The sequence below is a fragment of the Haliotis cracherodii genome, unplaced genomic scaffold (assembly GCF_022045235.1).
Source record: "Haliotis cracherodii isolate W230 unplaced genomic scaffold, xgHalCrac1.p SCAF_6, whole genome shotgun sequence".
In the NCBI taxonomy this organism is placed as follows: domain Eukaryota; kingdom Metazoa; phylum Mollusca; class Gastropoda; order Lepetellida; family Haliotidae; genus Haliotis; species Haliotis cracherodii.
In genome coordinates this window covers 56,318,908-56,383,761 of record NW_027266319.1, presented here as the reverse complement: position 1 = coordinate 56,383,761, position 64,854 = coordinate 56,318,908, and the positions used below count along the sequence as shown (strand labels likewise).

The window sequence follows — 64,854 nt, the reverse complement described above, 5'->3', positions numbered from 1 at the left end:
ACCTGGCATACCCATCTCCCCCAAAATAACCGAAATACAATTGATGAAAGGTGAGGTGAGGTGAAATGGGGCTCAACGTCACGTCCAAGATTATTGCATTTATGCATGTACGTGTGTGTGTGTGTGTGTGGCTGCTTGTACTAGTCCGGACTGATGCCGATTTATAGTGCTAGCTCACCGAGATACCATGCCGCAGTTAAACATGAATACCCCACTCAGACACAGTATACTGACTCCGAGCCGACCTGTCCTTGTTTTAGACCCTTAATGCTGAGCGCCAGACAGGGTAACAACAAGTACTATCTTTTAACGTCTTTTGGTATGACACGGTCGGGGATCGAACCCCAGACCTTCCGCTCTCCAATTAATGAAAGAGACTTCAAGTAATTAAAAGGCCTATAGTACTCTGGCATAATATACTAAAGCCCGGTCCATTTTGAGTGGCATTAATATTGTAGTGAACTTCGAGCATGGAGAATAGACAAAAATATTCTAGAAAACTTATATTTTTAATCAAGCAGCTTGTTTTTGCACGCAGCTTACGATCAAGGTTACTTTTAAGTGATGTTTGTTTGTTGTTTAACGCCGCACTCAGCAATATTCCAGCTATATGACGGCGGTCTGTAAATAATTGAGTCTGGACCGGATAATCACTGATTGACATCATGAGCATCGATCCACGCAATTTGGATCGATGACATGCATCAACCAAGTCAGCGAGCCTGACCACCCGATCGCCTCTTACAACAAGCATAGTCGCCTTTTATGGCAAGCATGGGTTGCTGAAGATCTATTCTACCCCGGATCTTCACGGGTCTTAAGTGATGTATATATACTGGAGAAATTTACATTCAGGTGATGCAAACCATCTTTTCGTACGCATGAACCCCGAGGCCTTTAAGTGGTAGTCCGTATGCCGCAGTGAATTACGCTGGATGCCATTCAAATGTTAAATCTGCTATGTGGATGCCAATATTTTAATGTTGAAATTTATTTTCGTCATTTTTTTTCTTGCAAAGATATGTAAATAAATAGTTAGCCCTAAGGGTATGAACACGCATGGTCATGCGTTTTATGTGAATCCCAGTCTTATGTACTTGTCCCAGCTTTGTACCCTGATATGACTCAAGAGTTGTAAAATTGGACGCCAAGACAATTTAAATGGTATGCCGGATGCCAAGAGAGAAGGTGGATTGACACCCTCATATCTCTTATGGGGAGGTTCCTGACATATTTTCGCTGTACAAACGCATGCATGAAGGTCATTAGAGGCAACTAACGGGATCGGGTAGTCATGCTCGCTGACTTCGTTGATGCATGTCATTGTATTCCAATTGCGTGGATCGATGGTCATAATGTCAATAACTGGATTGTCTGCCCCAGACTCGATTATTTACAGACCGCCGTCATACAGGTGGAATATTGCTGAGAGCGGCGTTAAAAAAGTAATGTACGCAAGCAATGTTGTAGTTTATTACCCACGAGCTTCGTTTGAGTCTATATTAATCCGAAATGAAAAGAATAACTTACTCGAATCTCAGAAGTACCTGGTCCTCGTGAATGTATGTTGCAAGATCGTTCTTCATTCACTCTCAGTGTGGCGTCAAACAACAAACAAACAATACATAATGTCGCGTCGCGCGTGACACTCAAATAATAATGTAATAATATTTGGGATAACACTTTCTGAGCAAAGTACAGATTCTCGTACTTTTTTGGGTTGAGTCCCGTCCGGGATTGGAAACCACACTGCCAGAGTGAGGCACCTGATCGGCAGCACACAAATAAAACTGTTCATTTCAGTTCTAGCTAAACGTTACGTGGCCATTCTTCTCTTCGTATGAAGCAGACTGAAGTGACTTAGGGATTTTTATGCTCATAAAACGTGAATGAATGGGTTTGGTTTAATGCCGCATGTAACATTATTCCAGTTATATCGCGGCGTGTCAGCTTAATGTGGGAGGAAAGCCCGAAGTGATGCAGGTCTGTTTACCACTTCGGTGAAACCAACGAGCACGGGTATGGTGCTGGCAAACCTAGAAACATAATCTGGACGAACAGGGATTCGAACCCACAATCATAGGTTTCTGGGGTGCTCAAGGGACGCAACTCCGCACAGCGAATTGTGGTGCCTTCGATGACTGGCCACCCGTGTCCCCTATACTCAAAAGGTTTCTATGAGTATAATATTTGAGAAATAATGTGAAGCTCTCTTTTTGATGTCATCTTTATCTAAATCACATTGGTTTTGGGGTTAAAAAATACGAGGGTTGATTGATAAGTTCGGAGCCTCACATAGAAAGGCTTGACCTGAATACACAAACATAATTTAGTTTTCAACATTTTCCAATCTCAAACTGGTACACTATCGCCAACGACGTTTGGAGGGATTTTATCCCATTTTCGTAGACGTCCTTCTCTTTGGGGTTCCAAAACGTTATCCACAACTGTTACGACGCCATTGTGCGAGTCGAAACTGTTTCGTCATGTTTGGGAATGGATAGAAGTTTATTGAAGCCAGATAAGTTTGGTGCTGACGGAGTTCAAATCCCCACACTCGTGGATTGTATCCACGTCAATGACTGTTGTGTGCACTGGCGTATACGTGTGGGAGAGCAAAACCTTTCTCAGCTGCCTAAGTCTCTTAATTTGATCCCGTAATGGATTCAAAAGTACAGCATACTATGTTCGGTTTATTGTCAGGCCTTTTGGAATATTGGAATTAGTCCGCCGTAATGACACACTCGGCATTTACCAGGACACGGAGGCCACAACCTTTCCAGCTGATGGGACAGTCTTTGCCTCATTTGTCGGCGGTGATGTCATATGCTTCCAATGTTTTGATTGTTGTTTGGAAGCGGTGAACTCAGGTTTTTTCCATGGTCACAAATCGTTGCAAAAACCTTTCCGGATCAGCTTCTAACAGAGCTAGGTAGTTACGAGACATGTTGTTCCTGGGGCTTTTCTTTATCAGATGTATCTATGCTCTCCCTGCCACGCCTTAACTCTGCTGCCCACCTCCTACAGGGGAACTCACAACCACTAATACAGTTGCGCTGAGCACAAGCTTACAAATGCGCCCGAGACAGTGTCTCAATGAAAAGACAAACTAGCGAATTGTGGATACGATAGAGTGGGGACGTCAATATCCCAAGTTGACCAAAAAGTGTAATTTCTCGAATGTAGGACAAGGTTGTCGTCAAGTGGATGGGGCAATGAGACTTGAGCGCAATCTCATTAAGATCATATCTTAGTTCTCGCTGCCGCTAAACAAAGATCTGAGGACATCCCATTACGGGTTACGTCAGACCGACCTTCCGCGAACTTTGACCGACCAGTCAGAAGGCAGCTTTCTCGTGCTTTAGGGCACTAATTTCAAATTGGCGACTACACTTCGAAACACATTTGACAAATTCTCGTTTAAAAATTTGAAACTTGAACAAAAGAACATTCTCGAATGGGTAGTAGATGGTCTAGATTGTATGGAATCAGTCGTTAAACCACTAACTACGTTCGGAATACCCCGTGTTAAAGTTTTCGAGGTTGCATGATTAGAAATCACATTCCGACTGTCACTTTCATAATCTGGTAAGCGACGCTCTGATTGGTCGGATGAAAGGTCGTTCTAACGTGACTCTTAATGGGATGTCCTCAGATCTTTGTTTACCGGTAGCGAGAACTAAGGTCTGATTTTAATGATATTGGACTTGGGCGCGGCAGGTTTATAATCAGGACACCAAGACAAGATCGTCTCTTTGCATTCATTACACTACGCAACATATTCAAATTTGTTCCTGTTATCAATAGAGAATTCCGCACAATAACAGGAAGGCGAATTTCAACATCTACCAAATAAAAAACCGAAAGCAAAGCGTCCTGTGAAGGTTGTGACCCTAACAGCTTACCTTTTTGTCTCCGATTCATCGATGGCAGAAAACGTTGTTGGCGACGTAGCGGCGAGCTGTATGCAAGGGCAGCTATTCTTACCACGATCTGTATAGGGGCGGTATAACACATGATAGGCGAACTGATTTGGTAATTGTGAATGGACATATTTGACTGTTAAGCGATTTGAAATTTTGCGTCCTGTCATTTTTCCATTTGTTCAAATCATCAGAAGAAATTTTGAATTGCAAGAAGACAATGTAGGACTATATGCCCAAGTCGTCACTGATTGTCTCCGACGAGAAAGCAAACGCGCATTGCACGGACTCGCTACGTCGCCTGACATGTCCCTAATTGAGTATATGTGGGATGTTCTCGGGTAATCTCATTAAAATCACTCCTTAGTTCTAGCTACCGCTAAACAAAGATCTGAGGACATCCCATTACGGGTCACGTCAGGCCGACCTTGCGCGAACTCTGACCGACCAATGGAATGACCAATCAGAAGGCAGCTTTCTCGTGCTTTACGGCACAAATTTCAAATTGGCGACTACGCTTCGAAACATATTTTGACAAATTCACGATTACAAATTTGAAACCTGAACAAAAAACATTCTGGACTGGCTAATAGATGGTCTAGATTGTAAGGATTCAGTCGTTAAACCCGTAACTATCGTTCGGAATACCCCATGTTAAAGTTTTCGAGATTGCATGATTAGAAATAACATTCCGACTGTCACTTTCATAATCTGGTAAGCGACGTACTGATTGGTCGGGTGAAAGGTCGTTCTGACGTGACCCCTAATGGGATGTCCTCAGATCTTTGTTTAGCGGTAGCGAGAACTAAGGTCTGATTTTAATGAGATTGTATTTAATCTGTTTTGCCCATACTGAGTTTTGTGTGTGAGTGTTTGTCCAAGTATATTCCCCTTTTCATTCCTTCACCACAAACGTAAGCCCCTGGTACGTCATTGACATGTTCTAGGATAACAACGTTTCCCTGATTCTCGGGCCCGACCCCCACACCGGCCTGGTCCAGATCACGCACGCAGGGAGGTAAAACGTCACTACATATTATGACAGAGCTTATATTGGCAAATCATCGATTATACAGTGTAATGTATCCCCATTAGTCAAATCAACGTTTTCCAACAAAGTTTAGTTTATTTTGTATGTGTGTTATCGCACCCGAAGATAATTAGGGACAGATTTATATTGCTATTATCACGCCGTATCTCTGTATATATGTATATCTGTAGCACCTCGCGATCTTTGTTTCCGAGATAGTTAAACTTCCTGACGCCTCCTTGTTAAGGCAGACAGCTATGTCACTTATTAAGTGCACTATTGTCTCTATTTATAGCCTGAACAACGTCCGTTAGTGGGGGATAAACAATACAAATGGTGGTTGAAAACCTGCATCCGAAATATTCCCATTTTTTAAGTTTCAACTGACGGGAATGCCAACTTAGAGAGCATATATATGGAGTAAGTGAGTGAATGGAATTTTACGCCGTTGCAGTCCAGATTCATCACGATGGGGGTCATGTCTATACAGACGGGTTGCAAAGCAAACTAAATGTTCGAATTACTCAACGATCGTCATTGACTGAAAACAACAGCAATCTACGCGAAACATTTACTTTGTTTACAAATCACATCGCAGGATTGGTTTTTAATTAAACCATTTAAAAGAGGCTGCTGTAACAATATTTGCACCATGTTTTCCAACATGATGATCTATACGCGCTGTCAATATTTATTGTATGTGATCAAGGATTGAAAAATAAAGTTTGAACACTGAAAAAGCGAATTCTCCAAAGACTTAAGGTTTACAGCTCAATTTGTCAACAATGTCAGCGGTGTTAAACTGTTTGTCCAATACTGAGTCATGCACGGATGAACGGAAGCAAAGCCGGCTGTGATAAGCCCTGGGTCGGAGCAGCAATGTACGCATTGCAAGACGGAACAGCCGTCTCTTATTTTCCCGAACCATGGCCAGCACAGCAGACAAGACTCCGGAATACACACCCCACTTGGCCGCTGGCATCTGATAGTAACGTAGGACAGATACCCTCCGTGTGTATCGTGGACACGGAGATGGGAAGCATTCTTGTTTTATGCGTATTCCTTGCTTGTATTCACGAGAAGCTGGTTTCATCTCAATGTGAGTGGACAATTTGTCTTTCTTATTTCTTATTTGTGATATCCTGTGTAACGTATGTTCACTTCTATTGGGATTTTTGCATGTGGGAAATGCCTGAACGTTCAGTTGATGTCTTTTTGTATGTATTAATTTATCATTTTGTCATTATACAGTGGAATTGAACTGAGTGTCTTTTAGGCCAAGTATGGTCAGGTGTATTGTACAACTTGTTCTTATTAATTTATTAAAACCTTTTTTTGAACTTGGTTTAGGTTATGCATGGATTATTCAAGACTGCGGGGATTGTGAAATATTTATAAGACAAATAAAGCAACGTATTAACGATAGATGCCAACAAAACTGGCACAATAGTTTTACACAAAACTATCAACAAACAGCGTATTGTGCATATAAATCTTTATTACGAATAGAAACTTATACGGATGCCTTTTAGGGCCATTTTCTTCCTTTTCTTTTGAAATTTCAAGATACTAAGTTGAAATTTCAAGATGCTCTGTTGAAATTTCAAGATGCTCTGTTGAAATTTCAAGATGCTAAGTTGGGTATAATTTGATTAAATTTGAGCAAGATGAAGGGCATGTATATCTAAATAATTATTAATGTTCTAAGTTTACAAGCAAAATATATATATTTAAAAATGTGTGACAAACATTTAGTATTTGTAGTGGGCATGATAGATACGAACCTTTCTGGACAGGGATTGTTGTGATAAATCATAGGTAAATAGCACGAGGCATCCAAGTTCCGAGCACACGAGAAGAAAGTGGTTTACATTTTCAACATAATAAAACCATAACGTTCACAATAAGTACAGATTCTGTTTTCAACATCTGTCCCAGTTTTTCTCCCTTTTCTATATCTAGATTGTGGTTGCTACATCGAAATTTTAAAACTGTCACCAGAAACGTGTTATTTTCAACACAAGTAAGATAAGTTTACGGAAGCCTTTTAGGGACATTTGTTTTTCTTGAAATTTCTACATGAGATCTTGAAATTTCAAGATACTCATTTATAATTTCCAGATACATACTAAGTTGAAATTTCAAGATACATAAGTTGAATTTTTAAGATAAGGATCTTGAAATTTCAAGACAATAAGTTTAAATTTCGTGCTAAACGTTTGTTTGTTTGACATCGATCCACGCAGTTGGGATACAATGGCATGCATCAACCAAGTCAGCGAGCCTGACCACAGTCGCCTTTTACGACAAGCATAGTCGCCTTTTATGGCAAGCATAGGTTGCTGAAGATCTATTCTACCACGGATCTTCACGGGTCTTAAGTGATGTATATATACTGGAGAAATTTACATTCAGGTGATGCCAACCATCTTTTCGTACGCCCAAACCCCGAGGCCTTTAAGTGGTAGTCCGTATGCCGCAGTGAATTACGCTGGATGCCATTCAAATGTTAAATCTGCTACGTGGATGCCAATATTTTAATGTTGAAATTTATTTTCGTCATTTTTTTTTCTTGCAAAGATATGTAAATAAATAGTTAGCCCTAAGGGTATGAACACGCATGGTCATGCATTTTATGTGAATCCCAGTCTTATGTACTTGTCCCAGCTTTGTACCCTGATATGACTCAAGAAATGTAAAATTGGACGCCAAGACAATTTAAATGGTATGCCGGATGCTGAAGACCTATCCTAACGCGGATCTTCACGGGTCATCAGCTAAAGTTGTTTTCTAAACCCGCATTCGATTATTTGTAAATATAACTAAAATATTTTGAGCTGCAGCTTAAAGAAACGAATCACTGAACGATTTTTGTTAGTTCCTTACTTTTAACCCCCGAAAATAATCACTCTTTATGTTCTGTCCTCACGAATATTTATGTCTGATTCATCTGTTGCAGTATGTCCGTCAGTGAGACGGGACCTGGTCATCCTACTGGACAGCTCGGGTAGCGTAACAAAGCCAGACTTCGAAAAGGCAAAACAGTTTCTGGAAAGTTTCATCGGTGACCTTGAAGTCAGCGACGAGGGCTACCAGATTGCCGTGGTACGTTTCTCAGACGGCATACGGCGTGAAGCCAAGCTGGGGCAGTTTAATGGAAAGAAAGGAGAACTGAGGGCAAAGGTGATGAAGATCTACCACAATGGCGGGGGAACCAACACAGCCAAGGCTCTGAACTACGCTCTGACAAAGATCCTCACGAGGGGAAACAGGGATGAGGTACCGGATCAGATTCTGACTCTAACCGACGGAAAGTCTGACGACATGGAGTCCACAGCCAAAGCGATAGAGGCAGCGCGTGCGAAGCACGTGGAGATGATTTCGGTGGGGGTCGGGGCGGGAGTGAACGACACAGAACTTCGAAACCTGGCGTCAAGGCCAGAGCTCATGTTCAAGGTCAACAGTTACGCCGAGCTAAGCAGCATCAAAAGTCAGCTTGTCGCGTTGTCATGCGGACGTAAGTTTCACTGTCGTGTCATTTTATTGGTAATTGGTTGATGCCGTCGATGCATTCTAAATGTTGTACCATGCCGTGTGTGTTGAGTAAATCTGGACTGAAACCATAAAAAAACCAGCAAAGACCAGTGAAAATCCGGGTTAGAATTGGTCATCAGCAACCCATGCTTGTCATAACAAGCGACTATTTGTGTCGTCAGAGGCGACTATATATGTCATAAGAGGCGACAAACGTTGTCGTTGGGTCTGGCTCGGTGACTTGGTTGATGCATGTCATCGTATTCCAATTGCGTATTACAATGCTCATCACTCAATCACAAGATTGTCTGGTCCAGACTCGCTTATATACAGACCGCCGTCACGTGGCTGGAATCAAATATAACAAACAAACATTCGTTAGGTAACGTTTCGCTACGCTACGTTGTCTTATATAATGGCGAATTATATTGTGTCCTTCGGCTACGCTGCGATATGTTACGTTTTTTTAAGAAAAATAGGGTGAACAAGCTTTAGTTTCAAGTAATCTTGATAGATTATGCACGGAGATGAACTGCAAACTGCTGAAATTGTTCATTGCCAAAAAAAGAATTGGTTTGATCTTCCTCCTACATTTCCAACTGCAAATAATACATATATATGTACATATATTCAAGCCAAAATTTGATATACACTCTTCAAAAAAGGAAACGCACAGGTAGATTTTTAGTAAATGTATTGTACCTAATAAAGTCGATATAATTAATTTAATATCATAGATACAAATATGAATTTTTTGTGCTCGATAGTCACACGTTGTCGTTGTACAAAGGCATTGACAACTGTTCATTGTCATGTCACATAAGGCCACAAGGTTGCGCCGAACTCAGTATCTCGCGTGACCGCCCCGGGCAGCAATCACGGCACTGCATCTCCTCGGGACTGACTGGATAAGTGTACGAATTCTGTCCTGTGGAATTCTGCGCAATTCCTCTTGTAACGCGTTGGCCAGTTCTGGGAGTGTCTGCGGAGTGTTCTGACGTTGACGTACACGTCGATCGAGTTCATCCCAGAGCTGTTCGATTGGGTTGAGATCTGGAGATCTCGACGGCCAGGGCAAGGCGTTGATGTAGGCATTTTGAAGGGAGTCTACCGACACGAGATGTGTGCGGTGGAGCGTTGTCCTGTTGAAACAGCTCCCTCTAGCGGTCAAGATGGAAGAAGGTGAGGTTGAAGAATTGGATTCATGAAGCGACTTGCTGTCAAATTTCCCTGAACCACAACCAAGTCAGATCTCGTGGTGTAGGATATGCCCCACTACACCATGACACTTCCGCCACCGAAATGGTCGAATTCACGTACACAATTTGGGGCAAAACGCTCATTTCGACGACGATAAACACGTTGTCTTCCATCTCGCCTGTGAAGAAGAAATACTAAACCACACTCGACTCCAGTTTCCCAAATTCCAAGGCTGTAAGTTATGGTACCAACGCAAGCCTCGCTGTCGATGGATCTGTTGCAAAACAGGGACGATAACTGGTCTTCTTGGTGGGATTCCTGCCTCGCGAAGATGGTTCCTGACAGTCTGGTCCGATATCCCCCTCAGGGGATGTGCAGGGGTGGTAACTCTTGGTCAAACGGTTCTCGGGCGGCTCTAGGACGGTCTACAGTGGAATTGAACTGAATGTATCGGTGTCAAATGCGGCAAATGGTGCTGTGGTGGACGTTGAACAGGCGTGAAACAGAAGACTGCAATTCCCCTCTTAGAATACGTCCTATGGCGATGTTCCGATCGGCAGCGCTGCTATTCTTACGAATGCCATAACTTACACGTGCATTTTGCTTTACTGTTTTCCTCCATGACATTTTTAAACAAGTGTGAAAACAATGCCGCTTCAAACATTGCAAATCGGCAATGGCTCCGTTTTGACGCACCGTTTGTCGAATATCAGGCCACCAACATATATCCAATTCATATACCGGATTTCTTTGTCAATGAGGGGCGGTCGGGTAGCTTAGTGGTTAAAGCGTTCGCTCGTCTCGCCGAAGACCCGGGTTCGATTCTCGACATGGGTACAATGTGTGAAGCCCATTTCTGGTGTCCCCCGCCGTGATATTGCTGGAATATTGCTAAAAGCGGCGTAAAACCATACTCACTCACTCACTCTTTGTCAATGAACTACATACTACCTGTGCGTTACTTTCCTGGAAGAGTGTATACTACTCAAAATAAGTTAAAGAACACCCGATACTTTTATATGATAGTAACTGCAGATTACCTTTCAATAATATGAGATGAGGTGGTGTGGAGAAGTGGGGTTTAACGTCACGCCCAAGTGTGTGTGTGTGTGTGTGTGTGTGTGTGTGTGTGTGTGTGTGTGTGTGTGTGTGTGTGTGTGTGTATGTGTGAATGTGTGTCACATTATTTGATTTCAAATCGTTTGTTTTTGTTTACAGTGACGACGACAATCCCTACAACCACTTCAACTACAACTACAACCACAACAACGACGACTCCAACTACAACACCTTCAACTACAACAACGACGACCACGGCGACATCCACGACGACCCCGACTACAACAACGGCGAATCCAACCACGACCTCCTCAACATGGGAAACGACAACGTCAAGTACCGTCACACCAACTCTCAACTCAACATCGGCAATAAACATTTCTCTTCCTTTATCAAACTTAACAAATGACGAGCCATCTCGGGACCTTGACCACAACCACGAGGTCATCAACAACAGTTTAAGAGAGAGGCGGAATATGGTGGAGTCGGCGTCCACGCACTGGAAGAAGGTGGTGGGGACGTCAGTGGCGGTGTTTGCACTGACTGCGATCGTCTCAGGGATGATTGCGATAATCGTCAAAAATCGCAGGAAAAGAAATAGGAAACACACACTCGAGACCCTTTGAGTATTCGAAACACTCCCTTGACGTAAACATTGAGATACTGTTGCCTTTGTTTTCTTCTTTAATATTCTGCGTTAAACGCCTTGAGTGCATGTGCAAAATATATACTGATCAAAGTTCACCCTTAATATTTCAACGTACTCCTTGCTGCGCTTGGTTGGTGATAAATTTTTTAATCAAATTGTCGATCATTTTTAGCGAATTCTACGAATTATTGAGCTATTGAAGCAAAATCCGTTTATGTTATATAAACTTGGAACACACAAAATAACATAGTTTGATGTACATATTCCTCGAAAAATGAATGCCTTTTGCAGATTTTGCTAAGTGTCATATGTGGCAAATTCAATTACAACACATGGTCCCTTGCATGCGTGCATCTATATTGAGTATACTGGCCGTCGCGTTGTTGAAGTGGGCCCTGATTTCCGTTGTGTATAATACTTATGAACACAGTTGTTGATAATAAATCTCTTTTCCATGTGATCAGTTTTGTTTTTTCAACTTTGTTAAAGTAACAGATAGAGTTATATATAATAGATATTATTGGTTCTCTATATGTTAAGAGGCGACGTAGTAAATCGGGTGGTCAAGTTCGATGACTTTGTTGATGCATGTCATGGTATCCTAATTTAAAGAGTGAGTGAGTTGGGTTTAACGCCGCTTTAAACATTACTCCAGTTATATCACGGTGTGTCAGCTTAATGTGGGAGGAAACCCGGAAGTGATGCAGGTTTCGGACGTTTACCACTTCGGTGAAACCCACGAGCACGGGTATGGTGCTGACAAACCTAGAAACATAATCGGGGCGAACAATTAGACGACCGAGCCTGGAAATTGCAGCCTAGTTCGGCAAGGGTGGAAACTGGACTTTTATAGTCAGTTAACGCTCTTGCCTCGGGAAGATGTATCTTTCTCGTGGCTGGTCATTCTATAGAGGACCCACCATTTAATTTTCTGTGAGAGAGAATGCCTTGGAATTTAGCTTGAGACGAAAAAGTTTTCTCAGTACAATGTGTTTCTCTGAAAGAGGTATGAATCAGGACAACGTTTTATGGACAACAACTTCTTTTCTTCTTTGTCACGACGTTTCAGAGCTACTTCTTGCTCCTTCATCATGTAAATACAGTATTGATGAAGTAGCTGAGTATTCACCTGATGAAGTAGCACAGTATTCACCTGATGAAGTAGCTGAGTATTCACCTGATGAAGGAGCACAGTATTCACCCGGTGACGTAGCTGAGTATTCACCTGATGAAGGAGCACAGTATTCCCCTGATGAAGTAGCAGAGTATTCACCTGATGAAGGAGCACAGTATTCCCCTGATGAAGGAGCTGAGTATTAACCTGATGAAGGAGCACAGTATTCCCCCGATGAAGTAGCTGAGTATTCACCTGATGAAGTAGCTGAGTATTCACCTGATGAAGTAGCTGAGTATTCCCCTGATGAAGGAGCACAGTATTCCCCTGATGAAGGAGCACAGTATTCCCCTGATGAAGGAGCACAGTATTCCCCTGATGAAGTAGCCGAGTATTCCCCTGATGAAGGAGGACGGTATTCCCCTGATGAAGTAGCTGAGTATTCCCCTGATGAAGTAGCTGAGTATTCACCTGATGAAGTAGCTGAGTATTCCCCTGATGAAGGAGCACAGTATTCCCCTGATGAAGGAGCACAGTATTCCCCAGATGAAGTAGCTGAGTATTCACCTGATGAAGTAGCACAGTACTCCCCCTGATGAAGTAGCTGAGTATTCCCCTGATGAAGGAGCACAGTATTCCCCTGATGGAGTAGCTGAGTATTCCCCTGATGAAGGAGCACAGTATTCCCCTGATGAAGGAGCACAGTATTCACCTGATGAAGGAGCACAGTATTCCCCAGATGAAGTAGCTGAGTATTCACCTGATGAAGTAGCACAGTACTCCCCCTGATGAAGTAGCTGAGTATTCCCCTGATGAAGGAGCACAGTATTCCCCAGATGAAGTAGCTGAGTATTCCCCTGATGAAGTAGCTGAGTATTCCCCAGATGAAGGAGCACAGTATTCCCCTGATGAAGGAGGACAGTATTCCCCTGATGAAGTAGCTGAGTATTCACCTGATGAAGTAACTGAGTATTCACCTGATGAAGGAGGACAGTATTCCCCTGATGAAGGAGCACAGTATTCACCTCATGAAGTAGCACAGTATTCCCCTGATGAAGTAGCTGAGTATTCACCTGATGAAGTAGCACAGTATTCACCTGATGAAGTAGTTGAGTATTCACCTGACGAAGGAGCACAGTATTCACCTGACGAAGTAGCACAGTATTCACCTGATGAAGTAGCTGAGTATTCCCCTGATGAAGTAACTGAGTATTCACCTGATGAAGGAGGACAGTATTCCCCTGACGAAGGAGCACAGTATTCACCTCATGAAGTAGCACAGTATTCCCCTGATGAAGTAGCTGAGTATTCACCTGATGAAGTAGCACAGTATTCACCTGATGAAGTAGTTGAGTATTCACCTGACGAAGGAACACAGTATTCACCTGACGAAGTAGCACAGTATTCACCTGATGAAGTAGCTGAGTATTCCCCTGATGAAGTAGCTGAGTATTCCCCTGATGAAGTAGCTGAGTATTCATCTGATGAAGTAGAACAGTATTCCCCTGATGAAGTAGCTGAATATTCACCTGATGAAGGAGGACAGTATTCCCCTGATGAAGTAGCACAGTATTCACCTGATGAAGGAGCTCTGAAACGTTGTGACAAAGAGTAAAAGAAGTTGTTATGTATTAAAAAAAAGTGTCATGTATTCATGTTCTTCCATTTTCAAAAATGCCCATCAAAGACTTCTGAAAGAGGCAGCCAAACATTTTTGGGAAATTATTTTTCAGAATCTTCAGCATGTCAAGTGAACGATATTTTTTATCGCAAGACAAACACTGGGTTGTAACTATGTCAGGAGGTGCGTTAGCTTCATACTCGCCTTCTATCAGTTGAGGTGTTGACAACTGGGCTAGTTCACACACACACACAAAGTACACAGAGCTCCCGGACATGACACACGCGGTGTTGCTCCTTCTGGTGTCCGTGATAGCCCAAGTTGACGGCGCCGTACAGGTAGAACACTGTGTCATCAAACATTATATTTAAATTTATACAAAAAATGTATAATTTCATGCATATGTTCACATAACCTAACATAACATAAATAATATAAATAGATAATTATTTAGCTATACTATTGGACAATTGCAATAAAACCGTTTCGGTTTTGGTTTGTGTTTGTCCATGTTTGTGCTCGTTAGTTGACATTTTGTTTGTTTGCTTGTTAAAGGTAATTCGAGACATTTTATCATAATAAAATGGAAACTGTTCCAGTCTTACTCCATCCATATGTAGAATCGAACCTAGAGGTTTGGGGTAGCGAGTCAACGCTGTAACCACTAGACTACCACACCATCCTTATGCACGATAGAAAAAATCAACTTTGAAATAGAAACTGCAAGTCCTCCCCATTGCATTTACTTATTTAATCTGTTTTGCCCATACTGAGTTTTGTGTGTGAGTGTTTGTCCAAGCATATTCCCCTTTTCTTTCCTTCACCACAAACTTAAGCCCCTGGTACGTCATTGACATGTTCTAGGATAACAACGTTTCCCTGATTCTCGGGCCCGACCCCCACACCGGCCTGGTCCAGATCACGCACGCAGGGAGGTAACACGTCATTACATATTATGACAGGGCTTATATTGTAATTTGGCAATTTGGCAATTATCCAGTGTAATGTATCTCCATTAGGAGAAATACCATGGGCCTGTTCACCACTAAAACGTCGCAGGTAAACTCATTTTTTTAGTCCAATCAAACAGAGCCCATACGCGAGAGAAATTCCTTGCAAAGCTAGTGACGGAGATGGTGACATCCCTTCTTCAGCGAAGCTGGGGAGGGTGTTGTTGATGCTTCATTGACCTTGGTCCTTTTCGTTTCACGTCATAATAAATGCTTCATTGAATTCATACAGATGTTCAGGTACTTGACGTTCCACAAGCCTACAATGTATCTCATCTGTCTATAGATGTGACATTGCCCGCTTTTATTGGGCTTCAATTGATTAGGGTGGACCACTGCATGATTCTTAATATTTTAGTGTGTGTGTGTGTGTGTGCGTGTGTGTGTGTGTGTGTGTGCGTGCGTGCGTGCGTGCGTGCGTGCGTGCGTGCGTGCGTGTGTGTGTGTGTGTGTGTGTGTGTGTGTGTGTGACTGGATATATTTTTAGACAGTCTTATTACTACTCATTTTATCAGGATTTCTTTCCAGTTTATTCTGGAACAAATTACCAACAATCCTCACCGCCTAAAAAATACAACAACCAACACCGGAATATCAACATGTCAAGGGACAGTCCCTAACAGACTACATATTTTATTATTTCAATTTGCTATCTTCATTATGCATCAAGTTCTTCATTGGACATTTCAAGATCTGTCATTGTGTGACGTTTGAACAGAACGGGGCTGGTGTGTGATGACGGCTTTGACGTTCACGCCGCTGAGATCGCCTGCCGTCAAGCAGGCTACCCGACAACTAACCCCAGAATAGAGGTTGCCGGAAAGTTCCATGCACTTCCGCCATCGATGACGTACATTCTTGACGAAATTAAGTGTTTCGGGAACGAGGCTACCCTGTCCGACTGCCAACACGACCCATGGTTTGTGGAGGACTGTGGGTCGGGAGAGACAGTCGCCGTGTTCTGCCAAGGTAAGCCAGAACGTCATGGTCAAGGTCGAGGTCAAATACTCAGTCAAGGGAGTACGGATACAGTAGAATCTAACCGAAAAGATCCGGGTTAAAACTGATCTTGAGAAACCCAGGCTTGTTGTAAGAGGCGACAAACAGGATCGGGTGGTCAGGCTCGCTGTCTTGGTTAATGCATGTCAACGTATCCAAATTGCGTTCTATCGATGCTCATGATGTCAATCGGTGGGATGTCTGGTCCATACTCGATTAATTTACAGACTGACATCAAATAACTGGAATAATTAAACGACAAACAAACAAACGGCAATCTATAGCAATCTTACAGCAATAGAAGGACAAGGGAGATATCAAAGATGTAGCCATTGGGGTAGCTGAACCTCGGACCGGTGTGATGTTCGAAGTTCAACGCTTTAACCACTAGGCTACCCCACCGCCTCAAAAGAAAGGTAAACTCTCTGTGGGTGCTAATTTTCCGTACCTGGTTAGTTTTTGTCCTGGGCCCACATGCACAAAGCGATCTTAGCGCTAAGATGATCGTAACTCCCATACTTTAACATAGGCTTACAATAGTTGTAGCGATAAGATCGCTTCGTGCAAGTGGGCCCAGGACAATTATTCAGATGCTGCTGGAAACAAGATAGAACCACTGTCAGACACACAGAGTATGGAGTAGGGTCTAAAAAGGCGCCACATTTTGTTTTTGGGAACAGATTAGTTTTATCCACCTTCCCCAAACAATGCCCCCTTTTCTACTGTTATTGTGCTGTGTGGGTAGTAACTTTCTGAAGTTTTGTTCCAGAATTATGAGGACAAATGATTTAGAATAGTCAACAGTATACAATGCGTTATAACAGTGAGCATTTGCAAACCTTGAATTTCTAGTAAGTGAGTGAGTATGGTTTTACTCCGCTTTTAGCAATATTCCAGCAATATCACGGCGGGGGACACCAGAAATGGGCCTCACACATTGTACCCATGTCGGGAATCGAACCCGCGTCTTCTGCGTAACGAGCGAACGCTTTAACCACTAGGCTACCCGACCGCCCCCGAATTTCTAGTAAATGACTTTTTAAGGTGAGTTTTGTTGTTGTCTACCTACATGCACACTCTCTAGATTGGATTTATTTGTAATGGAGGGAGTAGGTATATAGTACTCCTACATCGGCTGCTCCCGATCACGACTTATATGCACCCGACTCAACATACAAGCATGTTTATTGCTAATGACATGTTATTTACCGCGTGGACGAATTAGTGTGCAATCAATATTTTTATTCTCAGCTTCCCGGGGAGAATACACTGTTAGTGACTGTCACCATTAGGTCCTACTCATATATGAGTAGAGTGTCTTCTTTTCATCTTTTTGTCGACAACTGAAGAATGTTAATTGATGCTAAGCCTCGACTTGGATTCACAAACGGCCCAGTTGTCTAGGCAACGCAATTCACTGTGCACAATCGACCCTGATATATAAGCATGTAAATTGAGGGACAAAAGAAAGTACAGTAAACTACGGTTATAACGAACACGCTTATAACGAACTAACGGATATAACGAACTAACTTTTTACTACCGACTATATGCTATAGTTATGCTGTATATATGCTATTAACGAAGTACGGTTATAACGAACTAAAATTAGTAATCCCTTTGAGTTCGTTATAACCGTAGTTTACTGTATATAGTTTTTTTATGTAATTGAAATTTAACTATTGTTAAATTTAACTACGTCTGTGTTAAAAATAATCTGTGGCTGGGTATTTTCGTGTAAAAATGTATTGGTTCAGTGAAGACTTGGGTGAGAAATGACCACATGACTCTGCCATGTTTGACATGTAAATTTGTGTCCACAAAAAGCAAATTTATTAATTTTCAAAGATACTGAGTCAAAGATACCCATCAGCAGTTGTATAAGTTGTATTATGCGAAGAAATTGTTTATGATTTTTGAAACTTTCAATTCAAATTATATTTTAAGAAATGAAAACATGAAGACATATTCTTTGATTGCTGACTAGGTGCCCGTATAGTTATTTTTTTAAATAATATCGCTAACTTAAGACCAAAAGACGTTAATGGATGGTACTTGTTGTTACCCGTTGGACGTGTGGCATTGAAAGGCTAAAACAAGGACTGGTCGGCTGGCAGTCATTAGAATGTGTAGAGTGGGGTATCCATACTACACTGTAACATGGTATCTCAGTGGGCTAGCACCGAGAAACCGAATTAGTCCAGACTAGTACAAGTAACCACGCGTTATAGAAGTGCAAATATCTTGAAAGCGACGTAAAACGCATTTCGCCTCATCCCACCTCTTAGGGCAAGCTACATTTTCGCGTTTCACGAACAGAATATCCCTTTATCCAGTGAACATTTCGCCCAAACGTCGCCATCAAGTTTCCACTCAACCAACGGCCCAGGTGTCAGTGTAAATCCCGACCACGTGCAGCTCAAGCGGCACTGTTGTACAAAGTGCATTGCTTGGAGTGCATTGTTGGGATATTATTGTACTACACGTGACCTAGACAACGAACACCCATTGGAGCAGAGCCTTTAGCTGTCTCTGATATATTAACATTGCCAGATAACCCGTGCATGAGTAGTCCCTGTCGCCATAACGCTTCCTGTACCGAGGTCACAACACTCAACTTCCTGTGCTCGTGTATTTCCGGCTATACCGGTAGTTTATGTGAATCAGGTATGTGCAATATTCTAACTCTTTTGATTTTTTCTTCATTGTAAATAAAGGAAATATATTTAACTTTATTTTGCGAACCATCACTCCGATGGTAACATTATAACGGCCCTTTCAAATCCATTTTTGGTGCATTTTGTATTTCTCCCTCAATTAAAAAACCAAACTACGAAGATTATCAATCGCCCAAGCGTAAAATCCGTCTTAAAATCGAAAAGTTGTTATCGAAAACACTATTTTACATTTTTCAATGTTACAAATTTAATGCATTGTTCAATACATAGAGGCTTTTTGTCATTCCACACCGGAAAAGTCGTTGGCGTGGATGTTTTTTGGCAAAAAAAGATGTACATGTTTTACTTTTATGATCTTACTCAGAAAACCATAGTGTCAGTAAAAAACAGTAGTTCCGGCATACACTTGTGTGAAATGATATGTTATTATATTTGAGTGAAATGTCGATTTGATATCGATTCAGATGAATATAATGTTTCATCACTAAATTTATAATATGTAAAATACTTCAGTATGACCAGGATTTCAAAGTAGAGAAAGTTTATGGATAACAACTTCCATTCAAATTCTAAGTAATGCCTATCAAACAATTCATGACCAGGATTTGTTTTAATAAGGGTAGGCCTAAAATGAACACATAAAGTATACTGCCCTTTTATTTGCAGATATTGACGAATGTACTTTACAAAATGGCGGATGTAGCCACAACTGTGTGAACGATATTGGCAGTTATCATTGTGAATGCCCGGATGTGGAGTTAGCCCTGTCAACAGATCACCACACGTGTATCGGTACGTAAAACCGGTTGGTGTTATTTCGTTTGGAAGAATTTTGCGTGCCTTAGGAGTGCAAGAAACCTATCCCAGATTTTGTTTCTTAGTTTGTAGGGATGTATATATATTTCATGTTAGAGACAGGATTTCACGTATTTTTTAAGAACTGACAGTTACTCGCATGTAATCGTGATCTTGGTTTCGAATCCTGATTATGTTTCTAGGTTTATCAGCGCCATTCCCATGCACGTTAGCTTTCACCAAAACGGTAAACGTGTGAGACCTACATCACACCGGGCCTTCCTCCCACACCAAGCTGGCTCGCCATGATATAACTGGAACTGTTCAAGACGACCTTGAGCCAAACTCACTCACTTATAAAGGCATTAGAAATAATGGTTAAGGCGATCTGTCTCACTCATTCACTCACTCACTCACTCACTCACTCACTCTGTCCTCAGCCACTGGTGAGTCCGTCAGTTGCACCTCTCAGGCCATGACCATCACTTTCGACAAGGGGCACTTCCCAGGCCTCCACGCCCAGCACGTCACCCTGACCGACCCCACCTGTCGCGCCACCAGCAACGGCACCCACGTGATGATAACTGCACCCCTGGGGGCCTGTGGGACAAAATCCTCTGTAGGTACATCAGGAAATATTAACTGCTTGTCCTCTGGCCCGAGGGAATCAAATATAGCAGAGGGTCTTATATTAGTCAGTGGCCTGATTGGCCAGCGAGTCTGTATTTACACAATACCTAATATGAGAGTAGGTGCACGGGTGGCCCAGTCGTCCAAGACGCCGCAATTTGCTGTGCAGAGTTGCGTCCCTTGGGCACGCCAGAAAACTATGATTGTAGGTTCGAATCCCGGTTCGCCCTGATTTTGTTTTGAGGTTTGTCAGCACCAACTGTGACCGTGGGTTTAATCGAAGTGGTAAACGTCTGAGACCTGCATCACTTCGGGCTTTTCTCCCACATTCGGTTTACATGCCGTGATATAACTGGCACCTGTCAGTAACAGGTCGAACCATTATGAAGAACATTTCCAATAAATGCTGTACTTTCTCCTAAATATTTAATTATAAGATGCTCTATAACCAGGGATAGTGGTCCACTACCATATAGATAGTCAGTCATATAGATGGCCTGTTGTCAGTGTTCGGTTATTTGTTGTTTAACGCCGCACTCAGCAATATCCAGACAATCCACTGATTGACATCATGAGCATCGGCCCAAGCAATTAGCTTGCGATGACATGCATCAACCAAGTCAGCGAGCCTGACCTACCCGATCCCGTTAGTCGCTTCCTTCGACAGTCGGTTGCTGAAGACCAATTCTAACCCGATCTTCAATGGGGTCCTGATTTCCGTTGTCAAGCGAGCATGTTGCCATCCGTTATTTCCATGTGCTATATGTTATTGCAAACTTTCTGAGGTCCTTGCTAACTCCAACTATACTCTACGTTACAGAATCTGGGTGGGAAAATCATGTATGAAAATGTCGTGAAATCTCGAGAAGAGGTAATCGATGGCGTGATTTCACACGTCCGCGACATCGAGGTTCCGTTCCAATGCATCGTCCCCCTCTCTGAGAACCTGGAAGTCCCACTTCGTGTTGACAGGGACGTCCTCACATTCTCAGCTGAAGCAAGGGGACAGTTTGATACCAGGTAACACCCAAACATTGGTAAAAATGCTGTCATCCCTATCGATGACTTAAAACGTTGTTATAAGGTTATTAACCAATGGGAGATTGTTATTTGATCACGTGGGTGCACTCCATGAAAACTGTGCTGCTTGACGGGGCTGTCCGTTTTTTTTTTTGTTTCTTTCTTTGTTGTTTCACGCCCCAATCAGCAATATTCCAGCTATATGACGGCGGTCTGTAAATAATGGAGTCTGGACCATACAATCCAGTGATTGATATCATGAGCATCGATAAACTCAATTGGGATATGATCACAGCGTGTATGATCACCCGATCCCGTTATTCGCCTCTTACAACCAACATAGTCGCCTTTACGGCCAGCATGGGTTGCTGAAGATCTGTCCCTCCCCGGATCATCAGGGGTAGGTTGTGCTGTTAATCGTTCGCTTTGTGTTGTCTTGTGTATATGTCATCTTCCGCTGTACTAGACCAAACTTTGCTTTTATATCCGGTCTTTCTCGTGCCTGAATATATTGCACCCCTCTGGAAACTGTCTCTGAACTCTGAAAACCAGACGCAGATCCCCACATTTCCGGCCAACTCGTGCCATTCCGGGACAAGCCTTGTAGTAGGTTACGGAAAGATGCGAGTGGCGACGAATCAACTCCCTTCTCCGAGAGGGTAACGAAACATTCGTGACCAACTCGTGTTATTCCGGGACAAGCCTAACAGCGACTTGTGCCCCTCTCGTGGGTTCCGTCTGAGCGCAAACGGGCATAAGTAAAAGAATTGGTTCACGTTTATTCCCCCTCATGTCATATATATTCCAGATCTTATTTAAAACACATCAGGACTTACGGTATTTTTACAGTATAATTGAACACATATAACTGTATCTAGGGTATATTTTTAGATGCAAGACATGGGTAAAATCAAAACTTACTAGCGAGGGATTCTTTCAGCGAAGTACTTGATGTCATACACGCATTCTGATTGCTTTGTCGTATTTTCGCACATAACATTCGTCAATAGGGGAACGAGTCTTCTTGACGGTTACGGAAAGGGGCGAGTGGTGACGAAAGTTTTCAGCCTTAAGTACAGATCGAGAAATGTCTGGCAGCTATGATTTGGTGATATCGTGTATGATATTTATGTCTTTTAAATGTACACCCATCCAGTAACTAAAGCTAACCAAGTTTTTCAATATTTGGCGCTGTCTTCTTTTAACAAGAACCCTTGTGCTGAAAGTGAGCACAGATATTTTCAAGTAGGTGACATTTGTTGCGGAACTGGAGTTGGTGTGTTCAGCTTCCTGAACACGGAAAAGAGACTGTCTGACCTAGCCAAAATTTGTTTTTATTGCAGCTTGCATACATGTACGTGTAATGGCTGTTGAATGCCTAGTTATTATTTTAAATATATAAAGTTACGATAGAAGTCTTTGGGAAAACATTTGGTTGGTTGTAACATTCAAGGAGCTGTGGTGGCATTTAAGGGAAGGGAAGTAACTCTGCCTACACTATGTCTGTGTTTCTCTTTGGCAAAGAATGTCGCACGATGCTCTAGAGTCGTGAAAAATGTTCAATATTTATAACTAAATTTATTTTTTTTTATTGGGAACATGTTTTACATATTGACAAAACTAGACAACGTATCGCGTGTATTCCCAACCATGAAATTTGTTTGTTTTTTAAATTTCTTCTGACTGACCACTTTCTCTTACGTTGAGTATGACGACGAATGACACAATGTTATATAGACGGCCTTACATTTATGTGCCGGCAAATTGTAACTGTAACTGTTCCCATGTTAGCGACAAATAAACTCGGCAGATAATGACGACAGATAACATTGTGTATGGTCTGGTCAATAGCCTCTTTGTATACGAGCTTAGTTTGGTCATGTCTACAAATAGATAGAGTTCAAGTGTTTTATTTATCTCGATCGATTTCACAGCTCTCCAAATCTGCAATATTAAAATTTCACGTTAAACACGATTCGGAAATTATTTGGTGCCATATTGTATAAAAAGCATCTGTTAAACACAAACACTTAATAGATGTTGTATTCTAAAAGTTGTTTGTTTAAGTAATGTTTTTCTCAAAACAAAAGTCGAAATACAGAATTTAATATTTTTTTGTCACATTTCAAAATGTTCACTTAAAAGTGAAGTCGGTTGGTGAAAAAATATCGAAGGAATGGGAGTCTGGGAGTCCAAGAGTTACTTCCCTTTTACAGCGCTCTGAATTTGAATTTTACTTGAGAAAATATTATGTTTTAAATACATATATATGCACCACTTGTGACATGCTTACACCAGGCTGCATTGTTTGTTTGTTTAAAGTCACTGGCAGCAATATACCAGCTATATAACGGCTGTGTTTTAGTACTTGCATCTAGGCCTGGCGAGCCAGTGCATAGCAGATGGTTGTGGATGTCAAACGCAATCGGGGACGATGATGCACCATGAACCGAGTCACAGATCCTGGCAATCCAGTCCCCATTTAAGTCCACTAAACTTGGACTGGGACTTTTCCTTACCAGAAATCACAGCAGCGTAATAGCAATAGTCCAAAAGAAACGTCGTGGAATGTTGCTAACTGTATTCTGACTCTGTTACTATTCTTTTGTTAAGATTAACTTTGTGCTACCTCGGGATGGGGGAGGGAGGGGTAGGGTGGTTGCTGGCACGGGGGCGTTTGTAACGCAAACATTAACAGCAAGCTATGGCCACTACCAGTGGCATACCAAACTGAACAGCAAACGTCACTTCATGAAAATAATTCATTCAAAAATTCCACTTAAAATATCAATGCATTTATATGGGTATCTTGTTTTTGACGTTAGTCTGTATACAAATTTAATGTTAACGGTCAAAAAGGGACACAAATATAATATTTGGTCGCCAAAACGGAGCTTAACAAACGACCATGGTACAAAGTACAAAAAGCTTGAATTCCATGAAAATCAAATGTCACTTGCGTGTCCCTGTGACTTTTCTGGTAAACGGCACCCAATACGTGGATCCAGCATTCTTGTATCGATACTAGCGCCATGCCAAGACTTACGAAGAATAAGAAAAAAAGGGCTTTATGACGACTGCGTGCTGCCAGGCTGCATTGGTAAGCAATGCGTTTAATGTCCACGTGACAAGAGTCTACAGATGACAGCAACGACACCAGGTGACTAAACTTGTTTTGTTTGTTTGTGCCGCACTCAGCAATGTTCCAGCTATATGATGGCGGTTTGTAAATAATCTAGTCTGGACCAGACAATCCAATGATTGACATCATGAGATTCGATCCAAGCAACTGGGATACGTTAACATGCATTAACCAAGTCAGCAACCCTGACCACCCGATCCCGTTAGTCGCCTCTTACGACAAGCATAGTCGCCTTTTACGACAAGCATAGTTGCCTTTTACGGCAAGCATGGGTTGCTGAAGACCTATTCTACCCCGGATCTTCACGGGTCAGGTTACTAACAGCATGAGGTCGTCATAAACCATGGTTTCTCTTCTTCTTCCTGAGTATTGGCGCGGGCCGAAATTTGGGGATGTAAATATTCCGAGTTCATTGATAAAGTTCAAACACTATACTTCAAACGATTCATTGCATGGGGAAATTTGCTCCAAATAAAACAGTTATGTGATAATGTGGCCATCTCAAAATGTTTGTTTCTAGCCAATTACAGGTGCAATGTACAAAGGTTTTACGCTGCTTTTAGCAATAGTCCAGCAATATCACAGCAGGGAACACCACAAATGGGCTTCACATATTGTACCCATGTTGGGAATCGAACCTTGGTCTTCGGCGTGACGAGTGAACGCTACCCCACCGCATCTCAAATCCAGTAAAACTCCTATTTTGTCTTTTTCAGACTGGAATTATTCCAAGATGGGACTTATCAACAGGCTGTTTCCAACTCTTTCTTAGCGATCCCGGGTGAGGACATGCACGCACAGATTTTCGTCTCCTCTAACGGAAGTGACGTGACGCCATTTCCGGTCCGATGTATTGCGACGCCAACGCGCAACATATCCTACAACGTGTACGATCTTATCGATAAAAGGTAGGCTTTTAACTTAGCATGTAGCAATATTTTCCTCGAATGCTGTTTTATGGTAAAGATTTCAAAATAATAAGTAATATTTTGGTTGTGAAAATATTTGCATGTCACCCACAGGGTCACATATATCGAGGATTAGTTATCAATAACTTAAAGTCTCATTGATTAATCGACTTTTTATTGTTTGCGAAACGGCCTTTAAAAAAATCAAACGTCAAATTGCACTGACCTCAATTATTAAAGATGGCGTTATCCATTGCTCATGACACAAGAGGCGATTGTATGTGACCTCGCTTCAATTATAAATAAATCTGGTGATTGTTCCATACAGTTCTCCTTATTCGCTACATCCGACTCCATTCTAACCGGAGTTGACTGTTACAGTAAACTACGTTTATAACAAACTCAAAGGGACCACTAATTTTAGTTCGTAATAACCGTAGATCGTTATAAGCATATATACAGAATATATACAACAAATGGCCTGGACTAAAAAATAAGTTCGTTATATCGGTCAGTTCGTGATAAGCGTGCACGGTATAAACGTAGTTTAGTGTATTAAAATTTGAGTGTGTCAACCGATGTTACTATATTTCAGACAATTAGGCTTGGCTAGGTTCAAACTGAGTTAATTATAATCAGTGTTAATCAAGAAAACTAAGGGCTGGGCCAGAAATAAAACGTATAAAATGAAACCTCAGAAAAATACAAAATGGCTGTCAGGAGAAGGGGAAACAGAATAGCCACGTGTATTGCTGGAAGAAACAAATAGGTTAACGCTTGTTGTGTTGCTTGCTAAAGCTGTCATTGTTTGTTGTTTGTTTGTTGTTTAACGACCAACTCAGCATCATCAAGTTAATATGACGGCGGTCTGTAAAACATCGAGCCTGGACCAGACAATCCAGTGATTGACATCAACAAGATTAAAATACGATGACGTGCATCAACCATATCAGCGAGCCTGACCAACCGATCCCGTTAGTCGCCTCTTACGACAAGCAAAGTCGTCTTTTACGGCAAACATGGGTTGCTGAAGACCTATTCTACCCCGGATCTTCACGGGTCACTTGTCTTTTTTAAGCATTTTAAACGATAAGATAGTTCAAATAAGGTGTAGAATATCAAAGAGATTTAAAATCATAATCAAAGTTGCATTATTGATCATAAAGTATTCATATCAACAATCGAAAATATCCTGACGTACATCTGAATATATAGATACTTATTTATCAAAATCTATTTGATTTGTTCTTTAAATTGGTTTAATTCATATTGGATAAATAAATGAAACTAATTAGGCTTTTCCAATGACGTCACATGGAGTACGGCAGGCCAGGGTTTCAGTAGGCGTGGGCAACGTAGGGCAACCCCTAGCGCAAATGAGCCGACATGTGCTGACACTGGTCAACCAGGGTTCACTTGATCAGTTACACCTTGGTCAACACGTGTTCGTGTACCTGGTCGTCCAGGGTTTCGAAATCGAACACAGGCTGTTTGTGTGTCTGTTCAACGAAGTCGTGAAGTTTAAATCCCATACATCCATGAAAAGCTTGTTGGAAAATTTCATCAACGTCAAAAAATCAACTGGGTTGTTTCAGGTGCGCGATTGACACGACCTTGACCTTCCACTCATCCAATGATGACGCCAAGGTACAGTTTTCATTTGAAGCTTTCAAGTACCTAGACAACTCCCCAGCCGTGTTCCTTCACTGTGACGTCACCATGTGTTTGACGTCAAACAAAACGTCACGTTGCAGTAACAATTGTTCAGCAACACATCGAAGTAGACGTTCCTTACGACACAGCAGCGACAAGGGAGACAATCGATGGCCTGACAGTAACGGTAACTATGTTTTCACTTCCTTTTACACCGATTTTCCCCATATGTCAGCCATATCACGGCAGTGGAAAACCAGATATTAGAAATGGGCTTCAAACGTCACACCTATACAGGGAATCGAACCCGGACTTCGGCGTGAAGAGTTAACGCTTTACCTCAATTCATTCCCACCATCCCTGGACAAATTTCAACAATACTGACTCGATAACCGGAATAGAATATGCAGCTATAGCTATTTTTATAAAGCAAAAATTGTGACTTTAATCAAGAAAATAAAAGTGTGCCCAAAGTTTCTGCGTTTATGTAAGTATTGGGACTCACATGATAAACACCCATGCTTGTCGTAGGAGGCGACTAACGGGATCGGGTGGTCAGGCTCGCTGACATGGTTGATGCATGTCATCCATCCCAACTGCGTAGATCGATGCTTGTGATGTCAATCACTGGATTGTCTGGTCCAGACTCAATTATTTACAGACCGCCGTCAAACAGCTGGAATATTGCTGATTGCGACGTTAAACAACAAACAAACATGATAAACGGTATGTGAACATCATGTTGTGACAGAAGACTATAAGAAATATTCACATGATCATGTTGTTCACAGTTCATATTAACTGCTATGCATTTCTGCACTGGATATTGTGCAGTGCGTATTTTTGTAGGAGCGTTACCCATGGTCGACGAGTCATCGCTCAGTCAATCAACAACTGTTCTAACCACGGGGATTGTGACGTCGCTTTTGTCCTTGACCTTTCTGTTGTCTGTGTTTGTAAAACAAGGCTACGTCAAATCTTCACAGAAACACGTGATGTATCAACCATACAGTTCTGTATGGACATAAATAAACAGTTCAACCAATCTCCAAAACTATTTTTCAGCTTCAACACAAAGTGTCAGATGACAAAATATATTAATCGCAATAATTCCGGAGAATACACATATGCATCCCTGAACGTTATATGTCCTGGGGGGGTTTCAAAAAATAATTATCATTTCAATTAACATTACGGATGTATGACTAACATTATTCATCCGGGTTAATTGTTCTGAACGTATGCGCTTCACAGTTTCAGGAGCGTCAACACACCTCCCCCTTCCCCGAAGAACAAATATTAAATTTCAAGTGCATTAACGGCAAATTTAATGAGGGTCTCGGGATGGTTTCCACAGCTGTTTTACATTCTTGGCTGATGCTGTATGTCTCCCGTTATTTTGTCACGGCCGGTTAACAGCAACATACTTTCAGTCTTGTGAACAGGTAGTGTTACTTTCAACCATCAAGTGTACAGTACTGTCAATATCAGATCATAAACACGACACTGTTACTATCAATTATCATGAACACGACACTGTTACTATCAATTATCATGAACTTGGCACAGTAAATATCAGATCATGAACACGACACTGTTACTATCAGATCATGAACTTGGCACTGTTACTATCAGATCATGAACACGACACTGTTACTATCAGATCATGAACACGATACTGTTACTATCAATTATCATGGCCGTGGCACTATAAATATCAGATCATGAACACGACACTGTTGCTGTCAAATATCATGAACTTGGCACTGTTAATATCGATCATGAACACGACACTGTTACTATCAGATCATGAACACGACACTGTTAATATCAATTATCATGAACTTGGCACTGTTAATATCAGATCATGAATACGACACTGTTACTTTCAATTATTATGAACTTGGCATTGTTACTATCAGATCATGAACACGACACTGTTACTATCAATTATCATGATCTTGGCACTGTAAATATCAGATCATGAACACATCACTGTTACTATCAATTATCATGAACTTAGCACTGTTAATATCAGACTTTATGAACACGTCATTGTTACTATCAGCCAACAAGAACACGGCATCGTTCCTATCAAATGATGAACACGGCCCTGTTAATGTCATATAATGGACACGGCAGTGTTACCAACAGTCTTCATGAACACGACACTCTTACTATCAGCCTTTATGAACACGGCATTGTTACTATTAAATGATGTACAAATCCCTGTTAATGTCATATAATGGACACGGCATGGTTACCATCAGTCTTCATGAACACGTCATTGTTACTATCAGCCTTCATGCACACGTGATTGTTACTATCAGCTTTCATGAACACGGCATTGTTACTATCAGCTTTCATGAACACGGCATTGTTGCTATCAGCCTTCATAAACACAGCATTGTTACTATCGGCCTTTATGAACACCAGCCTTCATGAACACGGCATTGTTACTTTCAGCCTTCATAAACACCAGCTTTCATGAACATAACACTGTTACTATAAACCTTCATGAACACGACATTGTTACTATCGGCTTTCATGAACACGGCATTGTTACTATCAGCCTTCGTGAACACGGCATTATCACTATCGGCCTTCATGAACAAAGCATTGTTACTATCAGCCTTCATGAACACGGCATTGTTACTATCAGCCTTCATGAACACGACATTGTTACTATCAGCCTTCATGAACAAGGCGTTGTAAATATCAGCCTTCATGAACACGACATTGTTACTATCAGCCTTCATGAACACGGCGTTGTTACTATCGGCCTTCGTGAACACGGCATTGTTACTATGAGCCTTCATGAACAAGGCGTTGTAAATATCAGCCTTCATGAACACGACATTGTTACTATCAGCCTTCATGAACACGGCGTTGTTACTATCGCCTTCGTGAACACGGCATTGTTACTATCAGCCTTCATGAACTCGGCATTGTAACTATCGGCCTTCATGAACACGGCATTGTTACTGTCAGCCTTCATGAACACGGCATTGTTACTATCGGCCTTCATGAACAAAGCATTGTTACTATCAGCCTTTATGAACACCAGCCTTCATGAACACGGCATTGTTACTATGAGCCTTCATAAACACCAACCTTCATGAACACGGCATTGTTACTATCAGCCTTCATGAACACGTAATTGTTACTATCAGCTTTCATGAACACGGCATTGTTACTATCAGCCTTCATAAACACAGCATTGTTACTATCGGCCTTTATGAACACCAACCTTCATGAACACGGCACTGTTACTATCAGCCTTCATAAACACCAGCTTTCATGAACATGACACTGTTACTATAAACCTTCATGAACACGGCATTGTTGCTATCAGCTTTCATGGACACAGCATTGTTATTATCAGCCTTCGTGAACACGGCATTGTTACTATCAGCCTTCATGAACATGGCATTGTTACTAGCAGCCTTCGTGAACACGGCATTGTTACTATCGGCCTTCATGAACAAAGCATTGTTACTATCAGCCTTCATGAACACGGCATTGTTACTATCAGCCTTCATGAACACGACATTGTTACTATCGGCCTTCAAGAACATCAGCCTTCATGAACACGGCGTTGTTACTATCGGCCTTCGTGAACACGGCATTGTAACTATCAGCCTTCATGACCACGGCATTGTTACTATCGGCCTTCATGAACTCGGCATTGTTACTATCGGCCTTCATGAACACGGCAGTGTTACTATCGGCCTTCGTGAACTCGGCATTGTTACTATCAGCCTTCATGAACACGGCATTGTTATTATCAGCCTTCATGAACACGGCGTTGTTACTATCGGCCTAAATGAACACGGCACAGTTAATATCAGCCTTCATGAACTCGGCATTGTTACCATCAGCCTTCATGAACACGGCAAATTTACTATCAGCTTTCATGAACACGGCACAGTTACTATCAGCCTTCATGAACACGACACAGTTACTCTCAGCCTTCATAAACACGGCATAGTGCGGGTGAAATATTACTGTTAACGTTCACATGGAAGTGGACAGTTTGCTATTTCGATCCTGCAGTTATATGATTTTAACACAGAAGCAGACCCCTGAAGATCCGCGGTAGAATAGGTCTTCAGCAACCCATGTTTTTCGTAAGAGGCGACTAACGGGATCGGGTGGTCAGGCTCGTTGACTTGGTTTATGCATGTCATCGTATCCCAACTATGTTGATCGATGCTCATGTTGTCAATCACTGAATTGTCTGGTCCCGACTCGCTTATTTACAGATCGCATTCAGATGAGTGCGGCGTTAAACAACAAACAAACAAACAAACTCCAGGCAAGTTATTTTTGGGTCATGGAAGGAAGAACATTCGGGTTGTTTTCTATCAAATACGTAAACATTTACACCAAACGGATCCATGTTCTGACACCGGAAGCAAGTGACAACCACCAGATGCTTCCTTCGAGTATTCCATCCTGCTTTAAACGTAAATGTCACTGTATTGTTTAAACGCTCTATTGTTTCTAAGGAGTGCTACATTGTTATGACCCCATATTTCAATTAATAAATACGGAACGGATTTCTCTTTTGACACAAAAAAGGCTCACTACAACGGAAAACATGTTGCCAGGGGCGTCGAACCCACATCGTGGGATATTTTGAAAAGGTGTTATACTCCATATTTAGCATGGTTCCATCTCTGTTCGCCTACAGGGGGCACGGGTGGCCCAGTCGTCTGAGGCGCCGCGATTCGCTGTGCAGAGTTGCGTTCCTTGGGCACGCCAGAAACCTATGATTGTGGGTTCGAATCCCGGTTCACCCCGATTATGTTTCTAGGTTTGTCAGCACCATACCCGTGCTCGTGGGTTTCACCGAAATGGTAAACGTCTAAGACCTGCATCACTTCGGGCTTTCCTCCCACATTAAGCTGACACGCCGTGATATAACTGGAATACTGTTAAAAGCGGCGTTAAACCCAACTCACTCGTTCACTCACTATTCGCCTACAGTGCATTTCGCCTACAGTAAAAATCCAGGTATTGTTATCTAAAGAGGAACTCCAAAATTAGTAGGTGATTAAATATTTAGTAAATTTTGCGTTTATATAAGTAAAGAGTTTAGGCAAAGAAATAGGTTTGTTCATAGTCAAGCTATTGTTATCTAAATCCCATGCGCATCTAGTGAGCAAGCCAGTTATTAAATGATTGAAAGAAACAAAAAAAATTCAAATAAAAGACAATATCTGGCTTATCAAGATTAACTGTTCCACATCCGTAACAGAATAATACAGTAAAATACGTTTATATCGAACACTCTTATAACGAACTGACAGATATAACGAACTTATTTTGGGGGTCCCGGCTATTTGCTGTATATATGCATATAACGAACTGCGGTTATAACGAACTTAAATTAGCGGTCCCTTTGAGTTCGTTATAACCGTAGTTTACTGTATATAAATATGGAATAAGTAAATGAATGGTTATGTTAATGATTTCGAACCCACAGCGTGTCGAGTCACAGCGTGGAGGGAGGCAGGTCTTACTCGATAGCTTAAGGTATGGACTTAACAACAGACGATTTACATACTCCACTGGAAGCGTGTTACTGCTGGCAAGTGTTTAACTCTACTACAAGTCTAACCTTATTACAGTAAACTACGCTTATAACGAACACGCTTATAAGGAACTAACGGATATAACGAACTTACTTTTTACTTTTTTGGTCCCGACTATTTGCTGTAGTTATGCTGTATATATGCTTATAACGAAATACGGTTATGACGAACTAAAATTAGTAGTCCCTTTAAGTTCGTTATAACCGTACTTTACCGTACTTGTTTGTTGACATTGGCATTGCATTGGTACGTTCATACATGGCTCGTACGTATAGGGATGAATGTTTTGCTATCGTGTGCCCTGAGCCACGAAGCTGTTTTGTTAACACTGTTGGCGACCGCCTCCGTGGTCTAGTGGTAGAGCGTCCGCCCGGAGAGCGGTAGGTCCGGGGTTCGATCCCCGACCACGTCATACCAAGAGACGTTAAAAGATGGTACTTGTTGTTACCCTGTCTGGCGCTCGGCATTAAGGGGCTAAAACAAGGACAGGTCGGCTCGGAGTCAGTATACTGTGTCTGAGTGGGGTATTCATGTTAAACTGTGGCATGGTATCTCAGTGAGCTAGCACTATAAAACGGCATCAGTCCGGACTAGTACAAGCAGCCACACACACACACACACACACACGTGCATGCACGTCGCTATATAAGTGCAATAATCTTGGACGCGACGTTAAACCCCATTTCACCTCACCTAACACTGTTGGCAAAGTGCACTGTAGGCAATACGAGCAGACACCGTTAGAATGGTGTAATGGTGTGTATTAACAATTAAATGTTTTCAAGCTTTAGATTAACCTTTAAGTCTTTAGCTACAAGATATATAACGGTGTTCATGTTAAAGAAATTAGATCCCCAGTGAGTGAGTTGAGTTTAACTCCGCTTTTAACAGTATTCCAGTTACATCACGGCGTGTCAGCTTAATGTGGGAGGAAATCCCGAAGTGATGCAGGTCTCAGACGTTTACCACTTCGGTGAAACCCACGAGCACGGGTATGGTGCTGACAAACCTAGAAACATAATCGGGGCGAACCGGGATTCGAACCCGCAATCATAGATTTCTGGCGTGCCCACAGCCAATTGCGGCGCCTTAGACGACTGATCCACCCGTGCCCCCTTTTATTAAAAGCGACTAAAATCATAAAGACTCTCGACATAAATGAGTCCAATGTACGACTAGGACATGAAAAGCATGCGTTTTTCATTCACCATCAAACAGTGATGATACCAGGTGGTCGCGACAAAATGAGCGTATTCTGCCCCACAAACACATGCAAAGGCAAGTTAAGTGTTCACCTGAACAAACACGGGACCATATGATACAAAATGGTCGAATTAGGGAATTGAATCGGGAATCAGTTTTGCCAGTAATGTGTCAAATTAGTTAATGTCCTCAACATGTCTACCATAAAACCTTTTGAAAGCCTTACTTACCTTCAACACATGTTTTTCTTACCGCTAAAATTATGGATATGCATTTGCCACGCTGTCTTGGGTTCATGTAGTTGTGTTTCATGATTGCATTTACATCACATATTTAACGTAAATCATTACGGCTACCACCACGACAGGCTGATGCATTAATACTGAGGCACACCAGCAAGAACAGAAATTCTTCCACGACACCAGATATTTTGGTAAGAACCAGGAGCGGAATCAATAAAGAAACAAATATTTCAAAACTTTTTCTTAATTAGTAAAACTTAAGCCTAAGTCGCTTTATGATTATGACTTACGTCAAATCTTAAAACTGAAGTCAGAAGCGGTAAAAAAGGTAAAAAGGTAACTTTTTTCCAAGACATGTTTTGGGCAGTCATTTTATGAATACCACCCCAGAACTACAGGTTCTTTGTGTGGGATGTTAAGTTTCCTTCCTACCTCGACTTCACACTGACGTCAACAACGTATGACCTGGGCCCACTTGCACAAAGCGATCTTAGCGCTGAGATCGCTTTGTGCAAGTGCGCCCTGGACGGAATTTATTAACAGGAATAAAGGATAACAGTTATAAAGTGATAACTTAAACTGCGCATAGAATGACATGTTGGTTCTATAGCATAAATCGCCATATTGCCAATATATTATCTTTCAAATGCTGTGCAAAAAATTAATGAAACACCTGTTATTTCCAGTTACATGCGACATCCAAACATCACCAAATCCTGAATTCTGACATTTTAGATGCTTTCTGACATTTGTTATCAAGTTACATTTCCCATTTCTGTCATACAAAGATAGTGTGTTGAAACATTTTCGAGTCAGGCGGTTTTCTGGCATATATAATAACGGTAACAAGTATTTAATACATACACACAGAGAGGAGGGAGAGGGGAATCTGCCACACTTACCCAATATTGATTTTCTTAGTGTCGATTAGTTTGCTTTGAAAAAAAATGCAACTCACACTTAATAATAAGAAATCTGCTAAATTGTACGATTCTATAGATACATGTATCGAAATTATATGTTTATGAACCACTATCAAATAGTGATGATACCAGATGTTCGCAAAAAGGTCAGCGTATCATGCCCCATCGGTGGTACCCGTCACAAAACACATGCAAAGGCAAGTCAATTGTTCACCTGAAAAACACTGGGGCATATACTTTAAGTCAAAATCATTTTGGTCAATGATGCGTCACATTTAGAAATGCCCATCTAATATTCCAAGATAGAAATGCAAAATCGTAATGACGATGAATACCCTCCCTCAGGGCCCTGCCTTTGTGAGACTAAAAGATCGAACGTCCATCGAACGTGATATTGGGAATATCTGGTCTTGAACAACCGACGCTGCCTTCATGCCTTGCTGAACGTCATTTGACCCACCCTCAGGACCCACGTGATCAGTAACAACACGTTTACCTCCCTTTGAAGTACATCATTCAGGCTCTTGAATTTCCGTTTGTCTGTATGTCAAATCCTTGGTAGTTCCAGCGTCTCTGCCACTTAGTTTCTGATGTAACTTCAAGCACCGGATTATATATACCAACGGAAAAAAGTACGCGTGCTTCATATAAAGTGGTGTAAATGTTATAAAATCAAAATAACGACATCATATTGGATCATTCGTCTGATAAATGTTTTATAATAACAAATTCATTGACGAAACCCATACCTGGTTTGTTGTTTTACGCCGCACTCAGCAATATTCCAGCCATATGACGGCGGTCTGTCAATAATCGAGTCTGGACCAGACAATCCAGTGATTAATATCATGAGCATCGATCAACGCAATTGGGATCGATGACATGCATCAACCAAGTCAGCGAGCCTGACCACCCGATCCCGTTAGTCGCCTTTTACGACAAGCATAAACACCTTTTACCCTGGTAACAGGAGACAAAGAGACACGCTCTGAATATCGGGTGTGACCACCATCTGCGTTGATACGGGCTACGCAGCGGCGGAGCATTGAAGGCACGATATAATTGAAATCAGCCTTGGGGATGTTGTTCCAAAAATGACCTATCTTAGCTGGCGATACGGGCTGGTTCCTGTTCTGTCTTAAGCGTCGTTCCATCTGATCCCAGAAATTGTCTATGGGGAGAGGTCTGAGAAACAGCCGACCATGGCAGTTCAGCTATGTTATGCTGCCTCAAAAAAATCTGTTACAACACGTGCAACATGTTGGCTGGCATTATAATGCTGCAACGTGACGTCACGTCCCTCCATTTGCACAAAGGGTAGAGCGTGATCTCGAAGGATGTCCTCCCGTCGATGTCGGTGTACCCCATTCAAATAAATATTAACAATGAAGCGTTGTCTTCTACAATTAGTCCTGATGCTCCACACCATAACACTTTCATCCACAAACTGACGACGTTGAGTTACGGAGAAAAATTCTCCTAGACCCTAGGCCCTAGCACGACCATCCGTGAACAATATACTGTCCCAGTCTTTTCAGTTTTGTATTCTTAACCTCAGATGTTGATGAGGATGACATGGAAGCAAAATTGGACGTATCGCTGGACGGCGGGGCAGGATGTTGTGCTCCCTCAACCGTTTGCGTAACGTTCTGTCACTAATTGGTCTCTATCCATGCATTTTCCCAGATGTTTTTGTGGCAGTTTGGTATCGATTCCGTAGATGCACCAAGCTAATATGGTTGTCGTGTTGACGTGACGTCACACCTGGACGACGGGCCATGAGTGTTGCTCTTTTGTAGATAACGTCTGCAAAGAGATGATATAATAAATAATAATTGTGTTTCGATGAACATTAAAATTTCTGGCCACTTCGTTTTGCGCCACGGGGTGTAAACGTTGCTTTTGAACAAGCCCTGGCTTTGCGGGGGCGTTATTTATATGCTAGATAAACATTTATTGTGTGTTGTTCACATTAAAAGAACACGCTTGTTCTCCCAATTGCAACCAACACGCAAACATCCAAATTGTGCAAATTGTGAATCAAGGCAAGAAGATGTCTTTATGAATATGTATTGAAAGATGCGTTATTTAATTTCAGACTATTTTTTAATTGTACTTTATATCAAACACAATTACTTTCTTCCGTTAGTTTCGTACACACTTTGGAATTTACAAGATGCCAGCGTATTAGAAACACATGGCCTTATTTTACTCAGAACAGGATGCTACCAATCCTGAAGATCATAGATCAACACACTGTTTATTCCTAATACAGGATATTTACCATCACAAAACAAACTGGCGTGATTACGTCTACATCTCTGAAGACAGAGTTGACTTTAAAGTTCATAAATTTTTACTTCTTTACTCTTTCAACGCATATTTCTGTGACAAGTCACAGAATCGTAATTACGAAGCAGGTATAGTAACAATTATATTTGGATCATCAGGATGTCGGCACAATATGACTCTTGGTTTACGAATTGAAACTGTGAATTCTTGTGTACAACTGGCTGCCTAAATGACACAACCATCACAATTTGGACGCTTACCACGACACAACCTCAACCTCAGAACTGTCCCTTTAGTTAGCTTCAGAAGCTTAGCCAAAAAGGGTCATGCTGCAATACGTAGCTTCATATGAGGGCTGATGAAAAGTTTCTAGGCCTAACACACAAAACCAACAATTATGAAAATTTTTAATTTTATTTTTTCAACATAATATCCCTGCTTTTCAATACACTTCTCATATCCATTGTGAAGCGTTTCAATTCCAGCCAGGAGGAATTTTTCTGACGTCACCCATAAAACCCATTCACGATAGCTTTGAAGTCGGCATTGCACTTTCCACGAAGGTGTCCTTTCAGTTTAGGAAACATTTGAAAATCACTTGGTCCCAGGTCTGACGAGTATGGAGGGTGAGGAAGCTCTTCGAACCCATATTGTCGCACTGCAGCCTTTGCAAGTCGAGAGTTGTGAGAAGAGGCATTGTCATAAAGTAGTAGAACTCCAGCACTCAGCATTCCTCGCCGCTTTTCTTTGATACAATTTCTCAGGCGATGAAGCAAATCAGCATAGTGGGCACCGGTAATCGTCTTTTGACTTTCTAAGTAATCGACAAGAATCACACCCTTTGCATCCCAGAATACAGTGGCCTTAACTTTCTTCACTGATCTTGAAGACTTAAATTTCTTTGGTGCTGGAAAAGTGGAATGGTGTCATTCCATGGATTGACTCGGGATCATAGTGGTAGACCCACGTTTCATCATCCCTTACCAAAATCCTCCTTAATTAGCTCGAAATCTTCTCTGGCAATGTCAGTTCTTTTTTCTTTAAGATCAGAATTTAGAAACGTTGGCACCGGACGAACAGATATCCTATTCATCTGTAAATGTTCATGAATAATGGTTTCAATGGATCCATGGCTTAGACCTGCGTCCTCCTCAGGTTCAGCATTTGTAATACGCCACACTTAGCAATATTCCAGCTATATGATGGCGGTCTGTAAATAATCGAGTCTGGACCAGACAATCCTGTGACTGACACCATGAGCATCGATCCACGCAATTAGGATACAATGACATGCATCAACCAAGTCAGCGAGTCTGACCACCCGATCCAGTGTATTCCATTCTGCTACAATAAATGTCACGGAGCCTTAACCAACCATGGCTTCGTTTCGGAAGTGACGTCACCATCTCTGTTTCTCACATCACTAATGAATTTTTGTATACCTCGTGGGGGCTGTGCAGAGTTGCGTCCCTTGGGCACGCCAGAAACCTATGATTGTGGGTTCGAATCCCGGTTCGGGCCGATTATATTTCTAGGTTTGTCAGCACCATACCCGTGCTCGTGGGTTTCACCGAAGTGGTAAACGTCTGAGACCTGCATCACTTGGGCTTTCCTCCCACATTAAGCTGACACGCTGTGATATAACTGGAATACTGTTAAAAGCGGCGTTAAACCCAACTTACTCACTCACTCACTGTATACCTCGTTTATATGGTCAAAAGGTAAATATTCACGGCTGATGCATCGACGTGGCGCTAGCGGTACCATCAGCGGAATCACTCGAATTATAATTACGTGTTCACAGCTCCTGGGTCTATCGATGTGCCATTCAAATGTTGCTCTACCGGTCCGACATCCCATCAACACGGACTGTGCCCCACCAGGTTTCTTTCTTCCAGGATATTTAATTAAGCAAACACATAAAACAAAACGCCATGGTCAGAGAATAACGAGTCCCTATCATGCGACGAAATGGGCACAAGAGGCCAAACAACAGTGAAAACTACACGGACGGATCACCGAAAACCAGTGCTGACACCAATAACCCCTCAGCCTTCATCTGCTTGAATCGCTGTGCAGAGTTGCGTCCCTTGGGCACACCAGAAACCTATGATTGTGGGTTCGAATCCCAGTTCGCCCCGATTATGTTTCTAGGTTTGTCAGCACCATACCCGTGCTCAGGGGTTTCACCGAAGTGGTAAACGTCTGAGACCTGCATCACTTCGGGCTGTCCTCCCACATTAAGCTGACACGCCCTGATATAACTGGAATACTGTTAAAAGCGGCGTTAAACCCTACTCACTTATACTCACTCACTCATCCGCTTGAAAACCATCTCGACCTCAATACAACCATCCTCACCAAAGCGGTCGTTCGTAAGCAATACCATGATCTTTGACATTGGGATACTTATTCGTTGATAATCATTTCAACTCGTCCAATTAAAAAGGCCATATCTTGCAAGTCGCAGTCATTGGACAAGGTTATAACTTGTACGGCTGTGATATGAAACAGCTGTTGACTGCGATGTGAAATGCCCATTAATCATCATGGGCCGTTACGTAGAACACAGACACAACATAAACATAAGAGTTTAATAAATAATATTAGTTTAATGCAATAATGTGTAAAACTTTACATGCCAATATAAAGTAATCAAAAGAGAACATAGGCGTCCAAATAATAAAACAATCAATAACAAGACTTAAACAATGGATATGATGAGGTATAAACTGTTAAAATCTAAGTTGATCAATACTGGGGGTTTCTTCAATGTGTAGACCCGTGAACATCCGGGGTAGAATAGGTCTTCAGCAACCCATGCTTGCTGTAAAAGGCGACTATGCTTGTCGTAAGAGGCGACTAACGGGGTCGGGTGGTCAGGCTCACTGATTTGGTTGATGCATGTCATCGATCCCAATTGCGTGGATCGATGCTCATGATATCAATCACTGGATTGTCTGGTCCAGACTCGATTATTGACAGACCGCCGTCGTATAGCTGGAATATTGCAGAGTGCGGCGTTACACCACAAATCAAACCAAACCAAACCTTTAAAGTATAAGACACAGATCTGAATAAAAAGCAAACAACGAATAAATATTCACAATAGCATACTCTTTCTTTTCCATTACCATTTGATGACTTGAAAAATGAAGGGTGTCACATATCAATACTGGGACATAGCTTTAACGACTTCGGTTAGGGCCGTGAGATTGCGATACAGCGATATCACGAGATTTTAATTTGCAACGCAGTTGGTGGCGGTATTAATGTGAAGTTAGTAATGATCAGGGTTCGGGGAGTGCCTTCTGCCTACGCGCACCAGCTCGCTTAATCAACTGGATCATGCAATGCTGTTCCTTAGTCATAGCACTATTTGGGGCGGTCGGGTAGCCTAGTGGTTAAAGCGTTCTCTCGTCACGCCGAAGACCCGGGTTCGATTCCCAACATGGGTACAATGTGTGAAGCCCATTTCTGGTGTCCCCCCGCCGTGATATTGCTGGAATATTGCTAAAAGCGGCGTAAAACCATACTCACTCACTCATAGCACTATTTACCCCGCACCGCGCACCACATATACGAGACATTTAGACACTGTCACTAGTTTCAGCATCCTTCGCTTACAACACACAAAAGAGACGAACGCCTGGCTTTGCTCGTAGCTGTTGCCTCATCTTGTCCCAATTTTTCATTTCCAGCATACCACTATGGTATGGCGCACAAGATAACAGTGTTTAAAATACAGTAAAGTACGGTTATAACGAACTCAAAGGGACTAGTAATTTCTGTTCGTTATAACCGTAGCTCGTTATAAGCATATATACAGTATAACTACAGCAAAAAGTCGGGACAAAGAAGTAAGTTCGTTATATCCGTCAACTCGTTATAAGCGTGTTCGTTATAACCGTAGTTTACTGTACCTGCCTGCCCGACAGCCAGAGACGGTCTATTTTGCCGGCCGACGGTCAGTTTTGAAAAGTTGCACGCCCGATGGTCGGGGGATAAAGTTACTATGTTGACAATCCTCCAGTTTATTGTTATTTTATGAGAACTAAAATTAAACAGCTCTATTCTTATGTTTACCCTTTTTGTTATTTTTGTTCGTTAGCCTAGAAAATTGTCAACATTTTAGCTGGTCTGGTAACTTTGAAATGTTTGCCAGTCCTGTTGTCTGGCTGAAACTTAGGGGAATTTTATACACTGAAGATAATGAAACAAACTTTTCATCCTGCCCCAAGACCGCGACCCTAATGAATTATATTAACTCTGGAGTTTGGCTTTGGTTTGGTTTGGTTGGTTTGCCGTTTAACGTCGCACTAAGTAATATTCCAGCTTTATGACGGTGGTCTGTAAATAATCGTGTCTAGATTGATTGATTGATGTCACGAGCATCGACCTACGCATTTGGGATACGATGACATGCATCAACCAAGTCAGCGAGCCTGACCACCCGATCCCGTTAATCGCCTCTTACGACAAGCATGGTTGCCTTTGACGGTAAGAAAATATGCAGACGATGCAAATTTTACTCTGGGTGGGTCGGAAACTAGTCTTAAGAAACTCATTTCACTTCTGAATAAAATTGCAATGTGCTCAGGCCTTAAAATAGATTGTGAAAAAAGTAAGGCGATATGCATAGGTTCATAGAAAGGCAGTGATGTATATAAAACCTCTGCCCCCATATCCCCTACGATGGTCAAAAGAGCCTTTTAAGATCCCTGGGGTATTTGTCAATACACATCTGAACGATATCACCGCGGTAAACTACGAGAAAAACATTTGCAAGGGTAAGAAAAGTACTATTTTCATGGACGAATAGATCTCTAACTCTTAGAGGGAAAATAACTATACTTAAATCCCAAATAGTACTACTGTTTACTCATTTGTTTATGGCGCTCCCCAGTCCCAGTAGAGACTTCTTAATAATTAAACAATTAAATTCAAGTTTGTTTGGTCGGGGTAGAGTGATAAACTAAAGAGAAAAGTTATAATCAATGAATATGAAAAAGGTGGTTTGAACATGATTGATAAGGTAAATCTTAATAAATATATGAAGATAAAATAGATTAAGACATTTTTATCATCAAGCGGCCCATGAAAACTATTAGCAAGCGAAATTCTACGCCCTTATGGAAATAGTACTATCTTCAATCTTACAAAGAAAAACTTCAAGACATAAATTAATGATTTGCAAAACAAATTTTGGCAAGATGTTGTTTACAGTCTCATTAGCTGCATAGCAAAGACAAAATCACAAACATAGACGAATTCTTGAAACTTCCAATCCTAAACTAAACACTAAACACTAGATTTCGCGTTATTCATTACATGGCGCGATAATGGGTTACGAAACGTGCATGACCTATTTTCTGAATCAGGTCATTTACATGAATTCAACGTATTAAAAGATCGTCTTAATCTTACTGGGGCATACTTATTACATTTTAAATTAATATAAGAACTTCAAAAAGAATTTATTAACTTTCTCAAACATGACCAGTTTGTTTCAACCAAAAACAAATCGACAAAGAGTGATGTTATTGTCTTTTAAGGATGAAAGTTTATCTATCAAAAGTTGTGTGATAAGACGAGTGAACCATTAAACAAATTAGCCATGATATGGGAATAATACCGCTATCAAAAGAACACCTTTCGTATGTTTTAAATATATCAATCAATGCAGCATTGACAATAAAAGAAGAACCTATCAGTATAAAATACTAGTATTACATCGCATTATAACAACACAGTCGTTTCTGTACAAAATGGGAATAAATGTTAAATGTTACTTCTGCAATGACGAATATGAGACGTTGGAGGATCTCTTCTATGATTGTCATAAAGTTAGAAATATTATTAATTCAGAGCTTTCTGCTTAGTCATTTTTTCATAATAATAAAGCATTACATATATGTATGCAAATATAAGGAAACTAACTTAAATTTATTATATCATTTAACTGCATAAAATGATAAAACAAAATTAAAACACTGAAAAATTCATACATGGGTGCGATAACGCATCATTTCAAATCAAATGGTCTCGTTTGCTGCATATTTGAAAACAGTGAGTGGGGGGGTGTTTAATATCTCGGTCTCGGTCCAAACAAGTCCCACCGCCCTCCTCACTTTTGAGAAGAATGTGCCCAAGAAAAATGTATTTATAGCCTAAGCTTCAAAGACCTTGTTCCACAAAGCATCCTCAGCGTTAAGATTATCGTGACCACTATACTTTAACATAGGCCTACGATGGTCGTATAGCTCTAACATTGCTTTGTGAGGCGTGGCCCAGTTAATGCAATACCCCGGGTGAAGGGAAGCAAGGTAATTGATGGAAATTTACTAAAATCAGTCATGCTCTTAGCAACGCTTCCCACATTCATTTATCACAAAAAAAGGATGTTCCAAGGTCTGAAATATATACTGAACCGCAAAAGAAACGTCACCATGGATAGATATATGAGAAACCGTATTTGTCCAAACACTGTAAACATACTTTGAGACATATTAAAAAGATGAAACTTGGCAAAACTGATCATCAAGGTTGAACTTAAAGCATCAAATGTTCTTAAAGTGAAACACAACACTAGTCTCTGAGAAAATGGCCTCACACGTCAGTATCTCGTGTGTCCGCCATGTGCATTGATGACTGCCGTGCAACGTCGATACATGGAATGGATGAGGTGGTTGATGAAGGCCATAGGCACTTGAGCCCACACTCTGAGGAACGCCTGACGCAGTTCAGCTGCAGTTGTCGGCCTTGGTCGGACGTCATTCAGCCGTCTTTGAATCTCGTCCCGCATGTGCTTAATGGGATTTAAATCGGGACTGAGGGCAGGCCAGTGCATGGTTTCTGTTGCCATTCTGCTGGAGGAAGTCTCTTGTTACTCTCGCAGTATGGCCACGGGCGTTATCATGCTTAAACACGTGGTTGCGGCGACGTGCCAAATGCGGTATGGCGTGTCGTCTCAATATTTGATGAGCAGCTGTGACACCATTGCCTCTCCCTGGACCGATGTTCTGCAACACCAAGACCAACCCACGCGTCTCTCTCAACAACACAAGCATCCGAATAGCGTTCCGCACGGCGTCGCCAGACTCTCTCTCTCTCTCTCTCTCTCTCTCTCTCTCTCTCTCTCTCTCTCTCTCTCTCTCTCTCTCTCTCTCTCTCTCTCTCTCTCTCTCTCTCTCTCTCTCTCACACACACACACACACACATTCTGACACCACGTCATCGCCGGGACCGTCTTCAGTGGGCAACACAGCACCAGCACCTGTCATGTGATGCGTTTGGGCGATCGGTTTTATTGTCATCTGCTTGTTAAATTTTAGAAACTTTGACAAATATTACCGAGATATTCTATGACAACTTTTCATGCAATGTTACTTGGGGTGACATTTCTTTTGCGGTTCAGTATACATACATCATGTGCCATCGTTACGCTTTCGAAAAACGTCAAATGGCGAACATGTCGTTGGCCTATATACTTTGAAGAAAGTAAAACCTGATTATCGTATATTTCAAATCTGTCACAAATGACAACGCAACACACATTTAGAAAAGCATGCACTGTCTACTGGACTATGTTCGCCGTGTCAAAGCATATGTAGTGGAAATCTGTCATTGATGCAATTGACTTCTACGTCAACGTTCGCTGCGACCTTGGTAACCCCATGACGGCCGACGTCTGTCCGGGGTTGACCTTACTTAGATAAGACGTTGTCGTCGTGGATGCGTTCGTAAATCGGGTTGACAGCTGTGGTGGGGTCTGTGCCATCAATTGCCTTCACGTCAACCTTGGTTGTGAACACTACAAGGGCAAGATGTTTTATGTCATGTGTAGTTGACGGGATACTTCTACTACTACTGCTACTGCTACTACTACTACTACTACTACTACTACTACTACTACTACTGCTACTACTACTACTACTACTACTACTACTACTACTACTACTGTTACTTTTACAACTTCTACTATTACAACTGTTTATTTCGGTAATACTTATAATACTTCGACCAGTGCCAGTTCTACCTGTACTAATATTTCTTCTACTGAAGCTACTACTACTACTCCTACTATTGTTAATACTTTTTTCTATTGCAAGTACCACGACTGTTACCACTATCACTGTTGCTTTTACTACTTCTACTACTGACGCTTCTATCTAGGGGTATCTGCTTCAACACCCCTAAGGATGTTCTACCCAACCCCAAAGTGTTCAGTTAGAGTTTGTTCCTAACTCCCCCCTCCACACCAAAACCCCACCCCCACCCACACCCCCACCCCCACCCACACCCCCACCCTAACTCTCATCCTCATCCCCATCCTCATCCTCATCCTCATCTTCACCCTCATCCTCATCCTCACCCTCAGCATCGGGGTGTTTGTCCTTACCCCGATAATCATTAATCTCCCCGCAAGATATTACACCTTACACACCTCGACTTCCCACACCCACCTCACCTCACCTAACCTCACCTCACCTCGCAAATCCTCACCTCACCTCACCTCACCTCACCCCGAAAAAAGGTTCTTCCTTACCACCAGAGTTCCGCCGTACTGACTTGATGTTCTTCTTACTTCAAAGCCTTCTGGTTAAGGACATGATCACTTAAGCTAGGAAGCATTGACTGTAACGACCATACCTTTTTCGATTATTGTGATGGGGTACGAACCACGTACCTTCCGATCCGTGATCGGATACCTTGTCCCCATGACAAAAGTGGTTAACCCCATCAGGAAGCTGACAAGGTAAGGATGTCATCTGTGGGATGACTCCACGTCCTGCTACACTACACTATAAACGTTTCACTAGAGGTACTCCAAAACACCACTGTACTTTCCCAAACGATCATAATTCCTTACCCTCTGCACGGTTCTCACCCGCTAGGGTGTATCCCCCGTGTACGAGCTGAGGGTTGGGGAGTTCCTGGTAGTAGTTGAGGTCTATCGCAGCACTGGGCAACCTAGGTAAATACGAACGCCACATCAATTTGGTCATCAATATACTATGCTACGCAGAATAAGTTAAGGTCCCCCCGACTACAGTTAATTTGTCATGTCATGACAGGTGAGGTGAAAAGCGGTTTAACATCGCGTGCAAGATTATTGCACTTATAAAGTTACGTGCGTGCGTGTTTGTCTGCCTGTACTAGTCCGACTGATGCCGATTTTATAGTGCTAGCACACTGAGATACCATGCCGCAGTTTTACATGAATAACCCACTCAGACACAGTATACTAGCTCCGACCAGTCCTTGTTTAAGCTCCACAATGCCGAGCGCCAGACAGGGTAGCAACAAGTACCGTCTTTTAACGTCTTTTGGTATGACGCGGCAGGGGTTCGAACCGCGGATCTTCCGCTCTCCGGGCAGACGCTCGGCCACTAGACCACGGACGTGGTCCATGACATAACAGATTAACTATAGTAATATGAAAGTATCGCTTGACCCTTAACTTCTTTTGAGAAGTATATATATCAGAGTAACAAGAAACGTGCAATAGACAACTCCATGAACATAACATGATGTCATAAAAATGAAATATTCTGTTGCATCACTAATATATTGCGTGTTTGACGTCCGGGGCGTAATATTTTGTGTTGCAGATAAAACTGAATAAAAAATATTTTCTTAATAAAGTTAAGAACATTTACAGGTTAATGATAACACGGATGACGTCATGGCACCTGCGCAGTCCCACTCACTCACTCACTCACTCACTTATGAACATTGGAACACAAAACGTAAAACGTCATCGCTAGAGAATAACCAGTCTCGATTATACGCCAAAAGACATTCCATTGAACGCAAAAGACATTGTTTCTTGCCAAATGGTTTTGATTCATGCACAATCTATAGCAGTTTTAACAAACAAGAAACACCGTCTAGAAAATATAGTCAGGGTCAACGCGTCATACCTTTCCCCTTATGTATGACGATGCACGTGCGAGACAAAGAATATGTTTTTTTGCAAAGTGATAATCTCAACATACAGTAACACGATGACAGGAACGAGTTATATTTGAGGGTTTTATGGAGGGTGCTGATGTGTATCTTTGACAAACAGCATCCCAATGCGAACTGAAACGTGTCTATTTAGTCCGTGGACACTGACCAGAGCCCTCTCATCGCCGGGTCAAGCTCAGAACATTTGTGACGCTTTCGAAAAACGTCAAATGGCGAACATGTCGTTGGCCTATATACTTTGAAGAAAGTAAAACCTGATTATCGTATATTTCAAATCTGTCACAAATGACGACGCAACACACATTGAGAAAAGCATGCACTGTCTACTGGACTATGTTGGCCGTGTCAAAGCATATGTAGTGGAAATCTGTCATTGATGCAATTGACTTCTACGTTAACATTCGCTGCGACCTTGGTAACCCCATGACGGCCGACGTCTGTCCGGGGTTGACCTTACTTAGATAAGACGTTGTCGTCGTGGATGCGTTCGTAAGTCGGGTTGACAGCTGTGGTGGGGTCTGTGCCATCAATTGCCTTCACGTCAACCTTGGTTGTGAACACTACAAGGACAAGATGTTTTATGTCATGTGTAGTTGACGGGATACTTCTACTACTACTGCTACTACTACTACTACTACTACTACTACTACTACTACTACTGTTACTTTTACAACTTCTACTATTACAACTGTTTATTTCGGTAATACTTATAATACTTCGACCAGTGCCAGTGCTAACTGTACTAATATTACTTCTACTGAAGCTACTACTACTACTCCTACTATTGTTAATACTTTTTTCTATTGCAAGTACCACTACTGTTACCACAATCACTGTTGCTTTTACTACTTCTACTATCGACGCTTCTATCTAGGGGTATCTGCTTCAACACCCCTAAGGATGTTCTACCCAACCCCAAAGTGTTCAGTTAGAGTTTGTTCCTAACTCCCCCCTCCACACCAAAACCCCACCCCCACCCCCACCCTAACTCTCATCCTCATCCTCATCCTCATCTTCACCCTCATCCTCATCCTCACCCTCAGCATCGGGGTGTTTGTCCTTACCCCGATAATCATTAATCTCACCGCAAGATATTACACCTTACTCACCTCACCTAACCTCACTTCACCTCGCAAATCCTCACCTCACCTCACCTCACCTCACCTCACCTCACCTCACCTCACCTCACCCCGAAAAAAGGTTCTTCCTTACCACCAGAGTTCCGCCGTACTGACTTGATGTTCTTCTTACTTCAAAGCCTTCTGGTTAAGGACATGAACACTTAACCTAGGAAGCATTGACTGTAACGACCATACCTTTTTCGATTATTGTGATGGGGTACGAACCACGTACCTTCCGATCCGTGATCGGATACCTTGTCCCCATGACAAAAGTGGTTAACCCCATCAGGAAGCTGACAAGGTAAGGATGTCATCTGTGGGATGACTCCACGCCCTGCTACACTACACTATAAACGTTTCACTAGAGGTACTCCAAAACACCACTGTACTTTCCCAAACGATCATAATTCCTTACCCTCTGCACGGTTCTCACCCGCTAGGGTGTATCCCCCGTCCACGAGCTGAAGGTTGGGGAGTTCCTGGTAGTAGTTGAGGTCTATCGCAGCACTGGGAAACCTAGGTAAATACGAACGCCACATCAATTTGGTCATCAATATACTATGCTACGCAGAAGAAGTTAAGGTCCCCCCGACTACAGTTAATTTGTCATGTCATGACAGGTGAGGTGAAAAGCGGTTTAACATCGCGTGCAAGATTATTGCACTTATAAAGTTACGTGCGTGCGTGTTTGTCTGCCTGTACTAGTCCGACTGATGCCGATTTTATAGTGCTAGCACACTGAGATACCATGCCGCAGTTTTACATGAATACCCCACTCAGACACAGTATACTGACTCCGACCAGTCCTTGTTTAAGCTCCACAATGCCGAGCGCCAGACAGGGTAGCAACAAGTACCATCTTTTAACGTCTCTTGGTATGACGCGGCAGGGGTTCGAACCGCGGATCTTCCGCTCTCCGGGCAGACGCTCGGCCACTAGACCACGGACGCGGTCCATGACATAACAGATTAACTATAGTAATATGAAAGTATCGCTTGACCCTTAACTTCTTTTGAGAAGTATATATATCAGAGTTACAAGAAACGTGCAATAGACAACTCCATGAACATAACATGATGTCATAAAAATGAAATATTCTGTTGCATCACTAATATACTGCGTGTTTGACGTCCGGGGCGTAATATTTTGTGTTGCAGATAAAACTGAATAAAAAATATTTTCTTAATAAAGTTAAGAACATTTACAGGTTAATGATAACACGGATGACGTCATGGCACCTGCGCAGAAGCCACCAGCAATAGCCAATAATCGGATGTATTTGAATGAATACATTACATATCATGTAGTGAGTGAGTGAGTGAGTGAGTTGGGTTTAACGCAGCTTTTAACAGTATTCCTGTTATATCACGGCGTGTCAGCTTAATGTGGGAGGAAAGCCCGAAGTGATGCAGGTCTCAGACGTTTACCACTTCGGTGAAACCCACGAGTACGGGTATGGTTCTGACAAACCTAGAAACATAACCGGGGCGAAACGGGATTCGAACCCACAATCATAGGTTTCTGGCGTGCCTAAGGGATGCAACTCTGCACAGCAAATCGCGGCGCCATACATGACTGGGCCACCTGTGCCCAACGTATCATTCAGACTTGTACATGAATGAAATCACGTAAAATAAGTTTTCCATATAGGGAATTTGTGTTTCGTCCAGCTGTTTGATGCGTGATTTCAAAAATGGTTTCACATACTGCTGTGCTGAGGCGTAAGGGAAATCCTGAGCTGAAAAGAAAAAGAAAGGTAACAATAATCTTGATTCTCGTTTGGGCGTCAATCAATTAAAAAAAATATTGTCACTGTTAAAATTATTTTTTTGTTATTTTTTTCAAAAAGTGGTTCAGGCCCGTGTGACAGCTCGTCGATTTGAACAGTCCCGAGCTGAAACCATGTTTGCTATGACGAAGAGACTGAGACTCAAACACCCAATCCTGAATCTGGGAAGGGGCGCAACTCTTCACGGCTATACACAATGCAATGGACCGCTTGGCCACAAATAGTATTAAGTGTATATTGTTTACTGTGTCCTTACCATCTCATCCAAACCTATTCAGCTTAGATATGAACATCATATACTACTCAAAATTTGATAAGGATCGTAGATATTTTTCTTAATAAAAAAACAAAATAACTGCATAACTGGCAATATTGTGTTCAAGTGAAATCAAAAACGTCTCCAACACACGTGCACGTGCATTTCATTTTGCTACCATTGCACGATTTCCAATCAGGCAACGGTGTCTGATTCATTCTGAAACTTTAAACTCAATTGAGTGTTTACACTACGTTTATCTACGCAATGCCCCCTCAACGTGTAAGGCGTCGCCTGACGACAGAACAACTGGGCAGATGTATTGGAATGCTTGATGCTGGCTATTCACAACGTGACGTTGCCAATGCACTAAACGTCAGCCAGAGCGTTGTAAGCAGGGCCTGGTCCCGACAGCAAAAGTTTGGTACAGCAGCACGCCGACATGGGGGTGGTCGTCAGAGGTCGACAACCCAACGCCAAGATCATTTTGTGGCTCTTCAGGCACGACGTCATCCCTTCTGGACAGCAACCAGCCTACGTAACGACCTCCTGAACGCCTCGGGGGTGAATGTGTCCACTCAGACGATACGGAATCGTCTTCACAATGCAGGTCTCTACTCGAGAAGTGCATGTGTCCGACCGAATCCCCCTGAAAGTTCGACACCGGCGGGAGCGATTGGAATGGGCTGAAGATCATGTCACTTGGACACGGAACGATTGGGTTCCAGTTCTGTTCACCGATGAGTCCAGGTATTGTTTGGACTTTACAGACAGGAGGCAGCGGGTGTGGCGACGACAACGTGAACGTTTCCATGATGCCAACATCAGTGAACATGACCGTTATGGTGGTGGTTCCATCATGGTCTGGGGTGGAATCAACAGAGATGGAAGGACAGATCTTCATGTCCTGGAGAGAGGAACAATGACGGGGGTGAGGTACCGGGATGAGATCATCGATGTGTACGTCAGACCCTACGCTGGTGCTGTTGGCCCTGAGTTCATCCTGATGGATGATAACGCCCGTCCTCATCGTGCCAGGGTGGTTGAGCAGTACCTTGAGCAGGAGACAATTGTCCGCATGGATTGGCCAGCGCGCTCGCCGGACTTGAACCCGATTGAGCATGTCTGGAACATGCTGCAGGTTGCCCTTTCACGCCGTAGAGCACAACCCACGACTTTGGCAGAGCTCGGACATGCCCTCGTGGAAGAGTGGAACAACCTTCCCATTGGGAACATCCGGGTGCTTATTGACAGCATATCTCGACGTTGTCAGGCCGTCATTGATGCAAGGGGAGGTCATACTCGATGTTGACACTTCATCGACTAAGTGTCATGATGGACTATCCCTCATAACTGTGTAATTCTTTCTCTTGTTTGCTGTTAACATTTTTTAATGAAATGCCTTTTGGTGTTTGCAGATTTCAAACATTCAATATTGATACAAGTTTCATTCATAACATGATTAAACACGTTTCTGAGTCAGAGTCATGTCTTTTGTTATGTTTGTGGTAACTTACACACATATCACCTAGTGATCCTTATCAAAGTTTGAGTAGTATATATTGACTCCCTTTGTTAAATGAAGGAGTTGTAAATGAACAATTGCAATGATCACGTGTTGTATTGCAAAGACAATGGGCGTTCTTGTCTAAGGCCTTGCAATCAGGAGTTTGTTGTAATCAATTTGAAACATAGACTTTCAAGTTAACTTACACTCTCGTGAATAACATTATTTCGTTATCGAATGGTAAAGGCACTGTTTCTGTACATCGTGTGAGTGGCAAGTGCTACCGGCAATTCAGGACATGCTCATCCTTTTCGCGAACACCTGGTGTAATCACTGATTTTCAGTGATCCATTCATATTCAACGGTAATTTGCTTTTTACTCCCATTGGAATCTTCGGAAAATCGAGACTGGTTATTCTCTGGTGTTGACGCATTATCATTAAGTACATGCTTAAGACATCAGATGAAAGCACAATGCCGGAAAACCGACGCAATGAATCCCAAAGTTTGTTATTCATTTGGTCAATAACGCATATTGTCAAGGCAACTGAATGCGCTTCATCCGACTAAGTTGTGTCCAAGTTCGCTTTTCATATGAACAATAACGTTTTTTTGTCTGAGTTGATTTAGGATATTTACCTCTTTTCATCTTCTTGTATTTTCTGTAGAAGACGCAGCAAACGATGAAGAGGACAACCAGAATCCCAGCGACACCAGCACACACGCCATACACAAACATTGACATCCCTGAAACAGATACGTCATATGTAGCCACAAATGTTTGAGACCGCCTCCGTGGTCTAGAGGTAGAGTGTCCGCTCGGAGAGCTGGAGATCCGGGGTCGATCCCGGCCGCGTCATTCGAAAAGACTTTAGGAGATTGTACTTGTTGTTACCCTGGCTGGCGCTCGACATTAAGGGGCTAAAACAAGGTCTCGGAGTCAGTATACTGTGTCTGTGTGGGGTATTCATGTTAAACTGCTAGCACTATAAATCGGCATCAGTCCGGACTAGTACAAGCAGCCACACACACGTGCATGCACGTCGCTATATAAGTGCAATAATCTTGGACGCGACGTTAAACCCAATTTCCCCTCACCACAAATGTTTGATTGAATAATAATAATAATTAATCAATAAATAACTTAAAGGCAGCATGGATAAGTATAACGTTGTCATGATGTTATAACCGAACAAATTGTGACAAGTGATAATATTGAATCAGGATATGTTATGCCACTTCTTTTATAAACCTACTGCCACTTGTGTCTATTCTATTGTAAATTGTAGGTATCTTCTTATCTCACGGTAACCTTCTGAGAGGTACTTGTGTCAATAGGATCGCCTCCGTGGTCTAATGGTAGAGCGTCCGCCCGGAGAGCGGAAGGTCCGGGTTCGATCCCAAGCCGCGTCATACCAAAAGACGTTAAAAGATGGTACTTGTTGTTACCCTGTCTGACGCTCGACATTAAGGAGCTAAAACAAGGACTGGTCGGCTCGGAGTCAGTGTACTGTGTCTGAGTGTGGTATTCATGTTAAACTGCGGCATGGTATCTCAGTGAGCTAGCACTATAAATTGGCATCAGTCCGGACTAGTACAAGCAGCCACACACACGCATACACGTGCATGCACGTCGCTATATAAGTGCAATAATCTTGGACGCGAAGTTAAACCCCATTTTAGCTCACCTTCTTTCAAGAGAGACCAGCGTGGAGGTTTTACATTTAAATTGAAAGACCTGGGTATTACAGTTAAATTGTGTAAGCAGCCTTTTTAAAATGCATCTAATGATATTTTTTACATGAACCCTCCATGACGATAATCAAACCTGTGACATCACTGTCATATTAAATATTGTATCGTCACCGTGATAATACGAATCCTCATATGGGCGATGCATATATACCGTTTCCCTGGGTGCTGATGACCGGTTCTCTGCCATTCCTAGGCCTGTCTTCTGTCCGCCCAGCGTGCTTCTACCGTACCACCAGCCTCTCATTCGACTACAGCCAAAACTCCTTTCAACGTGAGTCATGCGTTGTTCCTTGACGTATCATAGCAACGGCGTGCTCTTTCAGTTGTACCGTTACTCTTCGCATGTTATTTGTCACTGTCCAACGGTTTGGGTATGAATGAACAGTACATCATTCTTTTTATACCATATCTTTGTAGGTTGGCATTCCAAAAGTGCAGCAAAAGTTTTACCTCAAACTCAAGTTCCACTTATCCGGGTACTGAAGCACGTGCATTACTCAACAAACTGTTTTGGTTGTGTTTGGGCGATTGATTCTCAACCATTTTGTAACACTATTCAGTGTTTTGACCCAACTTCCAGTTTGGTAACGTTTCTTTTGCTCGTCAGTTTACATCAAAAGCTATGCTAATTATGCCCATCAGCCACAATCTTAGTAACTGAAAAGAACACTAGTCCTCCAGTACTTGTGCCAGTTTTCTGTCAGCTTGAAGAAATCTTCACACACGGTTTTGCAACATATGGTGTTGTGAGAAATGGTCTTTTATTACATATTAATGTTTAATTATACTGCTATTTTCATTGTTCTGTACAGTTATTATATGTTAGTGAACAGTGGGGAAACGTTAACATTCTTTTCATGCATGGGTTTAATTTGAACTTGCCGTAAGACAACCACCACCCCCACCACCCCCCCCCCCCCCCCCCCCCCCGCACCCACCCCGACCCCACCCCACCCCCATCCACCCCCACCCAATATCAAATGGTCCGCCCATTAACGGTAACTGCAGCAAATTTGATAACATTCAAACACTCTACTGACTCGTTTATTAATCAGTATGTGTTCAATTGCGATGGTATAAAGATCTTCGTAATAACGTATTATTATTATTTTTAAGTACCATAATACGACTATGATGATACTACCCCCAAAGTACAGCCCTCGACATACCTGCATCAGCAGACACTTGGTAGCGGGCAGGTACATCTGAAAATGTACAAAATAAGATGAAACAAGGAACGTACAGTAAACTACGGATATAACGAACTCAAAAAACTATAACCGTAGTTCGTTATAAGCATATATACAACATAACTACAGCAAATAGTCGGGACAAAAAAGTAAGTTCGCTATATCCGTCAGTTCGTTATAAGCGTGTTCGTTATAAAAAATTTTACTGTTCTTGCGTTTGTCTTGCAAAACAATAAATTTGATCCATGTCGCACAAATGTTTGTAAATATTTATCCATCACATTTTAGGGACAATGCTTTAATGAAATGAACGTCACTTTACAAAGAAACAATTTATTAATACATAATTGTTCTTGTCTTGTAACATCCTCAACACCGTTTTATATCATAATAATTACATACCTTGTACATTGTGAATATATTAACAGTCGTCAAAACATGAAACTTTTTTAAAACAGTGCACCTGACAAGAATTAAAAATATGAGCGTTATCTCCCTTTGATTCGATACCACCCTCAACCACCTTGCAGGTCTGTGCACCTACAGTCAAGATATCCCTGAAAACAACGGCGCCGTGTGTGTGTGTGTGTGTGTGTGTGTGTGTGTGTGTGTGTGTGTGTGTGTGTGTGTGTGTGTCACCTCACGTATAGTTTGAATAATCTATTATTAGCTAACGGCCGTGTTGGAAGAATTCTGTATTTATTTGGTTTTAATCATCCACTGCTTATATCACGAAATATTATAAAAGGGACAGTGTACTTACTCTGAACGTACGATATGCTGTAAGTGTGGTTTGATAAGGGGTTGACGGCTGTGCAGGTGTAGTAGCCACTGTCCTCGCCCACCACCCCTTTCAGTGCCAGGACTTGACCCCGACTACCCCGGGTCCGACTGGCCAGGTCATGTCCACCTTTAGTCCAGCTGTAACTACAGTCGGGGAGACAGCTGGCCGAGCAGGTCAGGTTGACGCTACCTCCTTCCTTAGTCTGGTCTTCTGTTTTGACCATTTGTATCTGTGTTGGACCCTCAGGTTCTGGGGGAAAAGGGCAATACAGATAATAGCATTCTTAATTCAAACCTTTTTTCTTACTTGAATACTAAAACTTTCAGACGCCTTGGTATATCCATCTTCAAAATTACGCAAAATGCGACAAATGGATAACATAACGATTACACACGAAGAATACAGTATGAAAATACACCCCTTATAAGCCCTTATACCCTTATGTCACTCCTACAAACGACCCGTGAACATCCGGGGTAGAATAGGTCTTTAGCAACCCATGCTTGTCGTAAAAGGCGACTAATGGGATCGGATGGTCAGGCTCGCTGACTTGGTTCATGCATGTCATCCTATCCCAACTGCGTGGATCGATGCTCATGATATCAATCACTGAATTGTCTGGTCCAGACTCGATTTTAACAGACAACCGTCATATAGCTGAAATATTGCTGAGTGCAGGGTAAAACAACAAACCAACAAACAAACCAACTCCTACAACCTTTTCTCGGGATACATCATGTTTTGGCCATAAGGGCCAACAACATGACATACACTTGTACTGTTTCAGGAATGGCAAGTGATAGTGGCTGCAGGTTGCAGTCTTGAAGTGCATCCCTATGCCAAATACTCTCCAGCCCAAGTTCCCCTTAACACAAATCACACATGACATACACTTGTACTGTTTCAGGAATGGCAAGTGATAGTGGCTGCAGGTTGCAGTCTTGAAGTGCATCCCTATGCCAAATACTCTCCAGCCCAAGTTCCCCTTAACACAAATCACACATGACATACACTTGTACTGTTTCAGGAATGGCAAGTGATAGTGGCTGCAGGTTGCAGTCTTGAAGTGCATCCCTATGCCAAATACTCTCCAGCCCAAGTTCCCCTTAACACAAATCACACATGACATACACTTGTACTGTTTCAGGAATGGCAAGTGATAGTGGCTGCAGGTTGCAGTCTTGAAGTGCATCCCTATGCCAAATACTCTCCAGCCCAAGTTCCCCTTAACACAAATCACACATGCGTTATAGTTATAGAGATTTTCTCATTTAATGTTAGACCAGGTATATGTTAATATTTACCAATCAGGTTGATATGGATGATGTTGCTAAATGCTTGATATTCACATGTCCAGTTTCCTTCAACGTCGTCGTGTAAGGAGGTGGCGTTGAGGATGTAGATGTAGTTGCCGTCACTCTGCTGACCACACCCACATTTGTACTGTGTCCTCGAATTATGGTCTGATGCATACTGGGTACAATCAGATCTCTTCACCGAACACTTGACATATGTGTTTCTTTGGAAGAGGAGAATTCCAGTTGTGCTGTTCGTCGATACGCCACACTTGAGTTGAAGCGACAGGCCCCAAAAAGCGTGAGGTGCCGTCTGGATCAAGTTCAGTGATGTACCTGAATATAAATTTAACTGAAGGAGTATCGTTTCATTCATGCATGGTAGAATGCATATAAAAGTTATTCCAATTACGTCTTAGGATATCATAAATTCATTTTTTGACATGTGTGATTTCAATAATTGTTCCGAGATGTAACAAAAATATACAAAAAATAATTTAACATCATGAAATGTAATTTGTTACGTGATTAATTTAATAATATCAATATATGAATTATTAATACAAGAAAACAAGGAGTAAATAGTAAAGCGGCAGCTGAACGTTAATACGACGTTTGATCATAAGCATTATTACTTAAGCTGATTGTTTTCCATCATTACGACGGAAAAAAATTTGTTTATTGTTTAACGATACAGTCAGCAATATTCGAGCATAACCACTGTTGCCGGTAAATGATCGCATCTGGTGTAGTCATCCCGGCGGTTGTCATCAAAAGTAAAGTCCCACACCTTGGGGTAAGGCTGCAAGCAATCAACTGATCCTGACCAGCCGATTCTGTCCATATTCTAATCCTACACATAAGACCTCAACAGCAGAGAATATCCGTCTCGATTATCTGCCGAAACAGATTCCATTGAGCGCAAAAGGCAAAAGAGCTGTGAAATGTATATGAATCGATCACTAAAAACCATTGATGATATCAGATGTCAAAGGGTGAGCATGACCTGCCCAGCCGACAGCACCCGCCACGTACATGATTTGTACAAAAAAGTAAGTATTTGACGTGTAGGATCAAAACCGCTTCCGAGGTTTTGTTTGGGAAAAATGCCCGCGGCGGAGAGAAAGGGGGGAGGGCCGATAGGCCCGACCCCCTTTTCCGAGGCCAAGGGCATACTTCCCAAACAAAACCGAGGGCAAGTTTTTGATCTCACTTATGAACTGATCAAAGATATGATTTAGAAATAATTTTACTAATTGGTATTAACATGAATTCATTGATATTTATTGTTGAGAGTTTAACTGCAATACGCGGGGAGTACATCCGCGCGCTGCACGTGGCGCACGTGCTTCAGGCCCGTTGTAACAATGAGCGCACGTGGTTCAAGCCAGTTGAATGAATTCCACTGAAGAGGATGGACGCAGACGACGATGATTTATTTCTGACGCAGTCAGTTTTTAAAGAATCGGCATCCTGTGCTGAAGAAGACAATTTTACAAGAAAAGTGATGACTTTAAATTCCGTTTTGGAGATCCACTCTCCGAGCGTGAAATAGCCAAAAAAATTGAGATCTGTGTCCCTAGAACAATACGTTATAAAAATGACTGGGCATTCTCAACATTTAAACGGTGGCAAGAAGAACGCAAGTCACGGATAATTTGGAATTACCGCAAAAGTGCTTGACAGAGGATATAGTCGAAATGAGCCTATCTACTATGAACGCCGCTTTCAAATATTTCCTTTTCGAGGCGAAGAAACTGGACGGCACCCAGTACACGGCGGACACTGTACATGGACTGTTTACCGCTCTTCAGAGTGACATGAGGCTTAAAGGGCGAAAGAACATTAATTTGTTGGAGGATCAACAGTTTGAAGAGAGCAGAACATGTCTGGACGCTTTGATGAAGGAACTTTCTAAAAAATGACTGGGCTGCTCTGCCAGGAAGAAAAATGAAACTATATCAATGGACGACGAAGAGCGGTTGTGTAGTATCGGTTCATTAGGCGAAGACGACCCTCAGCAACTTGTGGATACGGTTCTTTATCTTACCGGTAAGAAAGTAAATCACAGAGTTGTTTTTCTTTATATCTTCGAAAATTACTTTTACAAATAGTATAAACTAAATCATTGGAATTTGTTCATTCACATATAAAATTGAAATATTAATGTGTGAACCTTTTTGAACACAAAAGTTTAACAGTTTGTTGAAATAATTAACTGAATTTTTATTATTGTTAATATTTGCCGTTGTCTAAAATACACATTTTCAAAACATTTACACAGGTTTGCATTTCGTCGCACTGCGAGGATGAAGAGAGCATAGAGCGCTGAGGCTGTTCTCGAACCCCCAAATAACAGGTCCCCACACTGACGATAATGGCAGAAAGTATCTACTCTACACGGAAGACGCGTCAAAGACTTATCACGGCGGCCTGAAGCACAGGAAGCTGGTACTGAAACAAGTTCGAGCGTATGAGAACACGGACAACCCCAAAAGATGTTTTGTGCGTCTCTTTGAAAAGTACAGGTCTTTTGTAAGTGTTAAAAACACCAATGCATATTGCATGTATTACCTACGTTTATTTAGGGGTATGGGAATTATGTATTTGATAATCGCTTTATATAAATCATGACTACATTCTAAATTTTGAATGAAATTTTCAGGAGGAGTATCAGCCCGCTCAATGCATTGTTTCACAAAAACAAAAATTACAAGTGTCCCTTTCTATCTTATTTCCCCCAGCAAACCTGGTCAACATACTGAATACTTCTACTTCACTCCAAAAAGGACTAGAACGTCGAAAGACTGGTATACTGCAAATGCCATCGGCCACAACACCTTACAAGTTACCGTCAAAAGACGTCCGGTATTGAGGGCATGAAGACAAACCTTTCCTTGAGAGCCACGGCAGCCACTCGATTGTATCAAGGTGGCGTTGATGAACAAATGATTTGCGAAATTACCGGTAGGTTGATAAACATTTTAGTCTTGCAGTAATAAGAAATTGTGGAAAAAAATGAACTCGCCATCACGTGAAGAAGCTGATCCGAAAAGAGCAGATGACCAAAGACCTGAAAACAAACTAAATCGAACTGTGACGCTCTATTTCAATTTCAACTAATATCAATATATAGTTGAGCCATGTTCTGTTGGGTTTTTTTTCACGCAGAAAGGTAATTCAATACACAGGGTATTCTTCGGGACAAAAACCAGGCTTTCAGTAGAAAATCTCCTGGGATTTCTTGCAGAAAGCCCGGGGCTTACCCTAGGAATGCCCAGGGCTTACCCTGGGAATGACCGGTAAACTACCAGTAGAGGTTAAGTCGGTAAAAGAAGACCCTGGCGAGACAATAGAGTGACGTCACTAGAGGTTTATAAATTCCTTTCTCGACTAGCTTGAGCGGGAGACCCCTGTATACATCTACATGCGGTACATGCGGTACATGCAGTACATGCAGTACATGTGGTACATGTGGTAGAATCACGTACAACAAAACGCTAGCTCATGTGTACATTGTTTTCTGAAAGTTCAGTTTGAATTGCCTCCCAAACGTCTACATGGCAATACAAGTACATTTAGTTAAACAGAACAAATTCCCATAATTTCATCATAACCTCTGCTAAAAACAGTATCCGTTTTTCGACCCTGACTCTAGTATAAGCATGTGTTTATGAATCACTATCAATCAACGACTCGGATTTCGCGAAAAGATGAGCTTATTTGTATGAGCAGTGATGTAACCAGTCACAAACAAAGCAAAAGCAAGCCAAGTGTTCCTCCGCACGAACACGGGAATATGTGGTACAAGTGAAAAACAGGGAATTGTATCGGACTTCATTCTTGTCACTGATGCGTCAAATTGGAAATGTCCTCCACATGTCTACCACAAAACTTTTGGATGCTTTACCAAGGCCTTGAATGTTGATATCCTGATCAAACACCTTTTGAGCAAGTTCAGTATGACACTCTCTGACATTTTCTTAGAAAGAGCAGTGTTGGAACTGCTTGACACAAAGGGAAAGTTCACTATTGAAAAATCATCGCTCTTGTCATACAGTCTTTTGGATAGAACAACGAAGGGTATTTCCCTTCTGCTGTTATGGAACAGTCCCAAGAGAGGAGATCAGGTTGTACACACCCTCCCATAATTTCTCACAGTGAACAGCGCACACAGAAGGAAGACCCTTTTCTTCCTCAGACCAGAGCTGAACATCAACTCGATGGGGGCTGGACTGACACAGCAGATGGTCGCCCATAGCTACTGTTCAAGGACCACAAGATCCTGTCCTCCTCCACCTCTGTCCTGTTCTAGGCCCTTCCGTCAAGAGATATGATCTACACGAACCATCATCCCATGGCCTGTGGAGCCATGTCGACAGCATCCATGTGGGAACCTGGTCCACAACATATCCTCTAATACATTTATGAGAATACCCTTCGTTGACAGTTTTCAAGAGACAGCGTTGGTAGATATAAATGTTTAGATAATGCCGTTTTTCCGCTGTTACGTACGTTTTATGTGTAACGTTTGTCAGACAGATGATATGTTTATCGGTTTCCTTAGCGTGTTCTAATGGCGATATATTAACTCATACCAATAACAAACAATTTAGAAGAATTTCCTTTTTTAAATTTCAATTGTAAGTTGTAAATGGCTATCCAGCTTGGTAGTCTGCTAGTCACCTTGCAGTGAGATTCTGTGCACCACCATCATATTATTTCTTCTTTATTCTTTATTGACATACTAGAAGTGTCATACAGCAGTTGTTGCTTTATGTGTTTAAGAGTTCGGCTTCTGTCCTAGTCATTTCGATTGACCTGCACATCTTTGGGTTCCATGTGTGTGAGGAGGCTACGAATATCTATTCGGAGTTTTGGTATTGATAACATTTCTGGTTTTGTATTCATAATTTATTTCTGCTTTCTATCTCTATTTTACTGAAGGGAATAGGCTTTTACTCCACTTTGTCTAGAGCCAGCTTGTGTGTCTGCATTATCATGTACATGAATACTAATGAGACATACCATGTCGAAGGCTTGCTGAAGTTCAGAAATATTGCAGCTAGGTAATGTCTGTTTAACTGAGCCTTTTTATCTCATTTTCCAGTTTTGGTGTGTGATCTAGACACTGGTGTCCCTCCTTGAACCCTCTATGATCAGGTTTGTTGTGGTTGCCAGTTTCACAGTGATGCATTATCTTTTTTGAAACCATGGCTTCAATAGCTTTGCACATGTTTGAAGTGGGAGAGATAGGTCGAGAAGAGTTTGGAAGGATTTCGACTTTCCTCAACTTCTGAAGAGGGATAACTGCATGTTTCCATGTTTTTGGGACGTCTCCTTTTGACCATGTCATGTTGTACAACTCAGTGAGTAAGCTCTTTGTTTGATCAGGAAGGTTTTCAATATCTCGTAGCTGGTTATGTCAAGACCAGGTGCTGTTCCTTTTCTATGTTGTATTGCATCGTCAGTAAATGGTATTTTGTATACTAGACGCTTGCTTTGTGGCTGTTTTGATATTTTAGGCATGCTTTGAATTCTTTGCTGCAATTTTGGTTGCTGCCTACAGATGAGAAGTGCTCAGCTAGAATGGTGGCCTTTTCTTTTACTGTTTGAGCGTTGGCTAACTTAGGAATTTTTGTTGGTTTAAGCTTACCACTGATTGCGTATGCTTCAGACTGTTTCAGCATTTGTGTCACAACTAAATATATACTAGTAACAGAAATCCTATACTTAAACATACTTTGGTTTCCTGCTCAGATATACCTTTTCATAAATATTGTTGGAACACCATTTGTTCATATTAATCTCTTATATAACACCTTTACAATGCTTCCTCCTAAATCGATATGCATTGTACTTTACTCGGGGTATTAGGTCTTCAGCAACCCATGCTTGCCGTAAAAGGCGACTATGCTTGTTGTATGAGGCGACTAACGGGATCGGGTGATCAGGCTCGGTGACTTGGTTGATGCATGTCATCGATTCCAATTGCGTGGATCGATGCTCATGATATTAATCACTGAATTGTATGGACCAGACTCGATCATTTACAGACCGCCGTCATATAGCTGGAATATTGCTGAGTGCGGCGTAAAACAACAAACCAAACCAAAAAACTTGGGGTATAGCTGTGTTGTTTTAAGAATAGATTGTCAGTCAGATGAGATATAAATCTCACTGTGAAGGCACCCGTGTCTATTTATTTCGTCTGGCCTAGGTGAGGGGTGTTGTGGCTCAGTGGTCACAGAAATTAGGTGGTCTGAACCCCGTTCCCCAAAGCCATCTTAGCGCTACGACTGTCGTAAGTCTTTTTTAATGTATGGGAGTTACGATCGTTTTACCGCTAGGATCATTATATGGAAGGGCACCCTGGGCGGTAATTTAACGGGAAAATTAGGTGATATGGGTGTACTCGTTATAGTTGTGTTGGATTGTAAAACTGGTGCAATACACAGATGTTATATCACAACTACATGTAGTCGCTCTCATCGCTATGTGGTGACTATATATACAAAGGGAGTGAGTTGGGTTTAACGCCGCTTTTAACAGTATTCCAGTTATATCACGGCGTGTCAGCATAATGTGGGAGGAAAGCCCGAAGTGATGCAGGTTTCAGACGTTTACCACTTCGGTGAAACCCACGAGCACGGGTATGGTGCTGACAAACCTAGAAACATAATCGGGGCGAATCGGGATTCGAACCCACAATCACAGGTTTCTGGCGTGCCCAAGGGACGCAACTCTGCACAGCGAATCGCGGCGCCTTGGACGACTGGGCCACCCGTGTCCCCTATCCATACAAAGATGTTTGGAAGTTAAATCCATAATCAAAATGTATTAAATATGCACATATAAACAAATAGTAGTCTTACTGCAGGCATATAAGTAAAAGCTTACCAACTGCAGTGCCAGTTCGAAGAGAGGTAATAGCCACGACAACAACGACAGGTAATATGAACCTGGCAGACGCCATCTTCCTACCTTGTGACACCAACCTTCCAGGTATATTCGTAACAGTTCGGGTAGGTTCGGAACAAGCCGAAAGCATCCTGCCTGCTACGGAAAGAGGCGTGTTGTGACGAACGATGGACCGAACTTGTATTGACGAAAAGTTACGAAGTTATGCGATAAGAACTGAAAGGACTAAAAATTGCCATAGCTTTGTATAAAGGTAAATTGTCCGACTGGGGAAGTAAACGTGACAAAGCATGGTTTTGTTGAAGGAAACCAAACACTGCAACGTACTAGGAAAACATTTTCTATATTAATGTACACACAATTTTAAATGTATACATTCTACTGTATTCAAGCATGTCGGCTCATTTTTTGTGCGTAAAGAGGAAGTAAATTACAGCCTCATAGAAAGTTTGAATCAGATAAAGCAGGCAACTGACAACCAAAATGTTTACCAAAGTTAAACCAAACATAAACACAAACCAAACACAAACACAAACACAAACACAAACACAAACACAAACACAAACATAAACACAAACACGTCATTGTACAGTTACAGGCCTACTGGTAATCCAGGATAAGTTGAACCTACTCACAAAAAAATCACAAAAAAACTTGAGACAAGTAGGCCGTGCACAGAATTTGGGCAAACATATTTGTTTTTTCACAGGTAGAGAGGTGTACGCAAGTTGTGCACGTGCAGGTCATGACGATGAAATTGACCACGTTCGCGTGTCGCAAACGTTTTCATAGCTATCGGGTACCTCACATCGCCACGTACTATTATGTGCCATTGAACTCGCCACTAGAACGTGTTAACCGAGACAGGACACGCACACATATATACATCGTCCTACTTGTCGCGGACCACCCGCTACCCCTTTCTTCACAATGGTACGCACCAGTTGGTTGGTTGTTTGTTTAACGACGCACTCAGCAATATTCCAGCTATACGACGGCTGTCTGTAAATAATCGAGTCTGGACCAGACAGTCCAG

The 64,854-nt window shown here is 42.0% G+C and overlaps 5 protein-coding genes and 1 pseudogene across 7 annotated transcripts; 4 read left to right on the top strand and 2 right to left on the bottom strand.

Moving 5' to 3' along the window:
- The first annotated feature begins 5,832 nt into the window (after positions 1-5,832).
- Positions 5,833-11,819, top strand: LOC139445540 (collagen alpha-4(VI) chain-like). Its single transcript, XM_071226682.1, has 3 exons — positions 5,833-6,052; positions 7,913-8,470; positions 10,906-11,819. The coding sequence occupies exons 1-3, from the start codon at positions 5,833-5,835 to the stop codon at positions 11,370-11,372; spliced, it is 1,245 nt and encodes a 414-aa protein (XP_071082783.1). The 3' UTR covers positions 11,373-11,819.
- A 563-nt stretch (positions 11,820-12,382) lies between these two features.
- Positions 12,383-14,124, top strand: LOC139446525 (S-antigen protein-like). Its single transcript, XM_071227828.1, has 3 exons — positions 12,383-12,401; positions 12,726-13,084; positions 13,282-14,124. The coding sequence occupies exons 1-3, from the start codon at positions 12,383-12,385 to the stop codon at positions 14,122-14,124; spliced, it is 1,221 nt and encodes a 406-aa protein (XP_071083929.1).
- Positions 14,125-14,391: 267 nt separating this feature from the next.
- LOC139445807 (oncoprotein-induced transcript 3 protein-like) lies at positions 14,392-28,001 on the top strand. Of its 2 annotated transcripts, none has more exons than XM_071227034.1 (10): positions 14,392-14,468; positions 14,995-15,065; positions 15,859-16,109; positions 18,693-18,806; positions 19,484-19,609; positions 20,053-20,231; positions 21,063-21,262; positions 25,121-25,312; positions 26,908-27,152; positions 27,815-28,001. In XM_071227034.1, exons 1-10 carry the CDS (start codon positions 14,406-14,408, stop codon positions 27,991-27,993), a joined length of 1,620 nt encoding a protein of 539 aa, XP_071083135.1. In that variant the 5' UTR covers positions 14,392-14,405; the 3' UTR covers positions 27,994-28,001. The 2 variants fall into 2 exon arrangements, with proteins under 2 accessions (XP_071083135.1, XP_071083134.1); XM_071227033.1 differs by having other exon boundaries at positions 27,800-28,001.
- A 1,426-nt stretch (positions 28,002-29,427) lies between these two features.
- LOC139446524 (uncharacterized) lies at positions 29,428-29,844 on the bottom strand. The gene has a single exon (XM_071227827.1). The coding sequence runs from the start codon at positions 29,842-29,844 to the stop codon at positions 29,428-29,430; it is 417 nt and encodes a 138-aa protein (XP_071083928.1).
- Positions 29,845-44,744: 14,900 nt separating this feature from the next.
- On the bottom strand, positions 44,745-63,873 carry LOC139446118 (V-set and immunoglobulin domain-containing protein 1-like). 2 transcript variants are annotated; one of them, XM_071227400.1, is made up of 8 exons: positions 63,798-63,873; positions 56,907-57,233; positions 55,582-55,851; positions 54,798-54,833; positions 52,513-52,620; positions 50,029-50,059; positions 46,098-46,198; positions 44,745-45,038 (listed from the first exon to the last, which is right to left on the bottom strand). In XM_071227400.1, exons 1-8 carry the CDS (start codon positions 63,871-63,873, stop codon positions 44,932-44,934), a joined length of 1,056 nt encoding a protein of 351 aa, XP_071083501.1. In that variant the 3' UTR covers positions 44,745-44,931. The 2 variants fall into 2 exon arrangements, 1 of the variants encoding a protein (XP_071083501.1); XR_011651917.1 differs by lacking the exons at positions 44,745-45,038; positions 46,098-46,198; positions 54,798-54,833; ... (1 more) ...; positions 56,907-57,233; positions 63,798-63,873 and adding exons at positions 47,677-47,760; positions 48,737-48,837 and having other exon boundaries at positions 52,513-52,567.
- On the top strand, positions 58,598-59,780 carry LOC139445310 (zinc finger MYM-type protein 2-like; annotated as a pseudogene).
- Positions 63,874-64,854: the final 981 nt, after the last annotated feature.

What these genes read in the sequence shown, in the direction of transcription:
- LOC139445540 (XM_071226682.1), top strand. Translation starts at nt 5,833, where the DNA reads ATGTACGCATTGCAAGACGGAACAGCCGTCTCTTATTTTCCCGAACCA. An exon ending in GAAGCTGGTTTCATCTCAAT is followed by an intron (nt 6,053 to 7,912) that starts GTGAGTGGACAA and finishes CATCTGTTGCAG; the next exon opens with TATGTCCGTCAGTGAGACGG. An exon ending in TGTCGCGTTGTCATGCGGAC is followed by an intron (nt 8,471 to 10,905) that starts GTAAGTTTCACT and finishes TTTTGTTTACAG; the next exon opens with TGACGACGACAATCCCTACA.
- LOC139446525 (XM_071227828.1), top strand. An exon ending in CTGAGTATTCACCTGATGAA is followed by an intron (nt 13,085 to 13,281) that starts GTAGCACAGTAC and finishes CTGATGAAGTAG; the next exon opens with CACAGTACTCCCCCTGATGA.
- LOC139445807 (XM_071227033.1), top strand. Translation starts at nt 14,406, where the DNA reads ATGACACACGCGGTGTTGCTCCTTCTGGTGTCCGTGATAGCCCAAGTT. An exon ending in CAGATCACGCACGCAGGGAG is followed by an intron (nt 15,066 to 15,858) that starts GTAACACGTCAT and finishes ACGTTTGAACAG; the next exon opens with AACGGGGCTGGTGTGTGATG. An exon ending in CGGTAGTTTATGTGAATCAG is followed by an intron (nt 18,807 to 19,483) that starts GTATGTGCAATA and finishes TTTTATTTGCAG; the next exon opens with ATATTGACGAATGTACTTTA.
- LOC139446524 (XM_071227827.1), bottom strand. Translation starts at nt 29,844, where the DNA reads ATGAAGGCTGATAGTAACAATGTCGTGTTCATGAAGGCTGATATTTAC.
- LOC139446118 (XM_071227400.1), bottom strand. Translation starts at nt 63,873, where the DNA reads ATGGCGTCTGCCAGGTTCATATTACCTGTCGTTGTTGTCGTGGCTATT. An exon ending in CAGCATATCGTACGTTCAGA is followed by an intron (nt 54,834 to 55,581) that starts GTAAGTACACTG and finishes GTACATTTTCAG; the next exon opens with ATGTACCTGCCCGCTACCAA. An exon ending in GGGTGAGAACCGTGCAGAGG is followed by an intron (nt 45,039 to 46,097) that starts GTAAGGAATTAT and finishes TTGCCCTTGTAG; the next exon opens with TGTTCACAACCAAGGTTGAC.